Genomic DNA, 58679 nt, shown 5'->3' on the forward strand with positions numbered 1-58679 from the left:
CGATGTATGTTGTCCAATGCTGGATTGGGCAAGAAATTTTGGGCTGAAGCAGTTATATATGCGTGCCATCTAATTAACCGTTTGCCATCAGCTGCAATAAATGGAAAAACTCCTATGGAGATGTGGACTGGTAAATCTGCTACTGATTATAATTCTTTACATGTATTTAGCTCCACTGCATATTATCATGTAAAAGAATCTAAGTTAGACCCAAGAGCAAAGAAAGCATTATTCTTGGGTATAACTGATGGAGTAAAAGGATACCGTCTCTGGTGTCCTGATACAAGAAAAATTATTTTCAGTAGAGATGTGACTTTTGATGAATCAACCATGTTAAAGAACAAGGATTCACAAAAGAATGACAAAACCAGTAGTACTTTGCAGCAGGTGGAGCTTGAAAAGGTTAACGATGATCCAGCTAATATCGGAGGGACAAATGATGAAGAGGTTCCTACCCAAGAACCTCTACAGCAACAAGATTCAATTGCATATAGGAGGCCAAGAAGAGAGATTCGTAAGCCTGCTCGCTTTGATGATATAGTGGCCTATGCACTTCCAATTACAGATGATGATGTTCCTTCTACTTACACAGAAGCAATAAGTAACCCTGATGATGTAAAGTGAAAGCAAGCAATGAATGAAGAAACGCAGTCTCTTCATAAAACTAGGACCTGGGAGTTGGTGACACTGCCCAAGGGAAAGAAGGCAATTGGATGCAAATGGGTATATACAAAGAAGGAAGGATTTCCTGGTAAAAATGAAATTCGATATAAGGCTAGATTGGTAGCAAAAGGTTACGCTCAGAAAAAAGGAATAGACTACAATAAAGTGTTTTCTCCAATTGCGAAGCATTCGTCTATTCGAATTTTGCTAGCCTTGGTTGCGCAATATGATCTTGAACTAGTTCAGCTTGATGTAAAGACCGCGTTTTTACACGGTGATTTAGAAGAGGAAATCTATATGACTCAGCCAGATGGATTCAAGGTTGCTGGAAAAGAAAATTGGGTTTGCAAACTGACAAAGTCGCTTTATGGATTGAAGCAATCTCCGAGGCAGTGGTACAAGCGATTTGATCAGTTCATGAAAGGGCAAAGGTACACAAGAAGTAAATTTGATCATTGCGTGTATTTTCAGAAGCCACAAGAAGGAACTTTCATCTACTTGCTCTTATATGTTGATGATATGCTAATAGCATCTAAGAGCAAAGTTGAGATTGAAAGATTGAAGACTCAACTCAATCTCGAGTTTGAGATGAAAGATCTAGGAGAAGCTAAAAGGATTCTCGACATGGAAATATGGAGAGATAGAGCTCATGATAGAGTTAGCTTGACTCAGAAACAGTATTTGAAAAGGTACTACAGCAGTTTGGCATGAACGAGCATACAAAACCTGTAAGTACCCCGTTGACTTCTCATTTCAAGCTTTCTGCACAACTATCTCCTTCGATGAATACGGAACGAGAATACATGTTGCAAGTTCCGTATTCTAATGCAGCGGGTAGCTTGATGTATGCAATGGTGTGTACAAGACCCGACATTTCACAGGCAGTTAGTATAGTGAGCAGGTATATGCATAATCCTGGAAAAGGACATTGGCAAGCTGTGAAATGGATTCTACGGTATATTCAGAAGATCGTAGATGTTGGATTACTGTTCAAACAGGATAATACACTTGGTAAAGGTGTTATTGGGTATGTTGATTCTGACTATGCCGGTGATTTGGACAAGCGAAGATCAACCACTAGTTATGTGTTTACACTTGCTGGAGGACCAATAAGTTGGAAGTCTACATTACAGTCTACAGTTGCGTTGTCAACCACAGAAGCCGAGTACATGGCTGTAACAGAGGTTGTAAAGGAGGCTATTTGGTTACAAGGTATGGCTAAAACCTTGGGGTTGGTTCAGGAGAATATTAACGTGTATTGTGATAGTCAAAGTGCTATTCATTTAGCAAAGAATCAAGTCTACATGCACGTACAAAGCATATCGACGTACGATTCCATTTTGTGCGGGAAATTATTGAAGAAGGGAAAATTTGTCTTCAGAAGATCAAGACTGCAGATAATCCCGCAGATATGATGACCAAGGTAGTAACAGCAACCAAGTTCGAACATTGTTTGAACTTGATCAATATCCTGCAAGTTTAACAGTTGAAGAAGGCACTATCAAGTATTGTTGTCAAAGGCAGAAAGAATTGTGTGAAGATAAGATTATCCTAATCAAATCTTCAAGGTGGAGATTATTAGAATATACCCCATTCATTGCCCATACCTTGCCCATACCTTTCCCATACCTACCCATACCTTGGAATGGTCAAAGTTATGGGCACCAAATATTTATTTAGTGTTGGGCATGGGATAATAGCAATTTTTGGTCCCTAAGTGAATAGGGACTTTGCAAGGTGGCCCTTGAACCTCAACTATAAATAGGCCAACCATTACTTATTCTAATCATCCCACATTTGCCATTCTCTACTTAAGGCATTGTTCTCTCTCCCTATTTGTAAAGTTTCACTTGTGTTTTGGAGTGAAATATATTTGATAGTACCCGAGGACGTAAGCAAGATTTGCTGAACCTCGTTAAAATTCTGGTATTCTTTACTATTCATTGTTCATATTTTGTGAGTGTGATTGTAGTGATTTATTGTGCTATTAAATTACGATAGAGAGATATTCTGGCTAGGAAAGACTTGGTACTTAAGTGATCCTCGTGATCCACCTCTCTTTCCTGGGAATTGGACTTAGTGTGATTTTTTAGTCCAATAATTTTACTCTTTCACACGCTTCCGCACAACAATGCTAAAAAAAGAGAGGATATTTTTAAGAAAAATTCAGGTTAAAGAATAATTAATGTGAAATATTTGGATCAATAAATTATAGAGTAATTAAATTATATCAAATTAAATAATAATAATTAAATGATAAAGGGATCAATAATTGTTGTTTGGAGTAATAAAACATATTGTATTTTTAAAAAAAAACCACATTCAAATTTTAAATTAAAATAATAGCTATAAATTAAAAAAGTTTAATCTCTATAAACCATTTTTTATTTCTAAAAAACCCCAAAATTTTACTTGAAATAGTCGTGGAGGATGAGGAAAGAATGTCAATATTAAAAGTACCCTGGCTCTACCTTTGTCAGCAAATTTATTGAAAATCAAGGTTCACTTGGGACAACGTTGAGAACACGTCTTTGGGGTATTGGGTTGTAGAGTTTATTAAATGTGACATTTGGTTCTTCTTTTTCATGATATTTTGTTTGTGGGTGATAATGATGTGAAAAAATATCATGATTTGCCAAGATATGGATGGAAATCCCTTACATTATTGTTCTATTTATTATAATTTTTTTCTCTTTCATTGTCTTAATAAACATTTCATCAATTACAAATTCTGATTTAGGAAGAAAAAGTAAAGTTTTAACATTCTTAAGAGTGGAAGAGATAAAAAGGAATAGTCAGGTAGACAAGATAAGGCAATCTGATTGAAATGTTGTAGCTTTTGTCAGCACCACAAGTTATTGGAACATCCCTCAGGTTTTTATTTTTAATTTTCTAATAACTTTCGGTATGAACAGTTGACGAGAGTCAATTAATACTCATAAAAGATCTAAATTAAGAATCTGTCATGGAATCAAATCACATCATGATCAACAGATGTAAAAACAACACTAATTTGTTTCGTAGTTAACTTTTTTTAATGACGAAGTGTTGGAATGCTATGAAGAGATATGTGAGGAAAAAATCGATACAGGCTATAAAAAGCAAATGAGAATTATGATAATTGATGGTCATTACTTTAATATTTGGTTAGGATGTATGGTAAAATTTTTATAAAGATTATTGTAGTAAAAGTTGAATTATATGTTAATTTTTTATTCAAGAAATAAATAAATTAATTTTTATATGTTAGATCAAAGAACTAATTAATTATTCTATTAAAAATTTAATTCATTTCTATTATTAAAACTTCATCCATATATATTAATTTTATTTTTGTGAACTCAGTTGATTTAAGCGGACCATGAATGTTGTGGCTTAAGAACCTCCTTCTTTGGTGTTCCTTTAGAAGTCCTACTTGAACTAAAACTCTTTCGATTTAATTAATTAAAAATTTCATATAAAGATTAAACTCATATATATTTTTCTCAATAAATACAAAGTGCTAGCTGAAATTATCAAGTATCAACCATTAAGTGTTTTCACGGTAGAAATTTAGTGGTTTTAATATTTGAGTATTTTTTTTATTCAAATAAATTATATATTTTTTTGTTTGAGTTGAGATTTTAGATTAGAAGCAATTATAAGTGTAATCATTTAGCAATTATAATTTGAATTTAGAAGTTAAAAATTGTGGTTTGGCTTCACCATAGGTTTGTGCAAGGTTATTCCAAGGGAGTCTTATTCTTATTCTGTGTTTGATTATTTAAGCTTGAGTCCACTTTCTAAGCAATCGAAAGTTTAAAAATAATAAAAAAAATTAATTGGTTGAAAGCTTAAAGACATCATATTTCGACTATTTTTTTAGGCCTTTTACAACTTAGACTATCCCCTCGAGACATTTTACGACTTTTATTATCTTCTTGAGACTCGATACACAAGTAATTATTTGATCAGATTTATTACTTTATAAATAACAATAAAATCTATTTTAGAGCTTTTTTTAAATTTATTGCCCAAACCTAACAATTTTTCTAGAATTTCTAATAAATTGACGTTGTAAATAAACTATTTTATCAATTTGTAACTAAACTTTCATTGGGGAAGGGTCTAATAAGAGAGTTTAACTTTATAATTGTAGAGATGAGGCTGCAATGAGTGTGAGGTTGAGCTCAAAACAATCTAACACTTTTAACTCATATCAAAGCTAGACACTAAAACAATTTAGTGAAGATCTTGTTAATTTACTGAGACATGAAAAGAAGCTTGATTTCTTAGCCACTTATGCTTGATAGTTTGAATTATGCTTATTAAAAGGCACCTATGACAACCTTTGACAAGGAGTAGAAGTCATTTTATCAAGTGAGGAACCACCTACTAAAGAAATTAATAGAGTTCAAACCATCAAACCTTAAACCACTTAGAGATAGGGGTGATGCCAACAATTCTTTTCCAGAGGGATTATGTTGGGTGGAGTGGTAAGGTACATTGCATTCTTAAGGGGATATGTAGGTTCAAACGTTGAAGTCAACATTGTTGGGAGGCGCAGTCATGAACTATAAACATGGACTGTAAAACCTAACATAGAGAATACAAAGAAAAATATAATTTCACTATTATATTAGCTTATAATTTTACAATTAAGACTAAAACAAATTTTATTATTTTTGAGATGAAATTATAATTCTACCATTATCAACTTATAAATTTATAGGTTTTGGGGATCTAAAATAGAATTTCCAATTTTAGGGGCCTACCGGCTCCCTTCAGCCAATTACAAATCAAAAGTCTTGAATGTCATCTTTAATGGAGCAGATCCTCATTCATAAGCATCTCCAAGTGTGTTTCTTCTCATAAAGCTCGGAAAATTCTCAAAACAATACAGGAAGGCACTACTATGGTTAAGTAGTCCAAGCTCTAGATGTTAAGAACCATGTTTGAAAATTTGAGACTATTAGAAAAATAAACAATTTTAAATTTTTATGCTAAGTTGTGTGACATTTCTAACCAATTTTTTTCTCTCGACAATAGATATTCTAATGCAAAGCTAATTTGTAAAGTCTTGAGATTTCTCAAAAAATCCTCCTTCAAAGTGATTGTCATTAAAAAGGTTAATAACATCAACACTATAAAGATAAATGAATTGATTGAATCTCTTCAAACATTTGAAATGAGCTTGAAGGAAACTTGAAAGGACAAGATGAAATCATAGAAAAATATTGAAGTTGCTTCTTTGGGTGCCACACTATAAGGATAAACTAATGTTGAAATTGCTTCTTTGGTTTTAAAAATATTTTTATTTTAATAATTTATTTAATTAAATAGATGATTCAAAAAATATTAACAAAATCGTTAGTATCTACAAAATTATTTTTATTTAAAAAATTTCACGAAATTCAAAACTTACCTCCCCAGCTAAAAGACATCAACATTCCTATCATTACAATGTATATTATTTTAAATTCCCATCATTACAATTAATATATATAAACGTTAAAGTTAAAAGGGTAATTACATCATTAAGGTTAAGTTTTTATTATAGTCACTTAATTAAAAAAATTACAATTTGGTCACTAAATTATTTAACAGTTTTTATTTAAGTTACGGAGCTATTAAAATTGATAATATATGACTTTTTATATTTGCACTGCCTGCACCAATCGAAAGTTTTTTTCCCCTTCTCTTCTACAATTAAGGTTTTTTTTTTATAGAATAACTTTGGATGTTACGAATTTATGAACCAAAATTCTAACAGCTTTTTTTTTATCTCGAACACTGACCATCAGATCAACTTAGATATAAAGTATGTTATTCTACTCGTCAATGAGTACTAATCCACCGTATTGATCGTCGAATCATCGCTTAGAGCTTATTGCCAGAACTTTTATATAAAAAAAAAACTTAACAATTTAGTAACTTAAATAAAAACTTTTAAATAATCAATGACTTAAATAAAAATTTTAATAAGTCTGTAACTTTTTTTAATTAAATAACTAAAACTAAAATTTATTCATAATTTAATAACTAATGGTATAATTTATTCAAAATTAAAATCAATGACTGTTAAAAATTTAACTTTTATAAATAGTAAAACCAACATGATAGTATTTTAAATCGAAAAAAGAAGTCATGTTTTGTTCATTTGGTAGGTCATCATAGCCAAAAACTGCCATATCAGAAACAAACACACATTATGACAAAACCCACGCTTTCTCGAGTTCTGGAGTTTAACATAGACACGTGGTTGGCTTTCCTACAGTTTCTCCACACACCTTTCATGTCCTTTCAATTGAATCCACTACATATAAATTTATATACATTTATTCATGAAAAGACACATACTAAAAGGAAACCAATCACTTTACATACCATTACCACACCTCTTTTTTCTTACATAACATATCTGTTCCATTCGGTAGTAGGTTGAAGAAGAAATGGCCCTTCTTACAGCTTCAGACACTTTCGTTCTTTATTTCCTATGTTTCATGTTGTGTTCATTTGGTATCAGCAATGGTGGAATAACTGGTAACTTTGTAAGAAAAAAGTATTCACCTGATATGCCCCTTGACAGTGATGTTTTCCAGGTTCCTTCTGGTTACAATGCACCCCAACAGGTATGTTTGGTTTCTTCTTCAAAATCCCAAATTTTTGTTATTTTTTCAGACGTTGCATATCTCTCTTTTTTTTCTATAGGTGCATATTACACAAGGGGATATGGATGGTAGTGGAGTGATCATCTCATGGATAACCCCTGATGAACCTGGTTCCAACATGGTTTACTATTGGCCTGAAAATAGTAACCATAAGAACAAAGCTGAAGGGATTTTTGTGAGATACAAGTTCTTCAATTACACCTCTGGTTATATTCATCACTGCACCATCAACAACTTAGAGGTATAATTTTCTTTGATTTTTGTTTCATTATAGGCCAAAATTGGGTAAAAATACTATACAGGCATTGATTGAATTAAGAGTTAGATTGTATTTTCCCTTTTTATTCAAAAATAGATCAAACAGTAAATTAGTTATTTTATTAAAAATTTTATACATTTCTATTATAAAAAACTGGTCCATTATACATTTCTATTATAAAAAACTGTTCCATGTATATTAGCAAGAGATAAGCTAATTTATCTAAATTTTTTAAGTAGAAGGTACAAAATACAATTTAAATCCTAGTACAATGCCTATATTTTTATCTGGTTTTTTTTTTTTTAACAATTGCAGTATAATACCAAATACATATATGAGATTGGAAGAGGGGATTCCATTAGACAATTCTGGTTTGTAACACCACCAAGAATTGGTCCTGATGTTCCTTATACATTTGGTCTAATAGGTATTTTGATTATTACAATGCTGGCTTTTGTCTTGTTTCATTATGCTTCGTTTTATGTTTGGTTTGGTTTTTGAAAACAGGGGATCTTGGTCAAACACATGATTCAAATGCTACACTCACGCATTACGAATCGAATCCGAAAAAAGGGCAAACAGTGTTGTATGTAGGGGATCTATCATACTCAAACGATTACCCGTTCCACGATAATTCCCGGTGGGATACATGGGGACGATTAGTCGAGAGGAACGCTGCGTATCAACCTTGGATTTGGACTGCCGGGAATCACGAACTCGATTTCGCTCCGGAAATCGTATGCCATTCAAACACTAACTTGTTTACATACAATTGTCCTAATGGTCTAACGGCCATCGTTGTCTTGTAGGAAGAAACTACGCCATTTAAACCATATACACATCGATACTACGTACCGTATGAATCATCACGTAGTACGTCCCCGTTATGGTATTCGATCAAGAGAGCTTCGGCTTATATCATTGTCTTGTCTTCTTATTCAGCATATGGTAAGGCTAAAACTTGACCTATGAATGTATGTGTTTCTGTATTAGAAGTAAGATTGCATTTCGTTCTCTCTACTTAAAAAATATGTAAATTAATCTTCGTGTGTTAAATCAAAGAGCAAATTGGTCTTTTCTATTAAAAATTTCATCTATTTTTACTATTAAAAACTAATTTGGTTGACGGAATAAAATAACCGAACATGCCAGGTGTACTTTATACTGACATAGAGGGACTAATTTACCCATTTTTTTAGTAGAGACAAAATGCAATATGATTTTTAGGGACCTGTATAATACTTTTATCGTGTTTTACCCTACTGATATATATATATAACTTTGATTTTAATAGGAAAATCGACTCCTCAATACAAATGGCTAAAGAATGAGTTACCAAAGGTGAATAGAAGTGAGACACCATGGTTGATTGTTCTTATGCATTGCCCGATTTATAACAGTAATTCGCACCATTACATGGAAGGTGAAACCATGAGAGTCGTATACGAGTCATGGTTTGTAAAGTACAAGGTTGACGTTGTGTTTTCCGGTCATGTTCATGCCTATGAACGATCGGTAAGTACAAAACCCAAATTTGCAAAAGCAAAAGTTATGATGGATAATAACTCGTAAACTCACATTGCAGAAGCGGATATCCAACATTGCATACAATATATTGAATGGAAAGTGTACTCCTGTTCATGACCTGTTTGCACCGGTTTACATAACAATCGGAGACGGTGGAAATCATGATGGACCGGCTTTAGGGTAATGGTTATTATATTTGGATTTTGTTGATATATTATCCGAGATCATCTCGGAACATAACCAATGAGCATTCCTTGGTTTAAAACAGCATGGTGGAACCACAGCCGAACTTCTCAGCTTATAGGGAGGCGAGTTTCGGTCATGGTATATTCGATATCAAGAACCGGACACATGCTTATTTCGGTTGGCATCGTAATCAAGACGGATATGCTGTTGAAGCTGATTCTTTATGGTTTCATAATAGATATTGGAATCCTTATGGGAAATCATTTGTAGCTTCATATTGATCAATCAATGTGATTAAAACCAGATAGCTTTAACCTACTGTTTAATTATCTTCATTGCTCCGATTGCAGACTTCGAGTTTTAAGAACCGTAATTACCCGGGATTTCTTTCGGTTTTTCCTCTTTAAAATGAAAAGGGGGGCAACCTGGGATATCTTTCGGTTTTTTCTCTTTTCAATGAAAATGGCATCAACCGTCCTACAAAACCAAGTTTGATGTTCCGTTGGGGCACACGATGACCAAAGAACTCGATCGAGTATTCAAGATTGTTACCTTTACATGTTCCTAGTTTAAGCATTGTAGATCTCCAAAATAATTTAATTGTCAAATTTATGTATCAAAATAGATTAAAAAATTTCAAATACTAAAATGATCCCAATCCGTTTAAGAGCTAAAAATTATATTATCCTTTTTCAATTTTTATAACTTCAAATTAAAGTCATTTAAAGTTGTTTTGATGATGATTCAAATGAATTTAGGTTCAAATTAAAAGTATTCAAATTTTTTATTTTTATAATCAAAATGATCTGAATGATAAATTTAATATGCTCCAAATTTGAAATTCCATCTTAGGAATGCTTATGGGACAATTAATGGAGCCAAAGATAAGAACTCTAAATTCACCTTTGTACATTGATGAAAACAGCTTTCTTACGTGTAATGCTGCAATTAATCAGCTAATAACACACTAACAAGTCTCCATTTTCCATCTGTAATAGCAGTCAACTTGGAGGAATTGACATAAAAAAAATGATTAAATAGTCAAGCTCCTGCCAAAGTTCTACACTAAAAACTAGCTAGTACACAAGCACATCAAACGACAATCCACTCCAAGCTTAAGAACACAATCAAAATTGCAGTAACATTAACAATAAAACATTTCTAAAAGGCTAGCTTATGTGCAAACTTACCATGTTAACATCAATATTTCATTCAAGACTCTAACGACTGATGCTAAAATAACAAGCTGAGTTGAGTAAAAAAAATTTGCAGCTTTCTTACCATGGCTCATGCTGGGTAAAAGTACCATGTAGATTCCTGTATTAAGAGTCAGCTTGCATTTTGCTCCATTTACTAAAAACATGGACAAATTAATCCTTATACGTTAGATCAAAAAGTAATCTATTTTTCTTTTTTAAATTTCATCCATTTCTATTGTTAAAAACTAGCTCGATTGATAGAAAACCAAATACTCACACATGACGTGCCACGTGTACCTCATTTTAATTCGAACGGTAGAAATGGATGAGATTTTTAGAAGAAGGACCAGTTTACTCTTTGATCTAACTACAAAGACTATTTTGCCAATTTTTTTGAGTAGAAGGGGAGAAATATAATCTGAATCCTAATACAAGAGCCTCTGTGGCACTTTTACCGGTAATGCTGCAATGTATCAGCTTAGAACACACTAACAAAGTCTCCACTTGCCCCCTATAATAACAGTTCACTGGCTAGTACCCGCTTCAAGGAAATCCTCTCCAAGCTAGCTTATGTGCAACCTAACCATGTTAACATCAATAAGCATCAAGATTCTCATGACTATAGTAAAATAACAAGCACATGAAGGAAAAATGATTAAATAGGAAACGCCGTTTCCAAAATTCTACTCGGAAAACTATCTAGTACCCACTTCAAGGAAATTAAAGCACATCAAACATGCAATCAATTCACTCCAAGCTTAAGAATAGAGTCAAATTTGCAGTAACATTAATGCCTCGTTAAACTAGTGTAAAGCTTATTTATTACCTATGTACTACAATAGTTAGACATGAAAATAAAGAATAGTTAGTACAAATTTAAGTTTGAAACTAGAAAGATAAGTAAAAATTATGTAAAAACTGACCTCTTCAATGTAAGCGGAAAATTTTCCTTCTCTTTGCTAAAAATAAGTTACAGAAGTGGTTAAATATTATCAATTGAGTTAGTTTATTGCTAACCCATATATTAAAACATGTGTAAAAAATAATACTCCTATCCAACTTAAGATAATAATAAAACATCTCCAAAAAGCTAGCTTACGTGCAAACTAACCATGTTAACATCAGTAATTCATTCTAGTCTAATGACTAGTAGTACAATAATAAGCACATGAAGGAAAAATTATTAAATAGGAAAGCCCTATCCAAAATTCTACTAAAAAAACTAGCTAGTACCCACTTCAAGGAAACTAAAGGACATCCAGCATCCCATCAATTCACTCCAAGCTTAAGAACACAATCAAATTAGCAGAAACAATAAGAATAAAACAAATCCAAACAGCTAGCTTATGTGCAAACTGACCATATCAACATCAATAATTCATTCAAGATTGTAATGACTAGTAGTAAAATAACGAGCACATGAAGGAGAAATGATTAAATAGGAAAACCCATTCCAAGATTCTGCTCGAAAAACTAGCTACTACCCACTACAAAAAAACTAAAGCACGTCCTCAAGCATGCCATTAATTCACTCCAAGCTTAAGAACACAATCAAATTTTCAGTAACATCAAGAACAAAACATCTCCAATAAGCTTAAGTGCAAATTAACCATATCATTCAAGATTCTAATGACTAGTTGTAAAAGAACAAGCATACATACAAACATATATATCAAAATTTCCACCTTCATGCATATAAAATTACCCATCAAAACATCTATATACATTCACCAAAATTTCAACAAAGTTTGGTTAAATTTACTTAAACCCATCGTCATGAAGAGGGAAACACATATTTCAAAGCCGATGCCGCGGACAAGTAATTAAGAGTGTTCCTTAAAGTTTCCTTCTCCCTTTTTAGCCTGGCGGCCGTACATTCCAGTTCAAGCAAAGCTTGTTGTTCTCTCGGTGCCCCTTCAAATGTACTCCCTACGAAAAACGAAAACGGTGTCGGAAAATGGTTCTTCCTCAAATCCTTTACTTCCTTTTCCAGTTTACCATTAAGCCGATTCGATAACCGTATCACGTCTTTCATACAACTCTCCACTTCATTCGCCAACCCTTCCAAATCTTCATCGTCAACGGAGGGCCGGTCTTCAAGCCAGTCAACTTCTGCGACTAAGTACGGCTTCGTACGGACGAGGTCGGTTATACGGAACCGTTCCTGTCCTTTACATATAAGAAAGAACCGATCGTCGGCGAGACGCTCGTGTCTGACAATCTCTCCGACGCAACCGACGCCGGAGATTCCGGTTTCGGCGTCGGAATAGATAACGCCAAACCGGAGATCGGTGTGGAGGAGGGTGTGCATCATGATGCGGTAACGGAACTCAAAGATCTGGAGAGGGAGAACAGCACCAGGGAAGAGAACTAAAGGGAGAGGAAATAAAGGAAGCTCAACGACGTCGTCTGATTTGGCCGAGTTCATGCGGTGTTTCTCCGGGAAAGAAGAAGCCGAGCACCGGAGAGAGGAGAACCTTTGGAATTTGCGCCATTGAAGGAGCGAAGATGGATTTGCAATGGGTTTTAAATTGGGGTTTGAAAGAAAGGGATTGGAGGAATTAGGGTTTATCGAAGCTTGATGATTGAACGATGAATGGGAAGGGATTAATTGAGGGGAAGCCATTGAAGAAAATGACCAGAAACTGTTTGATGTATTGCCTAAGTGAAAACAAAATAAAAAAGTAATAAATAGAAAGGATTATTACGTGGAACTCACTTGCCTTATCCAGATATATCTTTGTCACGTGGATTTATTTGATACCAAGAGCAATATGTAAGTCGTGTCGAGTCGGGCCACAAAAAATTAAGCTTATACCTGTTTTTGGGTTAATTCGATATATTTTATTTGCCCATTTTATTGTTTATAATTTTAAATATAATTAATTTGAATTAAAAATTGTTTTTAATTATTTAAATTGAATTTAATTTGGATGGGATTCGCTTAAAATAAAATTAGTTTAGCGCTTAGACAACTCTATTAAATAATAAATATTATTATAATAGTATTTTTTTAATTTTTTATATCAAATTTGCTTCTTATTTTTGTTTTTCAATTAAATATTATTTTTTTAAATATAATTTTACATAAATTTTGTTTATTCACATTATACGTGTATCATAATTTAATATCATATTTAATTCTTTAACTGAATTGGGTGTCATGATCTAATTAGACATCATCTTAGTAAAGAAATAATTAAAAATTTTATATTTTTAAATTATTGGTGATTACAATTTCTTTTATCATTTTTTATAAAATACATAAAAGTCAATTTAAATGATTAAACTCGTAAAGATTTAAACTTAAAGATATCAAATTTTAAAACCCGAACTTTAATACTTTAATCAACCCCTCATTTAATTTTAATATAACTTTTTTATAAATATATTTTACATTTTAAATGTATAATTCGAGATAAAAATTATGAAGACCCTTAATTAGGAATCAGATTGCATGAACCAATTAATCTTTATACATTAGATCGAAAAGTAAATTGATTTTTTTGTTAAAATTTTCATCTATTTATTCTGTTAAAAATTGACGTAGATGATGAAATAATCGAACAATAATACGTGGCGTGCCATATGTAATTCATACTAATATACAAGAACCGATTTTTATCAATGGAATAGTTGGGATGATTTTGAATTAATTCAAATCCCAATTGATCATTTTTAATTTTGTTTAGTACAAATTCGACACTCAAACTTTGGTAATTTCAGGTTGGGATTTTCAAATTGGAATTGGAATTGGAATTGATAAAGCAAGAATGATTCATTTCTTCAAAACATGCACTCTAAAAACATTGTTTAATAACATCTCTTCTAAAACAAACAAAAATGGCGCATTTAGACAATGAAACTGCAACATTTTCTACTTTCATACCTTTTCATCACTTATTATGATGGTGTCTATTTAAAACCGATCTCCTCACAAGCGAAATCTTCGATGCATCTCCGCCGAGTTCTTCAAACACTACCAACAAATTCTGTTTCGGTTTTAGCCACGTTCTCGGAACATGGTACCTAAAAATGTCAGAATCACATACCGAGATTAGAGTTGCATAAATTCAAGTTCCTAGGAAGCCAAGTAATTTCTCGAGAGTTTACCATCTTTGTGTTGGATGGCCGCAACCACTCTGGCACTTTGTAGGTCGGTACGTCCCCGAGTAACTACACTTACTGCACTCACCATTCCCGTACGCCATCCAATATCTTCCTACACTTTGCCCGTTGATCCATACTTGACCTTTTCCCATACTCCGCATATCCAAAGCCAATGGTTCGTTACCTGTTGGTGCATCAAAATATGCCTGCAACAATATCGAAGCTAATAGTTAAGTCGGGACACACCATCTAAATAATCCCAATCTCGGGTCCCTTCAGTTTTTCTACCTTGTACCAGGTCATTGACTGGCGACTCTGTGTGGCCAGTGAACCTTGGATCCATTCAACGGATGAGACTCCTTCCGGTGAGGCCAAATACATTGCTTCTCCTTTTAAACCAACCTGTTTGAGAGTATGGTTTTTATAAAGCATTATCGGAACCTGAAAATTTGTAGACGTTGCATGTTAAAGCAAGTAGTTATCGAACCTGGTACGACCATTTATGTGACGACAAATCTTTCTTTCCTTTGTCAAGGCTGTTCAAGTAAACACCTACGATTCCCGTTTTCCATGTCTCGAAATGCAGTCCAACATTCTTCAACACGAGCATAAATTTGTATTAGATGGTTGAATATGCATAGAGCTAAATATGGTAAAATAGCAACTAACCGGTAATCCAACAGCTACGCTGACAAGTGCGATATGATTTGTTCCAGCATGTAGGTTCACCGGCCCCGTAAATGTGAATCCTCGGTCTTTCCTAGTCCCGAATGCTGACCCTGTGATTTTTATCATATGACTTAGAAGACATATATCAAAATTTTTCAGTCACTGAGTAAATCAACAAATATACCTGAGAACTGTCCGTTGATGAAGACATGAAGGGCATGGCCAGCTGAATCTACATTGAGTGTTGGCTTTTTTCCTCCTCGTAGAAACGATTCCGATGGACTAATGTCAATGCTGGAATGAAAGTGCATACGAGATTTAATTGAGTTGTTATTTCAACAATTACGAAAAACGAAAAAAGAATTCGAGCATATAAAATGCAGTTCCGCACCTCGTTGTGTACCAAAGGTAGTCGCTTGTATCTCTGGTAACATTCATCTGCTCCAAGAGTCCCCGAGCCGTAATTCTTGAACTTTCCCCTAGAGAAGAAATGTCTTCATCGTAGGTCTCCCACGAGAACATCTTCGAGTTCGTTGGCAACATTTTGGTATGCGAAGTTTTAACCCCGACCTTGACATGCATCCGATAATTATATAAGTACTTCCATACGAAAATCATCAGATATAATGACAATAAGGCCTTAGGATTCACTTACTTTTGCAGTATTAAACACCGCGTTTCTACAATCGGGAAGGATACTAATAGACCAAGGAGGCAACTTGTAATGCCGATTATTGAAAATCACACTAACAGCAGATTTCATATCATAATTCGAGAGAAAAGCTGCACAACTTCCTTTCGAAGAAAATACATGAGCCTGAAAGACAAACATAATTAACATTACGAGTGTAAAGTTTTAATTAACACCAAATTCTCATATCACCTATGGATGACAAGAGATAGCATACTTGTTGAAAGGTTCCCAATGAAGTAACTGTAGGATCCGAGGAAACTAAAGCATGTTCGCATAGCTTAATAGCCTTATGAAGCTCCTTTAGATGACTGTATTTAGGCTGCCGGATTAATCCTAAACAACTCGAACTTGTAAGTACAAAGGATCTATGACAGCACAGCAACCAAATGAACTCAGTTCCTCACCGTATTCATCAATCGGAGCATCATAGTCATAACTGGTCGTAATAAACGGTCCACCAGCAGTCCGTCCAAAGTTGGTTCCTCCATGGTACTATCCAAAGCAAATAGAGCATAACCCGTAAGTAGTATGACTCATTTTCATTTGTAAACCGAAATGAGTACGTTAACTAACCATATAATAGTTAATAAACGTGCCGCCCTTTTGTATGAAGCGAGCAACTGCAAATGCTAAGTCTTGAACTGGGCGACGGTGAATTGGGCCACCAAATTCAGTAAACCTTCTCATTATCAAGAGCAAAAACATCGGTTAACAAACAGGCTTAACATTACATCCATCGAAAAAGAAAGTACTCACCAACCGCTCCAAGCCTCGGTCCACAACATAGGCTTGTAAGGTTTGTTCGGAGAGAACGCATCGCAGTAAAAGCCATTACACGTATTTATCTGCATTCAAGATAAATTCATCAGCCAAAAAATGGAAAATCCAGGAATGAGAGAGCACAAGACAGCTTACCACAGGGTCTGGTGCATCATCTTCCTTGCACATTACCCATGGAACTCCGCTATCTAATCCGACCGCCATTTTCGCAGCCCAATTAACATATCTATGACCAGCTGCTCCTAGTGCCTTACTCTCAGGACCATATTCATTCTCAATCTACAATACAGAAATACATATACATATACATATACATATACATATACATATATGAGTCAACATAGTAAGGCATTGATAAAAGTACCACACAGGCCACTGTCGTAAAAGTCAGATTGTATTTTGCCCCCTCTACTAAAAACTGTGCAAATTAGTCCTTGTGTATTAGATCAAAAACCAAACTGGTCCTTTTTGTTAAAAGTTTCATCCCTCTATATTCTTAAAAACTGTCTTGATTGATGAAATAATCAAACATAGACATGTGTTGTGTCACATATACTTCATGCTGAAGTACAAGACTAGTTTTTAATAATTTTTAACAGAAGGACTAGTTTTAACAGTAGAAATTAATGGAATTTTTAGCAAAAGGACTAGTTTGCTCTTTAATCTAACCTAAAGGGACTGATTTGTCCATTTTTTTAGTAAGGGGGGAAAATGCCATCTAACCTACAAGGAGTCATTCCCAATCTACGTATACATATACATGAGTCAACACGGTAAGGCATCTTAGTTTCAAACCTGAGAAAGGATAATGGGGCCACCATGTGAAGCAAAAAGCTTTTCATTCTTCATCATTTGGACAATTTTCTCTGTAAATCCTTGCATTGCTCTCTGCAAGGAAGGAAAAAAATGGAATTTTATTAAAAAAGCCATTAACTTAATGATTTTTTCCAATTTGATCCCTTTCTTCTTCAAATCTAAAAAAAAGTTAAATCTTTACCTTGAAGGGCTCATTGTCTGTTCTAAAGCTAATACCCGGAACATACTTTAACCAAACTGGAAATCCTCTGTATTAAAAAAAAAACAAACACAATCTTTAATCATAATCAAACATGCATGTACCTTAAAAAATGCTAAAAAAAAGGTTAAAAATAGTAAGTACCCAAAATTCCACTCTGCACAAACATAGGGACCAATTCGAAGATGAACATATAAACCCAATTTTTGCACTGTCTTGATGAACCGTACTAAATCATATCTGCCCTCGAAATTATACTGTACAATGGGGGGGAAGTGGAGTAAAAATCAAAACTTAAAAATAAAAGGCATAGTTTTTTGAGATCTAAAGACAAGTTTTTTACATTGCCTGGTGAAGGTTCATGGCCATTCCAAAAAACATATGTGTCTATAACATCCAAGCCACCATTTTTAGCCTTTTTTATAAGACTTTCCCACATCTACATTCACGAAAAAAAACCCAGAAATCAGTATTGTTTTTGAGGGGGGAAATGGAAAGAAAGAAAGAAAAATAAAGGGATGAAATTGAAAAGAGAATCACATCAGGGGTGCTTCTTGGATAATGAATGGAACCAGAGATGAGGATTCTTCTTTGTCCATTGATGACAATAGATTTCTTGTCATATGTAATGGTGCAGTGGATAAGATTGAAGCTCATAAACATGGCTGTGATGAAGAAAAATATGAACTTGGGAACTGAGATAGTTTCCATTTTCACTTCAATTTTGAAGAAAAAAAAAAAGAAAGCTTGAATTTTTGGTGAAAGAATGATGCTACTCTGTGATTAACAATCTAGCATTGTGTAGTTGGATCATGTTTTGTGAAATGTTATGACAGTCTGTTTTATGCTTTTTCAGCCAGAGAAGAAAATGGTACTATACACTGATAAGTGACAAGAAAGAAACAAAGCGGTAGCTTTAATGGAAGTAAATTTGTCTAAAAAAAAATTATTTAATCAATACATGATTACAACTTCATTTTTTTTTTCTGAAATTTCGGTATCTGGTAGATCAATTAAACCCCGATTATATCTGAAACTAAGTTAGATCAAATTTTTAAATGATAAAAATTCAATAAAAGTATTAGGTAAGTAATTGTATTAAGAGTTAAATTATATTTTATTTTTTTGTTATAAAAATAGTAAAATAGTCTCTCAATATTAGATTAAATAGTAAAATGATCCTTTTAAAAATTTCATCTATTTCTACTGTTAAAAGCTTGTTCATGTACGTCAACATAAGGTATAAGTGACAAGTCATATATAACTATTTAGTTATTCTGTTAGCTACACTAGTTCTTAACAATAGAATTATATGAAATTTTTAATAAAAAAGATTGATTTATTCTTTGTATACAAAAATTAATTTACTTATTTTTTAGTAAAAGAGATGAAAAACAACTTAACTCCTGATATAAAGAATTCCATAACAATTTTACTTAAAAACTCTTTCAATATTATTTTTTCATCTGAAATCAAACTTGAAAGCTTAGTAGTATTGCACTCTACAAATACGTGAAGAAAAATTTGATGGTTAAGTTTTGCTATTAATTTATGTGCTATGCATAAGTTCTGTATTCAGTTCCTATACTTTTATTAGGTATTTTTAGTCTATAACACTTTTACGAATTTTAAATTTTCAATCATAGCCAAATAATGATGGTTAGATTCATTAAATCCAGTTATACTATTTTCAAAATTTGAAGCGACAAATATAATAATATTACACATGTACTGTAATGTCGGATTACTATTTTCACATATTACTAAAAAAGCTAGTTCATAAATTTCATAACTATCATTTACGTCAAGATTAAAATTTTATGATTCAAAAAATATAGAAATTAAAATTAATCAATTTAAAAAATATGAACTAAATCTACAATTATACGCATGGTATTAGATTACAACTTTAACTAAACAAATTTAAATATTACAGTCCGAGTCAAGACCAAAATTTTAATTTTCGTAACCAAATCAAAAAAAAAATCACTAAAATTGAATAAATTAAATTACATAAACTAAATTCATAAGTTATGTATATAGAAAAATTTTACCAAATTTAATCGCATGTTACTCTAAAGTTTATATGTTATATTTTTAATATTATCCTAAAGACTGAATATTTAGAATTTGAAGCGAAGAATCACGAGAATTCATAGTTGTGATGTATACTAGTAGGACTAATAAATAAGACAAATTTTTGTATATATTATTACTATAGTTGAATCATGATGGATTGAACTTTGCACTTCAAGGTTCAATAGTATAATAAGAAAAAACATTACCTTGAAATTAGCATTTTCTTTATTATTTTTGCACATTGTATTCCTTTCAAGTTAAATTTCACATAAAATATTTGTAATAAATAGTCTCTCCTTAATATTTAATTAAGAAAATAATATGTTTTGGTGTAGTCGAATTCACATTTTTCTGCACTGATAATAGTATTGATACCAATTTAATTAAATTATAGATTTAATTTTTAAATGATATAAACTACATAATATAAAAAAGTAAAACAAAACATTATCGAGTTAAATTCAAACTCGATTAATATTTTAAATGAATCTAATAATTTTACTGAAATTCATTTTCTAAATCAAATATTATTCAAACTCTCTTAAATATGGAAAAAATTTAGACTTAAACTAATAATCCGAACTTTGAATAAATTACTTAAAACATAAGTAAGCATATGCATTAAGGCCAGCCTTAAATAAAGTTGGGAAGTAAACATAATCCTATGGCAATGGATGATTGTTAAAATGTGTGGAACACTTTTAAAGTAAACTCCCTTGTATTATTGGGACTTCTTTATGTGTTGTATAAGGAATTTATTAGATTAAAAAATTAAATAAATTTAAAGTTATATAGTGGAATTTTCTTTTGTATGATTATTTTTGTTAAAAGAATTGTATGATTGACTTTTTCCCCATTATTTTGCATGCAGGGGGTCCTCTTATTTTCTCATGTGCTTTCTTTCTTTTAATTATATGAAAAAAATATTTGATATATTGTTAATAGGATTTTTAAAATTTTATATGCATCGAAATGAGCTAATTATATTTATGAACTCGGATCAACACATTCATCTCACCTTGACAAAATCAACATTGGAACCATTAAATTTGAGTCAATTTAATCTGTTTAAATTTTACTTCGTTTAAGGTCAAATTTATTAGGAATATATTAGGAAACAATTATTTAAAATTCGAAATAATTTTAAATAAAAAATTATTTAAGCTGGAAACAATCAAATAGTAAAACAAAATAATGTGATAATTTTAAAATTAAAATTTCAGACAAATTTATTAGGAACTAATATATAAATCATGATTGTGATGGATGAGGCTTAACCACAATCTTCATTATTCTTATAATGGTTATTATCACTATGAAAAGTTGTCTAGAAACGATACGTGGAAAATATATTGAACTTGACGACGTTAACCCAAGTTTTTTTATTTGAAAATTTCAATCAATCATGCAATGCGATAATAATGATGAAAGAAAAAGTGATCTGAGAGAGGATGGGTGGTGTCGGTAGTAGGAATGATAACGAGTTAGATATATATTCGAATATAAAAAATTTAATTTTAAATTAATTGTTTATAAATTTATCGAATATCATAATCTAAATTTGTAATATTCAAATTCGATACTCAAATAAAAATTTACATTTGTTCTGAATTTGTAATGAACAATAAATTTAACTACAAAATTTAAATATAATTTAAAACCGTAATAAAAAATTAAATCAATCTAAATTATTATCCCTACATGGGATCCGCGGTTTTCTGATTTAGTGAATGTAATGATTGGGAAAATGTGCAGCGTTGATGCCCCGTTTGTTTGTCAAATTTAAGGCAAGTAATACTGTGCTGCTAGATCTCCGTCCCGTTTACGTCGGTGAAAGCAACATATTCGAGAAAATTTGTTCACTTTTGAAACTAACAAATATTTGCTTACAGCTTACCACAATTCTTGGATCACGTGAAGTAATGGTATAGTCTTATAGACTTAGACCCCCTCCTTTCCTCCATTATTAGGGATTTTCCCTTTTAGGGCCTTAGGTTAGTTAAAATTTTAATAGAGTCGAATTAACTTCAAATAATAAAAAATGATTGCTTTAAATTTGGCTAGAATTTTATCGAATGATATTGTAAAAATTCAACCTTCACTTTAAGAAATTTGAGCTATTTCAATTTGATTAAATTAAACTTGTTTATTCAATTTATATATACGAGTTTAGGTTTAAAATTATTTTAAAATTTGCACTAACATAATAGCTACATTGCACAATTAAGTCCACTCGAATTTACTATCTCCTATAATAATATTAATGTCAACTGAATTACTTTCAATTGGCCTAATTTTTTTAAAATTTAAATGACAATTTTTAAGTTTTAAGTGTGTATTAAAATAAAGTAATAATCTAATATTAAAAATATTTAAAGTTTGACTAGACTTACGAGCTTCTCGAGTTGAATATTAAAATATTTTGGAAAAATTTTCAATTTGCTTAATGTTATAATTTGTTGTCCTAATTGATGATGCAACATAGGTTAGAACATGGGAGTATAAGTAATAAATTCGAAAAGAGAGTAAGATAAAGAGATAAATTGACATACAATATTTGTTAATGTAGTTCGAATAATAATATTACTATACGAAACTTTACTTAGTGAATGATGTTATCTAACAATTAGTCTAGATCACTTATTGACTAAAACCCAATCTACCTTTACAAGTTACAACGTTAAATAATTGCAACCCCAATAATAAACCAAATTGTTACAATCATTGGTACCAATTTCTCACTTACAAGCAAAGATGAATGACTATTTGAATAAAAGTACTCGAAAATCACACATCTAAGTGCGAAAAGTAAAAAACAACATACTTCTCAATTCAAAAAATCAGATAACTCAACTCTAAATTTAAGTTGACTTTATTCATAAAAAATTCCTCTTTTAAATTCCGAATTCATGCCTTCCAACATCAATAAAAAAAATAATCCGATTTCATCTTTAATGAATATGGATAAAGTTACAAGCCATTTAGAAATACTTTCTCTCTCTTCAAATTCCACCAAATAATAAAAATAACATTTTAATATAATCAGTTTTATTTGTAACACGAATCAATAATCATTTATTGTTAAGTCATAAATACTAGCAAACTGAAACATACTTTAACTATCCTAAACTGATGTCCTAATTAATATTCGAACAAAGTATGGAGTTTTGGCCAATCGATTTGTCTCACATGTTAACTAACTTTCCAATATTGTTTAGTTGCCTTGAGGCTTAATGCCTTTAATTTATTGCTTGAACCTTGAAGTGCCATAATATGAGCCCAACAGGGGAAATATAATTGGATTGCAAAAATATTTTAGATTGAATTTAACAAAATTGGGCCTCAGCAAGTGGAATATATGAAAGGGTATTTGTCAAGATAATGTGAAATTAGGCAATAAATCCAAATTACCATACTAAAAATGTTCACAATGATGTTGAATATTTGCTTGATTCCACCTATTAAAAATTAGTTTAATTGGAATATAATTGTTATTGCAACGAACTCAAAAAATTCATTTTTTAAAAGAATTAAAATCAATAAACCGAATCGACCTAAATCAGTGGAATTTGATTTAATTTAATTAATTTTTAAATGTAGTTTTTGAGTTTTTAAAAACCAGAATACTGAGTAAATTTTTTCTCAAAATCTATTTGAACCGAACCAATATCACCGTAACTAAAAATCACACTTGAATAATCATCTACAGTTAGATCGTTTGAAAACTACATTTTGTTCCATATGAAAGCCATACAATTCAAATCAAATTGGATTCCCTTCATTTCTCTTTGCATTGATTCCCTACAAAGTGGAACACAGAATAAGCTTCTTCTTCATCACAATTTGAAAACTACATTTTTGTTTCATTAATATTTCAACTCAGAAACACCCATTTTTGTCACTCAAATACACCTGTTTTTGCCCCTTGCTCGAAGAATTAATGGTAACCATGAATTTCCTTTTACAATTCTATTAATTTTCAGCTTTAATTTAATTCTCCTACATGATCATGTTGCTAGAATCTTGACGGCGATCAAAAACCAGTTTTGTACGGTCCATGGGGAGGCCAAGGTGGATCATACTGGGACGATGGAGTGAACTTCACCATAAAACAATTGGTGATAGTTCATGGACTTGGAATTGACTCGATCCAAATCGAATACGATAATAAAGGGAACTCTATTTGGTCAAGAAAGCATGGAGGTGATGGAGGGTCTAAGATGGATAAGGTTAGCCTTTTGAATTAAATTCTGTTATTAACGCCTGTACTATGTATAAGTTATGGATTTAGTCCCTTAATTTTAATTTGGTCATTTTTGGTTACTGAATTTTTAGAATTTTAAAATTTTAGTCCTGACCAAATGGTAGCTATTAAATTTGTAAGTTAAGTTTTTTATTTTCAAAATTTGATGCATCAAACGTATTTTCACATGTGTAATGCTATGTCAGCTTGCTATTCCCATATGTTACTAAATAAAACAGTTAATAGATTTATTGACTGTTGTTTGCATTAAGATTGAAAATTTGAAAAATATAGTGGCTAATAATGATCTAGTTGTAGAATATGGGCTAAATCTACAACTATACATGATACAAGACTAATATAAGAATTTAACCAAACAAATTTAACTGCAACCGTTTGGTCAGGACTAAAACTTTCAAAATTCAAAAAGTACAAGGTCTAATAGTAAAATTTGACCTTAGAAACCTATACTTATTTTTGTGATTTTTGAATTTGTTTTAGGTAAAACTTGATTACCCAAATGAGTTTCTTACATCAATCCATGGATACTATGGTAACCTTAATGAAAGGGGACCTATTATGGTTAGGTCACTCACTTTACAAAGCAATAGGAAAGTTTATGGACCCTATGGTGTTGAACAAGGGACATGTTTTTCAATGAATAGGGGGAAGATTGTTGGGTTCCATGGTAGGTCTGGTTGGTATTTGGATGCAATTGGGGTTTATTCAATGCCTATGTTGAAAATGAATCATTCGAAGACTATTGTTCATGCACAAAGTTTTGCTGGTAATGGAGGTGAGAGAGATGGGTTTTCAGTGATACAAGGAAGTGTTGGAGAAAGCTATGATATTGTTTTAGCTGTTAGACAAAGGGATTTGATAGGGAATTCATTGCCAAGGGAGCTATCTAGGCGAGGCTCTAGGAGTTGTACCGATGATTCTAGTGATGGAGAAACCAAAGGCAAGGTAAGAATTAAAACTCGACTTGGTTAAATTAGATTTGAATATGATTCAATTTGAACTTGTTTAATTCAAATTAAAAATGATTTGAACTCACAATGACTTGAATTTTGAATTTGGGTTCGAGTGACTCAAACTTTTCGATCTAGATTGACTCAAATAGAAACCAACCCGACCTCTTCAATTCACGGGTCTAAACTCTACTTTTGATATCCCGTTTATATTATATGCATGATACAATTTCTTCTTCTTTCTTGCATGTTTAAGGTTTCATTTCAGACACCTGAGAAGCTGCCATCGAACGTACCGGAAGGAGTGATAACTTATGGACCATGGGGTGGCAATGGTGGAACCAAATTTGATGATGGAACCTATACCGGTGTAAGGCAAATTACTTTATCACGCAATGTTGGAATTGTATCAATAAAGGTTTGCTATGACCGCAATGGACAAGCACATTGGGGAAGCAAACATGGAGGCACCGGAGGTTTCAAAACTGAAAGGGTGAGTCTAGCTTCTCTTGTAGAATTCAAATCAATATTCAGAAATGAAGATTACAATGAGTTCAAAAGACCGATAAACTCGAGCCCCGAAATAAATTTAATTTCCGTGCTCCTTGACGTTTTTTGGTTTCCTACTGTTTGTAGTGTTGTTGGAATCGAACTAGACCTGTCGATATATCAATCTAGACAACAAAATTGAATCAGCCTTTGAGCGTATGGCTCAGGATTGGTAAAAAAAGGATAGTCAAGACAAAAATTTAGCAATTTAAACACTTGAATTGGTTTATAATTTTTTTAATTGTTTTAGGCTGATTATTGAACCAATTGAACTGAAAATTGATAGTTTGACTAATTCGACCATCAATCTGATATTCAAAATATTGATTATCTAGATACCTGTCAACCCAGTGTTTTAGTAAACTCTTTTGTTCCTCTCTATAAAACACTTCTCCCATATATTACACATTTCTCAAGGTTTTAAGGCTTAATTAAAAAACTAGCACCTAAATTATATTGCTTTTCTCATTTAGACACTTAAAGTTTGTTTTTTCAAAAGTGGTACATAAAGTATTAAATCAGTCTTAATTTACTCAAAAAATATTATATTCAATAAGAATGTGTAATCTGTAACGTTAATGTGTAATCTGTCACGTTCTTATTGGTTGGTATCATGTTTTGGAATAAAATGAGACAAAATTAATAGTTTAAGTATCACCTTTGATTTTAAAAAACTTTAGGCACCGAAGTGGAAAAAGTATAATTTGAGGACCAATTTTGTATTTAAGTCAAACTCTAAAAGTTAATACCTATTTTATGTTTTCAAAGCCTATACTTAATCACTAATTAATCTTCAATCAATACGGTTATACTAGAATACAAACTAATTGTCAAACTAATTGTTGGTAGACTCTGGTATTACCTTACTCAGAAGAGTTAAAAGATTGTTGCACTCTGAAGGTCAGTAGGATATTAAGCCTGTTCCTAGCGAGTGTAACTTAATTGCAGATCAATTGGCGAAGATTAGTCTCTCTTGGCAGACTTCCCTCTTGATATTTGAAGTACCTCTCCTGATGTGGAGGTTACGGCTATTCAACAAGGCAAAGCTTTTAGAGTCTCTTAGAAGTTTTTAACCTGTAATTTTGTTTCTGTTTTTTACCCAAAAAAAATTGGATAAATATTTAATGGTTCCATTATCCACAGATAATGTTTGATTATCCGTCAGAAATTTTGACGCACGTAACGGGAACGTTCGGACCATTAATGTACATAGGGCCTAATGTGATCAAGTCACTTACATTCTACACCAACAAAGGAAAGCATGGACCATATGGAGATGAACAAGGACCCTCTTTCTCCAACAAAATCAATGAAGGCAAGATTGTTGGATTCCATGGCAAAGAGGGTTTATTCTTAGATGCGTTTGGCGTGCACGTCATGGAAGCTAAAGTACCACCACCAAAGCCACCATTGTCCCAAGCAATCATCCAAGGTGAAAGGACTATAGCCGAGATTGATAATTCTCCGTGGTCGAACAAACTAGTGCTAGCGAAGCGAGGACCGATTGAAGAGGTATTTTGTTTTCAGTGATGTGTTGTTACCAGATTCACTGATAGCGCGTAAAATTATATACTTACTAATGTATATGATTTGGATTGAATATTTTTAGGTTGCTTGTAGTGTGGTGAAAGAACCAGCACCTTGTGGACCTGGACCTTGGGGAGGAGATGGAGGACGACCATGGGATGATGGAGTATATTCTGGGATTAAACAAATTTATATAACGAAATCTGATGCTATTTGCTCAATTCAGGTTGAGTATGATCGGAATGGACAATCAGTTTGGTCTGTGAAACATGGAGGTCATGATGGAACTACCACAAATCGGGTAATTAAACTTTAATTCACTCTCAGCCTAGTCTGATTTGGTCATAAAAAGTTTACAATCCGAACTAGTCTAACCCAAACATAAAAAATGACCAGAACTTTAGAATAACCCAAACACGAAATGATCTAAGCCTGAAATGGTACAAACCCAAAATGACATGAACCCAAAATGACATGTGCAAGTAACAAAAAATAACCCGACCTAAAAACTTCAATTGATAAACTTGAATGACGAACCCAAAATTATCCAAACTAGGTTAACCCGAACTCAAAATGGTTCAAACTAGAAACAACTCGAACTTTTAAACTCAAATTGACCTAAACTTGAACCTAACTTGAACCTGAAATAATCTAAATTTGAAACTATACAAACCGGAACAAGTAATTCAAAATGGCCTATACTTAAAGTGACCAGAACCCAAAATAATCTGAATCCATAAAGACTCATGGAGAAAAACTCGAGCTTTAAACCCAAATGACTTTGACTTGAAATAATAAAAAGAAAATAAATCAAAAGACCCGAACCAAGGTGACTCGAAACTTAAAATGATCTGGATCTGAACCAATTTGAGCTCGAAATAACCCAAACAACTCAGCTGGCAAGTCTACTAAGCTGGTCTTTTTTAACAGACCAAAACCTTGATTTTTTGCAGGTGAAATTGGATGATCCGCACGAGGTACTGAATTGCATATCCGGCTATTATGGCACCATTAACAATGACGAGCAGCTCAAAGTTGTAAAGTCATTAACGTTTAACACCAGCAGAGGCAAGTATGGTCCATTTGGTGAGGAGAAAGGGACGTATTTCACTTCAACCATAACAGAGGGAAAGGTAGTGGGGTTCCATGGGAGGAGCAGCTCTTATTTGGATGCCATTGGTGTTCATATGCAGCATTGGCTAGGAAATCCAAGAACAACTAAAAGGTCTCTCTTCAAATTTTTCAGTTGAATTGTAATCTATATGGGTGTTTTTTTGTACACTGATTAAGATAATATTGGTAGGCAAATGACCATGGATTATTGTTGGTTTTGCTTAGGTGGGATTTAATATTTGTAATAATTGTTAAATAATGCCTACAACTACTTATAATCGATCTCCAACCTTTAAATAAAAGGATAAAAGTGCTTCAACGTGCTTGAACTCAAATCCTCCTATTCTGACAACAATACCAATGCCAACCAAGCTAAGACTTAGTCAGCTAGTCTTTGTATTTAATTTGACATAATTTGAATATTATATTTTTATAATATTATTAGTTAGCTCAAATAGCTCACACTATTAAATTTTGATACAACTCACACACCACTGGTAGTAGTAAATCACTGTCAACATAATAGGCTACGCTCTTACGATTCGAACTCAAACAATTCCTGAGGAAGGTGAATACCTGACCAATGACAACATATTGAGGTTCTTTGATTAAAATATTGATTTATATAATTTTTTTAAGAAAACTCTTTCAGCACAAAAAATAATCCATGTCAACATACCTTAAAGGGATAAATTAATATTTAGCCCTTAAACTTAGCAGCTTTCTCAATTTGGTCCATGAATTTGGATTTTTTAAGGTATAATGATGTGGCACTTTGAGATTGTGTCATATCATCACCTTTTTTAATTAAAAAAATATTATAATTTACTTATAATTTTTAAATATTTTTTTATTTTTAGATTTTATATAATTTTTTAAATTTTCAGGTGATGACGTGGTATAATCTCAAAGTGTCACATTATTGCTCTTAAAAGTAATCCAAGTTCAGAGACCAAATTGATTTTTTTATCAAGTTTCGAGACTAAGTGGAGCAAAAAAAAGTTCAGGGATCAAGTTAAAAAAAATTATCAAATTTAGGGATTAAATATTGCTTTATCTCTAATTTCAAATAGGTTTTTGAAAGAAAAATTGTGTCAACATTTTAACTGAAATAATTTATCATGTTGATTAGTTGAATTAACTAATGACATTATAAAAATAGAGAGACCCAATTATATCAAATTAAAATATATAGACTATATCCTAAATTTGAGCATAATAAAAGGATCAAAACCATGATTAGACCTTCTGAAAAACTGCAACTATGGGTTTAGGCCTGTTGGGCTACACGTCAAACTCGAGCATCCCCGAAGCTCAATTAATACTTAAGGAAACTCTTAATTTGGTGATAATTAGCTACTCGTGGTAACTTTCAAATTTTGATTTAAATTTAATTATAAAAATATAAACATTAAAATAAGTCTATGAACTAGTGAATCAAATTGGGGTGTGAGCTTAAATATCTCTACCATTCGAATTATCAATTTAATAAAAATTAAATTGAATCGAATTCAATTCAATTAATTCGATTCGGCTTGAAAATATTTCGAATTAAAAATTATCACAATTCAAAATGACTTGAATTTAAAATAAACTAAACATAACGTGAAATCAAATTCATAAGGACCCAAATAAGCAACTTAAAATATTTAGCATAAAACTCCCTAAAACAAACCTCGAAATGCCGAATCCAAAGCGATCTAACCTTAAAAACTCGACTAATAAATTTGAATGTCCAAAATTTAAAATAATCCGAAATAAAAATAATACAACTCGAGATAATAATTTTAATATTTGAATTAACCCAGCCTGAAACCAATCAAACACATCAACTGCTATATATATGCCTAACAATTCTAGTCCACTGATTTAGTGACAGCATAAAAAGATATGATAAATCAAATACAAATCTAGATGTTACCCTTGAAATGAATTAGCATCAATTTTGGGTAAAGAAGGATAGAATCAAATTACATACATATATAGTTAATAAGTTGCGCTGCGAAATTGAGACCAACTTTATACATTATATTATGTGCTATAAATCACATAATATATAAAAATAATATAAAATAAAATGTTATTAACTTAAAAATGGGGCGGATCGGGCTCAAGTTTTGAAGGTTCAAATTTCGAGCCCGACCCATATTTTAAATGGATTTAATTTTTTTGTCTAATCTCATTTTTCGAGATTAATATTTTTGTCCAAACTCTTTCAAATTTTAGACGGGCCTTCAGTTTGGACGAGTAGCTCGGCCCATGAATTGTTTACTTGGTAGCCGTGTAACAAAAAAAACGACTTTGTAATGAATATGAACTTAAAAGAAGAGTTTTAACGGTGTTAAAAATAGAACTTGTATTTTTAAATCTGAAAAGTGAAATGACTAAATTCCTTAAAATAAAAAATTAAAATTTTAATGTACTAAAAATACATGGAACTAAAAAGCATATATGAATCAGGAGCTTAGCTAAAAGGGAGTGAGGGGCTTAGCCCATTAATTAAATGGAGTAATAATAACTTTAATCCCTCATAATTTTGATTTACTTTCAACCATTAAACTTTTAAAATTTTATTTTGATCCCAAAACCGAATTTCTAGCTTTTATCATCTTCCATGTGATCCACCTTCAACCCATCTGGTTTTATCATTGATTTGTGTTTTTGCTGATAACATTCTTGTATTCATATTCAAAAGCCTCAATTACTCAATTAATTAATTATTGATTTGAAAGGCTAATGTCTCGGATTTATATAGACAAAATAACATAATTTGCATATGACATACTCTTATAAACATCGACAAACATAATTAATCTTCTTAAATCACATATAATCTAATCAGTCCTTTCGAATTTATTTCTAATCATATTATTGCCATAAGCAAAGGCATGATGCAATTTCTATTGGGACCGGTGAGAAAATTTGTAGTGGTATGATAGGATATATGATTCAACCCATTTTGTAATCCAATTTGGTTTTATTTAGCACAAAAATATTAATATTTTATTTACAAATCACATATTCAAATTTTGTTCTTTAAATTGCATATTACATCTCCTTGCACGGCTTCTTAAATTAGCTATAATTAATTTATAGGTTAAAATGTATCATAAGTCTCTGTATTATTTGTAAATTACGAATTTAATTTTTCCATTTTTAGATTTTAAAATTTAAATCCAACTGATTGTTAAAGTTATTTTGTTAAATTCATCTTTATTACATCAAGTGAGTATTTTTTTTAATTTCAAAATGTTACACCAACAAATTTAATAGTGTTAACAATTGAATCTAAATTTTGAAATTTGAAAGGTAGAGGGACTACATTCATGAAAATAAAAGTATATAGATTAAATTCTAAATTTGAAAAGAATACAAAAACTTCTAATATATTTTAACCTAAATTAATATCTCTCAAATCGAGTAATAAAGAATTTAATATATATATTTTTTATGTAAGGTTTCAATTTCGAATTTTGTGAATGAAAAATATCATTAAAAAAACTTGTACGCCTAAGATTTGACACAATTTAACTTAGCCTTAAACAAGATGCTTATGACAACAAGACACCATGAAGTTTTAGACAAAAGAACAATTAATAGGTAATTAAAAACTAATTACGTAATTAATAAGGTGATGTAAGAAGGCAAAGATTGAGGAAGATTAGCTGTCTTTTTGTGTGTGTGCTTTGGGCAAAAGCAAGAGACATTATTATTATTTATTCATGTCTAGATAGTAATATATGTACACACACAAATGACTTCACATAAGGAAAAATATTGAAAGACTTTGATTTTGGTTGTTAATGGGTTCTTCTTTTCCTTAGCTATTAAAGAAGACAAGTTATGGAATCTTGGGGATTTAATGGATATAAAATTTATGGGTAAATTATAAAAATAGTCATTTTTGTTTGCTTTAAATTACATTTTATTCACTTATGTTTGGATTGTTACGTTTTAGTCACTTACGTTATCGTTTTGTTACGAAGTGGTCACTCTACCATTAAGCTTCCTTATCTCCCTATCGATGGTCCTACGTGGCAGTCTAAATGGGTTTTAAGTACCAACTTGGATGTCCTACGTGACAGTCCAAATTAAATTTATTTAATTAAAAACCTATTTTCATCCCAGCAATTGGACATCCAAGTTGGCATTTTAAACCCATTTGGACTACCACGTAGAACTATCGTTAGGGAGGTAACGGAGCTTAACGGTAATGTGACCACTTTGTAACAAAACAATAACATAAGTGACTAAAACGTAACATTTCAAACATAAATAACTAAAATATAATCTAAGGCAAAAAAAAGTTGACTATTTTTATAGTTTACCCAAAAATTATTCTTTTGAGATTATGAGTTTTTTTTTTTATAATTTTATAACCCAAATGATGGGTTTTATTTTTAAGGCAAAATAATAAGATTTAAATTAGTATGTCATATAGGTGTCAAACGAGAATTTTAATTATTACTCCAAATAAATCTTGACATGATGCATCATATTTTAATCTATCTGGTGATGTGATGAAATTTGGATTAAATATTTAAAAAAAACTCGTAAAATATTGAAAATGAATCACACTCAGTTAAGCATTTTAAGTTATGAATTGCAATCGAGTCATTGAAATTAAATTTTTCGTTGAAGCCCCTGATAGTCAAATAGTAATGACGTGGCAACTAAAGTAGAAAAATGATGACATGACAACTGAAGTAGGAAAAATGAGAATAAGAAACTTCAATATGGAGTTGGAAAGCATATATTTATGAGTCGAGTCAAGTTAATATATGATATTTGTAGAAGCCCAAATTGCCCGGGCCCGATTACATCAAAACTCAACCAAACCTCTAAACCCACTAAAACCCTTAACCCATGACCCATTTACATCTACCCAAACCCATTACAAAACCCAAATATTAAACCCAATTCAAAAGCCCATTAAGCTCAAAAAAAACCTAACCCAAAAAAAAAACCTAACCCCCCAAAAAAAAACCAAGAAACCCTAGTCACCTAGCCACTTTCCCACTTGCCCCATTTTCCTCCCATTTTTGATATCTATTGTCTACCACCATCACCTACAAAATAGAAAAAAAATAATAGAAAATCATGTAAAATATGGCTATAAAAAGCCATTAAAAATCATGTAAAATATGGCTATAAAAAGCCATTAAAAAATCATGTAAAGGGGGGGCATTGATATATAAAAAAAAAAGAATTTTTGGCTATCAATACAAATATGATTTTTTTACATCAATACTAGTAGGTTAAAATACAAGAATAATTCCAAAATACCAAAACAGTGCAATATCATCGAATCAAATCAAACCTTAAGGTGAATCTACTATTTTTTTTTATTTTTTGTTCATTTTCGAATATTTTTTTTCTTCCCTATCTAAATACATAAATAGAAATAAAAATAATATTTTAAAACATAAAAAAGAGAGGAAAAATTACCTTTTCCGGCCACCGTGTACTGCGAGAGGTGAGTTGAGCCTCAGGACACGCTAAGGTAATTTCAATTTCTGTTTTCAAAATTCAACTCATATTGCGAGAAATGAGTTGAGCCTCAAGACTTGCTGAGGTATTTTCAATTTTTGTCTTTCAAAAAAATCAACTCATACTGCGAGAGGTGAGTTGAGCCTCAGGACACGCTGAGGTAATTTCAATTTCTGTTGTTAAAAAAATCAACTCATATTGCGAGAAATGAGTTAAGCCTCAGGACACGCTGAGGTAATTTCAATTTCTGTTTTCAAAATTCAACTCATATTGCGAGAAATGAGTTGAGCCTCAAGACATGCTGAGGTATTTTCAATTTTTGTTTTTCAAAAAAAAAAATCAACTCATATTGCGAGAGGTGAGTTGAGCCTCGGGACACGCTGAGGTAATTTCAATTTCTGTTTTCAAAATTCAACTCATATTGCGAGAAATGAGTTGAGCCTCAAGACACGTTGAGGTATTTTCAATTTCTGTTTTCAAAAAATCAACTTATATTGCGAGAGGTGAGTTGAGCCTCGGTTCACATGCTGAGGTATTTTCAATTTCTGTCTTTCAAAAAATCAACTCATATTGCGAGAGGTGAGTTGAGCTTCAGATCACACACTGTCGTATTTTTTCAATTTATATTGCGAAAGGTGAGTTGAGCTTTTTAATTTCTGCGAGAGGTGAGTTGAGCCTCGAGTCACATGTCAAAGTATTTTCAAAATCTGCTTTTCAAGATAAGTTTCAAAAATCAACTCATATTGCGAGAGGTGAGTTGAGCCTTGGCTCACACGCTGAGCTATTTTCAATTTCTGTTTTTAATGTCTGTTTTTAGAGAGTCAATTCATATCGCGAAAAATGAGTTGAGCTCAGGATCACATGCCGAGTAGAAAATAAAGATTGAAGCTGACTGAAGACGTCAGATTCTGTCTCCTTAAAGTTGCAATGGAGTTGATCGAGGACATCAGATCTTGCCTTTCTGAAGTCGTAGAAGAAAAGACCACAAACCTTATCTCACTGAAGCGATAGAAGAGCAGATTGAAGTTGTAGATCTCACCTTTCTGAAGTTACAGTGAAGTAGATCGAAGCCATAAATTTCATATCCTTGAAGTTACATTGGAATAGATTGAAGCTACAAGGCGTATATCATAAGATGCAGTGGAGTGAACCAAAGCTACAAGATGCGGTGGACTGAAAAGGGACTAACTAAACAAAAAGAGTTCCAAAGCAAGTCAAGACCTAGCAAGACCGGGCAAATTCGGTCTTTCTTGAAAGTCTTTGCTCTATTCCTGTTGCACGACAATGAGCAAAGAGGGGCAGCTGTAGAAGCCCAAATTGCCCGGGCCCGATTACATCAAAACCCAACCAAACCTCTAAACCCACTAAAACCCTTAACCCATGACCCATTTACATCTACCCAAACCCATTACAAAACCCAAATATTAAACCCAATTCAAAAGCCCATTAAGCCCAAAAAAAACCTAACCCTCCCCAAAAAAAACCAAGAAACCCTAGCCACCTAGCCACTTTCCCACTTGCCCCATTTTCCTCCCATTTTTGATATCCATTGTCTGCCACCATCACCTACAAAATAGAAAAAGAAATAATAGAAAATCATGTAAAAGATGGCTATAAAAAGCCATTCAAAAATCATGTAAACGGGGGGCATTGATATATATAAAAAAAAGAATTTTTGGCTATCAATACAAATATGATTTTTTTTTTTGCATCAATACTAGTAGGTTAAAATACAAGAATAATTTCAAAATACCAAAACAGTGCAATATCATCGAATCAGATCAAACCTTAAGGTGAATCTACTATTTTTTTTTATTTTTTGTTCATTTTCGAATATTTTTTTTCTTCCCTATCTAAATACATAAATAGAAATAAAAATAATATTTTAAAACATAAAAAAAGAGGAAAAATTACCTTTTCCGGCCGAAAATCTCCTTCCCCCTCCCTTCTCTCTCTTTTTTTTTTCTTTCTCTCCTCACCAAATGATTTTTTTTTTGCAAATTTTAGCCCTTTTATAGCCCCCAAAAACGACGTCGTTTTGGGGTTGGCCTTTAAACCCCAAAACGACGTCGTTTTGGCCTAACCCGTTTATTGACCCGGTCCGCTCCAAGGATCCGCGTGTTTTTCATTGGAGGGGCTAATTGCACTTTTAGCCCCTCCGCTTAGCCCCTCCGCTTTTTCATGCTTCTGCAATCAAGTACTTTTTCAGTTTTTTTAATTTGGTCACAAAGTATGTAACGCTTTGCGATTTAGTCCCTTTTGTTGTGTTGTGTTTTGAGGGGAGGAATAATTGTGTTTTTAGCCCTCATTTGTTTTGTGCGCGTCCAATCAAGTCCTTTCTTTTTGTTTTTATTGTGAATTCGCCCCAAACTTTCTGTTTTAATTTCGATTTAATCTTTTTTTATGGTTTAGCTATTTTGTCATTAAATTAGTTAATTTTATCATTTTGCTATTATTTATACTGCTATTTCCTATTATTATTATTGTTACTAATATCAATCTATTACTATTATTAATATTACTATGTAGTAATGTATATTTTACATACGTATATGTATATATATATTTATATATGTTGTTAATTTATTACTTTATTTTAATATCTTTATTATATTTACTTTTTATATTTTAATATTATTATTATTATCATGATTACTATATATTAGTGTATATTTTTTTTATTTTATATATATATGTATATGTTTTTAATATATTTATGTATATACTTATGTAGCATTATTATTAGTCGTTTTTATCCCTAATATTTATGTATTATATAAATATTTTAATATTATATAATGTATATCTATATATTTTTCGTATATATTATGTATATATGTTTTCAAAATTGTATGTTATATATATTATTGTGTATATATTTTAACATTATTAGTTATACATCTTTTATACTATTTTATATATATTTCTAATATCATTGTATATTTCTAACATCATTATTATTTATATATATGTATGTATTTATATAGCGTATGAATAGTTTTTATATTATTATCATTTCTAATATATATATTATATGTATTTTATATATTATGTATATATTTTAATGTTATTAGTTACATATAATTCTTATGCTTTTTAATACCATATTTTGTACGTATTATTATATCTATTTTTATCCCTATTATATTTATTGTTAATACTAGTACATATATTTTATTATATGAGTATATATATACTTTTATATATAGTATTATTTTCATACATTATCATATTTATTATTATACCTATTATTTTCACTATTATCACTTATTATTTTATTTTAATATTATTATATATATTCATATATGTTATGTACATATTTTTTTTAATATCTATTTTATACATATGTATATATTATATATATCTTAACATTAATAGTTATATTTTCACCATTTTATGTATATACTTCAAACACTATATATAGTATATTTCTAACACTATTACTATTTATAAATATATATATTTTACGTACATACTCTTAATATCTTTATTATGTATATATTCGTTGTTTTTAATTCACATTGGATACTATTATTACGTTTAATATATCGCATGTATTGTTATTGTTTTAATATTGTTGTCATATTTATTATTTGTTTCAATGTATTTCCAACTCGTTTATTTTTTGTCTCCCGCCTATTTTATATCATTCTGTTGTTCATTACTTTAAAGATTTTTATTCATGTTTTTACTAATTTCAATAAATAAGGCAATGTTTCGCATTTTGGAACATCGAAGAATTGTGCCCTAACTTACGGGGTTTCGGTTCTCTTGTTAGTTCTAAATAGCTAAATATCCTTTTGAGTTTTGAAATGCACGGATTTCCAATTTAAATTAAAAGACGATCTTGTGCTCGGGAATTCATGGTATTGTGTCCTAACTTACGGGATGTGATACTCCGATATCTCGAGATAAGGAAATCTTTAAACAAATCGATTTAAGCTAATTCAAGAATTTTAAAATCAGTATTAATAGAAAAGATCGTATCTCAAGTCCCTTCCCGATTTTTAATTTTCGACATTAAGACACTAATTAATCAATTCGGTACCAATTTTTTGGGCGTGTCGAGGGTGCTAATCCTTCGTCGCACGTAATCGACTCCCGAACTCATTCTCTCAAGTTTCGTAGACTAAAGGCCCCGTTTTAGTAAACTAAAATTGATTTATTAAAACAAAGGTGATCCGATCACACCTGATAAAAGATTGGTGGCGACTCCCGTTTTAATTTTCACTTTCAAACAAAGTCGATCCCCGTTTTCAAAAGAATGGTTTCGACAATATTAATATATTTTATATTTGTTCAAATTCAGTTTTGTTTGAATTATGACCCTCAGATTTTATCCAAGTCCACCCATATTTATAAATGGCTAATCCAAACACATTTTAATAGTACCTATATTATTTTTAAATTAATATTTAATAATTTTATATATTCTTTATTTTATTAAAATTTTAAACGTAATAAGTTGAACATGTTTTTTAATGTTTACATTTTATATATTTAATTCTATGTGATATAAATTATATAATATAAAAATAAAATAAAATAAAACAATATATCATAAAAATATAAAAATAAGTTAAATTAGATCTTGAATATTGAAACCTAAATTCGACTCTATTTTTTTGACCTTACACTTTTATTTAAATCCTCATATATTTGAACGAAATTTTAGATTTAATCACAACCATGTTTGAATGTAAACCATGAGAAAGCCGGAAAATGGACACAAAATTCGCCACAAAATCTAGCTAATAATTAAGTAAAGAAATTAATGAAGTGACAATGATGTTGGTGTTGGGGATTGCAATTTGCCAAAAGCATAAATAACAATAACGAAATGGACAATATAAAACTCACTTGAAACCATAATTGAGATTCGGTAGACCTATATATAAGTGAAATAATTAGAGGTGCGCACCTTATTCCATGGTGTTTCTAAGGAATAGTAGCTAAGGGGATCAAATTAAAAAACCATGAAAACGATGAAAAAAAGGAGGGTCCCCATCTTTCTCTAGATAATGATGTGGCAACCATATCATCCCCTTAATAATGGACCAAGATTTTGTGTTAGATTTTATTCCTTTGACATACGCATTTTTAGGTCAATTTTCGATTTTAAACTTGTTATTATATTTAAATTTAAGATTTAATGTTTATATTTTAATTTAAAATTATTTAATTTATTATTATAACGTCTTTAGATAATTCAAGTGATAACATCGTACATTGACACTATAATTTAAAGGAGAAGAGAGGGGTAGATAATGATCTTGACACCTTTAAAAATGCAAAATTCATTATATAGTCTATAATGATCAAATTATATTTTAATCTTTCAAATTTTTTATTCATTTCCGTTCCCTCAAAATAGTTTTCTGGCTTCACCCCGCACTAGCTAATAACATTATAAAAATAAAGACAAAATTCTGTCAATTTAGAGTACAATAATTAAATTAAATTTAACTCTTTTGCTTTTCATGCAGGATCTAGCACACCACATTCAAACACTTCAAATTTTGAGTATGGTTTTGGATTTCTTTCGTCTTTCTTTCGTCTTTCTCCATAGACATGTTAAGGACATGTCTTAGAAAGGAACAAATCTTCACGTTAATGTCATGCCAATATGAGCAATTTGTAGCCATATAACCTACTCCACAACATTTATTTTTTCAATAAAAACTAAAAGGTCAATTACTATATGCATGAATCTCGAGGTTTTAGAAAAAAACAATTAATGCCAACTATAAATGAGTTTGGTATATAGACAAAGGCAAAAAATCATAGAATGTTAGCATCATCTTCCTTTAATGTTTGCCAATATGATTTTTCTATTCAATAAATTTTAAGGATAAGGGTTTAGTTAACAGGTGTCTATAGATACCAATCAAGAATTATTTATTATTATTTCAGAATTTTCTTTTTCAACATCATAATTTACAGACTTAAAAAAAAATTCATCGGTAAAAGTATAATAGAGGATCCCATATTGGAAGTCAGATTGTATTTTATTTTTTCCCTTAAAAAGTGGATAAAAATTAATCCATGTATATTAGATTCAAGAACAAACGAGTTCTTCAGAGGCGAAGTTAGAAAATTTTTTTAGGAGGGGTCGAAATTAAATTGTAATTTTTACGATTGTAAAAATACAATTTCACCATTTTAATATTATATCTTTATAATTTTTAAAGGATTAAATCAAATTTTTATCATTTGTAGGGGGCCAAAGTGTAATTTTACCTTTACTAATTTAAAATTTAAAAAATTTTAAAGGGCCTAAATAAAAAATTATTTAAGGGGGATTGGGGCCCCTGCCACCCTTTAGCTACGCCGTGGAGTCCTTTTGATAAAAATTTTATCTATTTTTATTGTAAAAAATTGGTCCATGTACATCAACATGAGATATAGTTATTTTGTTAGCCACACCAGTTTTTAATAATACAAATGGATGAAATTTTTAACATAAAAATCCGTTTGCTCTTTGATCTAACTTACAAAGATTAATTTGCTCATTTTTTTAATAAATATCAAAATACAATTTAACTCTTGATACAAAGATCTCTATAATACTTTTATTTACATTAATTATATTTTTCTTTTTAGAAATATAATCTAAACCCTATAACTAAAAGCCATTTTTTAAAAGTTCACTTGAAATCTCTTAAGATTTCCTAAAAATATGGGTTTATGTATGTGTTATATGGAGAAAGGATTGTATGAAACAGTGACACCACGTCATCTGTATCCCTTTCTAATAATTTTATGTCACATCAATACTTTTATCCTGAATTTCAAGATTTTATCCTAAAAAAATCAAATCCAAATTAAAATACTAAAATTCAGGATAAAATCCTGAAATTCAGGATTAAGAGTACTGATGTGGCATAAAACTATTGGAAAGGGATACAGATGACGTGGCGTCACTGTTTCATACAATCCTTTCTCGTGTTATATGAATGATAAATATTTTTTATATAATTTTTAAACTACCCATAATTTTTTCAAACTCTTAAATCAGAAGATAATACTCACGTCTAATAATAAAATCAAGGGGCTAAAGACCTTAGCACCCTTGATTAAATGGAAAATGTTCTCTTTTGAACAAATGATTCAAATTCAGTTTTTTTAACCTTTCGAATAAATGAACATTTTACATTTTTGACCTTTCAAAATTTTATAAATTTATCTCGGGTCTTCTGAATAAAATTCTTAACTTCACTTTTACTTATGCTTTCCTAATTGTTGTAACAATAACCATACTTAATGAATTAAGACTTAATCGAACATTAATAATAAATCTTCAAACTTAAATAATTATATGTATTTAAACTAGGCCTACTATATTTATATACTCGTTTTGAGGATAGTGATCAAAGTATATGCCAAAATTTTGGTATGCCATACCACATCACATTCATTTGTCACACAAGATCTAGCTACTTGTTAAATCCGCAATGAATGCCTTTCTATATCATGAGATAATCCAAATAAATTGTAAATGATTTACACCCATTTTCTCACACAAAATTGTAATAGAATAATTCATACATACTGAGTTAGAAATGGATAAATGAACTAAATAGGATTTAAATTAGTATGAATGTACATATTATTAAATTACTAATATTTTAATAAATAATATTTGGTTCATTGTCATTAAAATTTTTAAACTTCACAAGTAAGGTAAGAAGGTTAATAAGTGTCTTATAATGGTAAGTTTTTAACGTTGTTTGTGGAATAAAAAAAGTATACTACCAATGTATCAAATATTCATTACTTAATATTTATAAATTGTAATATATTTTTAAATAAAAATACAAATTATTATTAATATAATAAGTTTTGGTTTTTTTTTTTGGTGAATTACAACAATTTAAGGGCAAAGCCCGAACAATCAACGCAACTAGCACGACTCAAACTCAAGCCACACTTGAGGCAGTGAATACCCTTGACCATTAGACCATCACATGGAGTTTAAATTTTGATTTTATTTAAGTTAATCAAGTTAATTAGAAAAGGGTTTTTTCTTTGGAAGGAAGCCAATTTCTATAAAAAATGTTTATTTTCCTATAATTAATAAGTCATTTTCCTTTAACCATACATACATATATGGCAAAGGACCAAAGGTAGAAAATTTTCTTGGGTGCTAAAATGTGAATTTTTTATTGTATTAATTTATAATATTACAAAATTCAAAAAATTAATATAATAAAATTTTTTTCATTTTAAAGGCCAAAATCATTGCGTACACGGCCTTAATCAAGCCCCTGCATGCATACATATATATACATGTATTTGCTCATCCATACATACATATACACATACAGAAGCACCATATCAGTTGTTTATGCATCTTTCATCCTTATCACTTCCAACAGAAAAATTATACTGAAAATAGTTATTGTGGGTCGCTATTGCAATAAGCATGCGCAGTACGAAATAAGAGTAGGGGACATGGCAAAATTAAATTGTTGGTCCCTCTAAGGATGTTTTCATATGCTACTGCTAAGCTAGTCATTTCCCATTGTTTTGTTTTTGGCTTATGTTACAACTTTTACCTAATATTACATGAAATTTCTTTTGACATTTTATTAGGTTTTCCTTGTGCGGTCTATTTGATGTCTTCCGTATGGATAATGCTATGGAATTTTGTCTTTATGCATAATGTTGAAATGGTGTAGTTGTAAGGGTTTAAGTATGATGTTTATGAGATTAATGGCATGATTTAACTGTAATTATTGGCTATGGATTACCTTTTTAACACCAACAAACAAAACCCATTTAGGATTCACATGATTTTATTAAGATTTTATACCAAATATCAGTTTTTTTTGTCAAAATATAATCATAGTGTCCTCATTTCTTTTATGGTCTGAACTTAATCCTATTTGAGCTAAGGATGGTATTTAAGTAAAGCCCTCTCAACAATGTCGATTTCAAGATTCGAACTTGATATATAATTATACGTCAATGATTTTACCTTAAGATGGAAATAGTAAAATGAAAAAAAAAAACAAATTTTGTTGTTAGTCCCTAGCTTATATGTAAGTTGTAGATTTAATTTATTTACTCTAATTTAGTTATTTTTAATCTTATACTTTTTTATTTTTGAAATTTCACTTTTAACTCAAATGGTAGTCATTATATTTGTTAAGTAAAATTATGTAATTTCTTCAAAAATTTTATGTAATAGACATATTATCACATGTGCAGTGTGATGCCAACTTAGTGTTTCCACGTAATGTTCATGGAAAGCTACATTCTTTTAGTTAATAGATTTATTAACTATCATTAATTTAAATTAGAACTAAAAATTTTGAAATTTGAAAAGTACAATAACTAAAAATGATTAAATTAGATAACATGAATTAAATCCATAACTTACGCATAGTACATGACTAGTAGCATAATTTGACCTAACAAATTTAACCGCTACGGTTTGGATTCAAAAAATACAATGATTTAATATTAATCAAATTAGACTAAATCTACAACTTACCCATCGTATAGAAGCTAATAGTTGAATTTGACCTAAAAAAATTATCCTCATCTAGATAAATATGATCAAATTATGATTTTTAGTCCATCCAGTATGCTGAAAGTTGAGATTTAATATCTTTACTTAAGGTTGGCATAATTTGATCCCTCTAATTTATAATGTTATTAGCATGTTCAAAATAGTAACATTGTTAGTTGCTACCACTAAAGTTTTTTGTCGTGTTCAGTTGATAAAAGTTTTTACATATCAAACAACTGCTTGTGGTTGATTTTAAAAAGGTTTTCACATCATCACTTAAATGGTAGGTAACTGATGCTGTTATCAATTTGAACCTACTTATAACATTATAGTCAATTGTGTGATATTAGAACTCGAGTTCAATCCCTAGGAAGTTCATTCCTACCTTCAGTTATAATAACTTTTTTTGGTTCTATACAATTAAAAAGTTAGTATCAGGTTAATACTCACATACACATGGTAGGGACATCACATACTCACACTACACACGCGCACACACTACATCTAAAAGAAACTGCTTAAATAAAGGCTTACCATTTACTCCTCAAAGGTTCAAACCAGAGTAAATTTTAAGAATTAACAGTATCAAGCGAACCATAGGATTTCACTCTCCATAATAATAATAATTAAGAAAACTATTATTTAAACGAAACCTTCAGCTTAAAGCAGCATCTACGGGATGAGGCTATATATATATAGTAATAATGATAATGAAAACAATTGGATTTTGAGCTGTAAATAGAAGAAAAGCAAGATTTTCTAACTTTTTCCCCCATAATATTCCATGCACCGTTCCCTCCTTTTTCTAAAGGCTACTATGGATCCCCCTAATCCCTTAAGTGATATACAGTCAATAAGTGTAGTATGCTATTTATATATACATATATGTACAGAAACTTAAAACTTGGGGCCAACCCTACCTTATAAACTGAATCAAAAGGTGAAAGAATCTAATCTAAGGAATAATTTAGAGGCAAGTAAAAGAGGATGATTCTCTCATAAAAAATATTCATTAAACACACACACAAAAGAAGAAGAAGATAAAGTTGATTTGTTTGCTTCTTAATTCCACACCTTTGTCTTGCGAAGTGACAGTGGTGTAGGTCCAATTAATAATATTCATTCGCCCACTGCATTGCACCTTTCAGAATAAGTTTTAGGGTTTACTTTTACAAAGACAATAGAGATGGATGATGATGTTATCATATACTAAAAGACAATCAATTAAAGAGAGTGTAGAGAGATACAAAAGATAACTTTCTTTTGGGGGGGGGGTATTTTGCATTAATATGATGATTAAAATAGAGAACAAGCAAATGCATTGAAACTTCGTGGAAATGATAATGTCCAAGGAACAAAGTGTAAACGAGAAAAAGAAACCGACCAGAGAAGCCAAAGTTCCGGGGTGTTTTTTGAAAAGTTATATCAAGTCATTATGGAAATCGCCCTAACATTTGCCTTATTAATCATTATTGTTGGGTGAGACGTGTCTATTATGGCAAATGATTCTTTAATTCCTCATCTAATGTCCAAGATTTATTTATTTGTAATTAGTAGTAGTAAATATGTATTTATCTCTATTTAATATTTCTAGTTTAATTCAACATAGTTTACTGATTTATTTTTATAGTCCAAATTGATAATACCTTTGGTTATTAGTAGATTCGATTACGAGCAATACCTTACACATAGAGATTGTTCATCAAACTACGTTAAAAAATCTTTGGTGCATATTTGCTTTTGTTCATTGTTCTCCATTGTTACAATCACTATTATAGCATTCCTCATAATATTAGTACAACTAGACGTTTGCAATAACATTATGAAAGCAGAAATATTAAATTCCAAAATCCAGGACGACTGAAACTACAATTACACCTATATACACACGTAAAATTACACATGGACAACATAATTTCTATAAAAAAGAATAAATTCAAGAATAAATACTAAAACAAGGCAATGGTATTATTTTATTTATCAAATTGAAATTAAAATAAGAGAATCGAAAATCTAGCAAGGAGGCCGTAAAGAGGGAACCCACCAAATTGATAGCTATAGATTATACTTGAAAGATTCTTTTTTAATGGAATATATATTTCTCTCACAGGTCGACATTATTACATAGATTGGCATAATAATTATGTTCATGTTTTTTTTTTTTTCATTTGAACGATTACCAACCAAAGAAAAATGAAAATATTAATACAAAATAAAAAAAAATCATACAGAAAAAAACATTAATTGCACGTGCTGGCTGCTAGAAGAACTAACAAAAATTGCAGTTAATGTTGCAAGCCATCAGCAAAAAGAAAAAAATTCCCCCAGAATACTCCCCTTTTCCAGTTCATTGGTGGGCCATTTCATGTACCAAAAACTTGTAGTAATTCCAAATGATTTTAGCTTACTACAACTATACATATTAGGCATGCCACTTGTTTGAAATACTCAAAGAATTATTCGGTTTTTTACTTATCGATAAATGTAGGGTGTAATGATAAAATATATTACATATTTAGAGAGAGAATTTGATTTGAATTCTAAAGACGATACTATTGGGAGAAGCATCCACGAACCTTGAAAGAATTAGTTTAGATACCTTAACAAGTCATAGTCGTTAAGGCACATTGTGCACTTAGAGAGAGAATTTAGGTTTCAACTCTGAAGACAGCATTGTTGAGAGGGACAATTACGAACCCTAAAAAGATTAATCTTCATAAATCATAAAATAAACATGAAAAGTATTTAATTTAAAAAATAATTTGCACCAACAACACTAACCCATAAATAAATGTGGCTGAGCACATCTATGTATAAATGATAAGCATATAATATATATATTCCTTGTTAGAAGAAGAGAGCCCTTATTCACACACATGAAACTGATAAAATCCAAGGCAAAACTGTTGGTTGGTTTTGCATTTCAAACCCTCGATAAATAACTTATTATGATGATATAATAACAATATGTATATATATTTTTTTTGCTTCATTTAAATTACACTGTTGTCAAAGACAAAACAGAGGATCAACCAAACAATTCAAACTTACAGCAAATAGAACTTGGAACACTGACCATGAAAAGAAATAAAACAACCTGCTAATTCTACAAAACAAAATTTCACCACCAAACTTTAAACATTTACGCCCGATTAACACCTGCCATCGCCAAGGAGAAAGCCATATCGTTACCATTCTTTTCCGTCAATGAGAAAATAATAGAATTCCCACCTTAAACATAGCGATCTCAATATATATTATAAGATTATTGTTATAATATTTAATACAGACCATATCTAGATTAAAACAATGAGATGAGAAAGGAACATATTATATAATGCATGAAAGCCAGAAGAGTCCTGGTCATGCAAGCTTTATAGTATACTTTAAACGGAATTAATTAATCGTATAGTTAATCAAGTTTGGCAATGCCTAACCACTTTTGTGTGTGTATATATATAAATATATATTTATTGAATTGAATTTTCAATATGTCAATAATGGAGAATAGGGAATACTAAAATATAAAAACAAAGGGTGGATCACAATTTGGATTGAGAAATTGACATGAGTTCACAAAAACCAAAACTTTTTTGGAGTTGGAGTAAGGTTTCGGGACATCCATGCATATATATATATATCAGCTATTTACAATGAATATGTAACAACCCAAAATCCGTGGGCACCAGAAAAGTGTGTTATCGGGCCTCCGTCTTAGTGAAATAAGTTCGAAAATAATTATTAAAAATATTTATGAGTCTAGTAGTGTGTTTAATTAGGTTTTAATTAAGTAAATTTAGCTTAATTTAGAGTAATTAGTAAAAAGGATTAAATTGAATAAGAGTAAAAGTTTAATTATAGATTAAAGAAAAATTAGAAGGACTTAAGAGGAAATTAAACTATTTCCTATAGCTGAGGCGGTTTAACGTGGAAAATATCAAAGATTTTATTGATTAAAAAATATATATTTATTTAATAATTAAGTAAATTATATTATATTATATTATATTATATTATATTATTATTATATATAAAAGAAACAAATAAGTTAAAAGAAACAGAATGAAAGCAAACGAAACAGAGAAGAACAGGGGAGAAAGAAAGGAAAGAAGAAAGAAAAGGGGAAATAAGGTTTATGAAGCTTGGAGTTAATTGGTAAGCTCAATCAAGTCCTTTTCTCATAATTTTGATATTTTAGAAGTCTTAAAACAAGTTTTTGATGAAATTAAGTTGTTAGTTTGGAAGTTCTTAGGTTTTTAAACAAAGTTCATGTTGAATAAAATGATGAAATAGGGGTTTAATTGAACGAAATTCAAGTTAGAATAGATATAAGGATTGAATTTCAAAGTAAGCTATAAGTTTTGTGTTTTAGGGACTAGATTGAGGAAAATTCGGAATTAAGAAAATATGTTGAAAATTTAATAGTTAAATTTGAGTTTAAATGAAATTTGAATAGGAATAAGGTGTGAATTGGTGTTATAAATTTGGTTATTAACATTTTTCATCAAAACAGTTTTGGGAAGTAGCAATGGTCTGACTTTGAAAATTCACTAAAAATTTTATAAATTGAACTAGAGGATGAACAAAATATGGAATTAAATCTTATTGAGTCTAGTTTCTTATAGTAGAAACAGTGTAAGCAATTAATTGATGAATCAAGAGATATTTGAAATTTTGTAATACTGGTTCGGGGTGATTTCGAGATGCCCTGTTTTAACTTTGGAAAATCACTAAAAATTGTACAAAAATTATTATGGAGTGTAATTTATATATGTGAACTCCTTAATGAATCTAGTTTCAAAATAAATAAACAAGAACCTTATTCGAGTTCTGTACAATGAGATAATTTAGTTTTAGCAGAGAGAGGTCAGAACTGTCAAATGAAATAACAGGGGAGTATTTAACGAATAAACTGTATTAAATGGCTAGACCAAAAATTCTGGAAATTTTATGATTAGAAGATATATGAGTCTAGTTTTAAGAAAAATTTACGGATATTAATTTGGAGTTTCGTAGCTCAAGATATAAATAATTTAGTAATAATGACTCAAGTAGACAGCTTAATGGTGAAATTATATATATACATTAAAAATGGTTAAATTTGCATGTTTAGGCTCATGAATTAAATTGAATCATGTTGTATTGATGATTATAAATTATTATTTTTGTAGCCAACAAAGAACCTGAAGCATCAGCATCGAAAGGAAAGGAGAAAGTCATCGAGTACTAAAACGGGAGAATTACGGTGTGTATTACTATAATTCGAATTTTAATTATTATTGATTGCTGATTTTTTTATTGTTATGTATGGTAAGTAAGACTTGAGGTAAGTATGTGAAATTGATATGAATGTTGAGTGAAAATGAAAGTGATGCAAATTGAATCAAATTGAATTGAATAAGTGAATTATGGAAGATGTAATTATTTGAAAAGCGTATTGATTGAAAAATGATTGGTGATTTGAATTGTGAATTGAAAGTGATATAGGATTGAGAAAGTGAATTGAATACCCTATTAACTAGTCGGGCTGAGTCGGATATAGTTGGCATGCCATAGGATTGGAAGTGTTCAGGGATACTTCGACCTCGAGTCGATGAGACACTGGGTGTCACTATATTTCTTCGGATAGATTCGATGAGGTACTGGGTACCAACTTTACTTCGGCTAGGCCGATGAGACACTGGGTGTCAACTATTACTTCGAACTATCCGATGAGGCACTGGGTGCCATATTGGTGTGTTTGGTTGGATTCGTGTATCCGCCAAAGTCCGAGTTACGTTAATAGGGTGAAAAATTGAAATGTGAATTTGAGGCATTGAAACGAGAAAAATAAATTGAATTACGAATTGAAATTGGAATTGTGATAATAAGAGAAAAGTATGAAATGTATATTCATAAGTGATATAAATTTAAGTTTGAGAAAATACATTGATTTATGAATTAGTACATATGACATTAATTGTTAGGTATTTTAATATTTATGTTTTTACTATTGTTGATATAATTTGAATTATGGTAATATCACTGAGTATATCCATACTCAGCGTACGGTTGTTTCCGTGCGCAGGTTAGTAGAAGTCAAGTGTCCCGGTTCAGCATCCAGAACATTCCCGACTCCAACACAAATTTGGTGATGTATATTTTTCTTTTAGGTAAAGGTGGCATGTACATAGGTGTTATATAGTCACTTGAATATGCATATTACTTTGGATAGTGAAGGTTGAATTATAAGATTTAGATGGTTAAATGAAATGGTAAGAAAAGTATATGATATTTTGATACATGAACATTAAGTTGTTAAATGAATGAAGTTTTTAATCAATTTTGAATGATGCTATGATAGTTATTAAGTTGAAATTATGTTAATGATATAAATATTAGTTATATGAATGTGAAAAATTGGTGCTGGTTGTTTTAGTTTGAATTTGCAGAAGGTTTTAGGTAAAAATAAGCAGACCGAAATTTTTATAAAAAAAAAAATTCAGAATATTTGAACAAGTTCCGTTCTACTTTTAACACGTGCTTGAACTTTGAGAGTTCAAGATAGGGACTCAATTATTATATTATACTGTAGCGACATAAAAATTTTGGTTTGGGGTCGCTAATTGTGACAATCTAGTGAAAAAGTTTGAAAACTGAAGTTTGATTTTAAAAAAAAGAGGGAGTCGCCACCGATCCTTTTCCTAGGTGTGATCGGACACCTATTAGATTCATTTTTTTAAAAAAACAAAAGGAAGGCTGAATTTAGGTCTACGTTAAAAGCCAGAGGAAAATTAGGGTTCGGGAGTCGGTTACGCGCGAGGAAGGTATTAGCACCCTCGCGACGCCCAAAAATTGGTATCTTATAAACACATGTTGTCTTAATTTTCAAAAATGCGAATTCAATGTAAAGTTTAGTTGTGATCTGAAAAAAACGAGAAATTTTAGTTTATTCCGGTTTTTGAGAAGGGTATATCGCTTTAACACGAGTCAATTGACGTTCACCTAACGTAGCGATGAACTCGATGACTTAATGTTAAATCGATATGTTGCCTTGATTATTGAAATTAATTAGCAAAACAAGAATACGATTTTCGAAATAATGCAAAGTAAAATAATATGAAATAAAAATCAATAAATGAAAGAGCTAGGGATATATTAAAACAAATAATCGAGGTGACAATAATATTAGAAAAGATGAAGGTATAATGTAATAATAGAATCGGACACGAAATTAAAATAATGAATGTATACACATAATAATAATATTAAGAATGCGTGTGTAAGATGACATATATATTTAGCGATATTAAAAATCCATACAACATACATGGAACATATATAGTATATGCATACCTTAGAAATGATAAGAATAATAATAAAACTATTTTGTACACTACATAAATACATACACACACATATATATAGATATATAAATAATAGTATTAGAAACGTATAATATTAGAGATACACATAATAGTAAAAAAATAGATACCTAAATAATATTAAAATATACATAATAATATATATAAAATATAATAGTAAAAACTTATGTACGTAACACGATAAAAGAAATATAATATTAAATCATTTACATAATATACACATATGATTTTCAGGTTAAATACATATTTGAGTACTAACATTACATAAAAATATACTTATATATATAATATATTAAAGTTATGTACATATATAATAAAATACATGAACAATACCACATTCAACATGTATATAATATATAATTAAAATGATAATACATACAACATATAAATTACATAACAAAACATGCACTATGATTATAATAATAATAATAAAGATAATATTGAACAAAGAAGAAACAAACACAACATTCATGAAATATTAAATAAAGTGGGATAAAAAATATTGAATATTAAGCAATACATATATACATACACATATGAAGCAAAAAAAAAAATTAACACATAATAATAATAATGATAATAATAACAATATTAATGATATTAATAATTCAAAATAATGATGATATTTAATAAAAATAACAAAAGAGACGAAGAAGGACTAAAATTAAAACAATAACGAAGTTATGGGGTCAATTTAAAAAGGAAATAAAGAGGAGGGACTTAATTACAACACGCGCGTAACTAGGAGGGTCAAAAGCACAATAAATCCAGATGTTAAAACGCTGCGCAGCGTGGGGGACCAGAACGAAATCAGGGCAAAACAGCGGGGCCGAATTTAAAATATAAAAAAACTTGATTATAAAATGTTGAAAAAGTGGAGGGGCCAACTGCACAAATAGCCCCTCCCTTAAAAACACGCGGATCCCCTAGTCGGACGGGCCGGGTCGACCCGACCCGCATCAAAACGGCGTCGTTTTCTGCTTTAAGGGGGGGTCCAAAACGGTGCGTTTTGGACCCTTATATAAGCCAAATTTTTTTGTTTTTTTCATTTGAAACAGCTGAGAGAAAAAAAAAAGAAAAGGGGGAGGAGAGAGGGAAGCCCGGAGCGATTTCCGGCCAAGGGGGAGGGCTCCGGTCCGATCGCCGGACCGTTGCCGGTGCCGGCGCCGGCCACCGCACACGGTGGCCGAAAAAGGTAATTTTCTATTTTTTCTCTCTTTTTTTTTGCTTTTTATTTCTTTATGTTTATTTGTAAATTTTTATGTATTTGTGGTGAAAAATGGACTTAAAACAATTATTGAAATGAAGAATTACCTTCGGTTTTACTCACTTTTGAATCTTCGATCTTTTGTATTCTGCCTGCTTGGATGTTATTTTGCGTTCAAACTCTAATTAGGCTGCTATTTTTTGCTCTATAATCGAACCTTCCTGTCGTTTTTATTTTTTAAGAAACAAAGAACCATCCCCCACTTTACAGAAATCCAAATCGGCTTTTATAGCCTTTACAATATTTTATTTAATATTTGTTGTCTTGTCTCTTTTCTGGTCTTGCAGGGTATGGAGGTGCCAGGCATGCGGGGATGGTGTTGGCAGAAGCATGGGGCGTGGTAGCCGACATGGTGGTGTTCGGCGCAAGTGGGCAAGTGGGGGGTAGGTGGCTAGGGTTAGTGGGATTAGGGTTTCTGAATGCTGAGTTTAGGTTAATGGGCTGGGGTAGTTGGGCTTCGGGTTTAGTTGTTTAGGCTTGGTTTAGGATGAGATGGGTATGGGGTTTAAGTAGGTTTAGTTATTGGGTTTTGGGGGTGGCCCAAAATTGGCCTGTACAGCTGCCCCTCTTTGCTCATTGTCGTGTAACGGGAATGGAGCAAAGACATAATGAAAGGCCAATTTTGCCTGGTCTTGCTGGGTCTTGACTTCATTGGTGCTCTTCTAGTTCAGATAATCTTCTTCCAGTCCACTGCATCTTGTAGCTTTAGATTCAATCCACTACATCTTCTGACATATGCCTTGTAGCTTCGATCTACTCCAATGTAACTTCAAGGATATGAGATTTGTGGCTTTGATCTGCTTCCATGTAGCTTCATAAAGATAAGATCTACAGCTTCAATCTGCTCTTTTATCACTTCAGTGAGATGAGATTCGTGATCTTCTCTTTTGTAACTCTAGCGAGACAAGATTTGATATCCTCGATCAGTTCCACTGCGACCTCAGGGAGACAAGACTTGCAACTTTTGACCGGTTCCACTATAGCTTCAGGGAGACCAAGTCTGGTGTCTTTCATCAACTTCAATCTTTATTCTTACTCGGCATGTGATCTTGAGCCCAACTCATTTCTCGCAATATGAATTGACTCTTTAAAAACAGACATTAAAAACAAAAACTAAAGATATCTCAACATGTGAACTGAGGCTCAACTCACTTTTCGCAATATGAGTTGATTTTTTTGACAACAAAAATTGAAATTACCTCAGCGTGTCCTGAGGCTCAACTCATTTCTCGCAATATGAGTTGAATTTTGAAAAGCAGAAATTGAAAATACCTCAACGTGTCTTGAGGCTCAACTCATTTCTCGCAATATGAGTTGAATTTTGAAAACAGAATATGAGTTGATTCTTTCAAAAACATAATAATGAAAACAGAAATGGAAAATACCTCGGTGTGACCTGGGGCTCAACTCACCTCTCGCAATATGAGTTGATTTTTTTGAAAAACAGAAATCAAAAGGCTTAATTGAAAATACCTCGGCGTGTGTCCTGAGGCTCAACTCACCTCTCGCAATATGAGTTGAAATTAAAACACAAAAATTAAAAATACCTCAGCGTGCCCCGAGGCTCAACTCACCTCTTGCAATATGAGCTGATTTTGAAAAAGTAGAAATTAAAAGGTTCAACCCACCTCTCGCAATATGAGTTGATTCTTGACAAACAGAAATTGAAATTACCTCATCGTGTCCTGAGGCTCAACTCACCTCTCGCAATATGAATTGAAAAAAAATACCACAGTGTGTAATCTGAAGCTCAACTCACCTCTCGCAATATGAGTTGATTTTTTTTTAAAACAGAAATTGAAAATACCTCAGCATGTGAACCGAGGCTCAACTCACCTCTTGCAATATAAGTTGATTTTTTTTGACAACAGAAATTGAAAATACCTCAACGTGTCTTGAGGCTCAACTCATTTCTCGCAATATAAGTTGAATTTTGAAAACAGAAATTGAAATTACCTCAGCGTGTCCTGAGGCTCAACTCATTTCTCGCAATATGAGTTGATTTTTTTTTTAACAACAGAAATTGAAATTACCTCAGCGTGTCCTGAGGCTCAACTCACCTCTAGCAATATGAGTTGATTTTGAAAAACAAAAATTAAAAGGCTTAACTCACCTCTCGCAATATGAGTCAATTTAAAACATAAACTAAAAATACCTCGGCGTGCCCCGAGGCTCAACTCACTTCTCGCAATATGAGTTGATTTTGAAAAACAAAATTAAAAATATCTCAACGTGTCTTGAGGCTCAACTCATCTCTCGCAATATGAGTTGATTTTCCTTGGAAAGCATGAATATTAAACATCAAAATACCAAAACCAGTCCTTTGGTAGAACTCGGGTATCTTTCCTTTGATTCAGTGCGACTCTCATTCAAGATTTCTTGCTTTACTGGATTACCCGTATATGCCATGCATGATGTCATCATGATATGCACATGTTTGTCTTAAATGCCTTTATGCCTACATGATTATGCAGTGCTCCTTAAGCATATTGGTCGTATGTCATTTTCGCCATGATTGTTGAGGATCTGCGTTCATTGCTTTGATTCTCGACCTTCTCTTCAGGCCTCATACCTGTCTTCGAGCTTTACGAGTAATCGACGTTTCTCAGATATCACCCTTTTGCTCTTGGTTAAACTTTGTTCTTGCTTTGAAGATCTTGCACTTATCAAATTCTTATCTGGGTAATGCTTGACATTTCTTTTGTTTAGAGTATGTCATTTCACTATTTATCATTAAATAAACACATAATGAGATGCATGAAAATGGTCAGGTAGGGACAAAAAGGATATCTCATATTCCTTTATTTCAAATGTGGCAAACAAAGAAAGTTAACCAATGAGAGTAAAAATGTCAAAAAAAAAGAAAAGGTCGTATTCAACGGATACAAATGCTCTAGATATTCAACACATGAACTCTTCCACGTTCCTCAATCAATAATCTTTTCGAGCATGGCTTCTTGCGTAGAAAATTTCGAGCTTTCAGAAGTGCTTCAAATATTGTAGTCTCACTACTTGACCTATCGTTCGACCGCCAGGTTTGTTTCATTAGGACGCCCTCTCGGGTTTTCATCCTAATCTTTTTGTACTAATCAAGACGCCCTTTTCGGGTTTTCGCCCTGATCCCTTTTTTTAAGATGCCCTTTTCGGGTTTTCATCTTAAGCATAATATTTCTTCACCGCATCTGAATTCACCGGATTCGGTAACTCCTTCCCATCCATCTCGGTAAGGATTAAAGCTCCTCCTGAGAATGCCTTTTTTACAACGTATGGTCCTTCCCAATTTGGTGCCCATTTTCCTCGCAGGTCTTTTTGTATTGGGAGAATCTTTCTCAGAACGAGTTCTCCTTCATGGAACTCTCTTGGTCGTACCTTCTTGTCATGGGCTGCGATCATTCTCTTTTGGTACATTTGCCCATGACAAATTGCCCTTAGACGTTTTTCTTCAATGAGGTTCAACTGATCATATCGAGCTCGAACCCATTCTGCTTCTTCTAACTTTGATTCCATCAATACTCGCAGAGAGGGGATCTCAACCTCGATAGGTAGCATAGCTTCCATTCCATAGACTAAAGAGAAAGGAGTTGCTCCCGTAGATGTTCGCACAGATGTGCGATATGCAAACAAAGCAAATGGAAGTTTCTCGTGCCAATCTTTATATGTCTCAGTCATTTTCCCAATGATCCTCTTAATGTTCTTGTTAGCTGCTTCAACAGCCCCGTTCATCTTTGGGCGATAGGGCGAGGAATTATGATGCTTTATTTGGAACTGCTCGCACACTTCTTTCATCATCTTATTGTTCAGATTCGTGGCATTATCTGAGATGATTCTTTCAGGCAAACCATATCGGCAAATGATTTCCTTTTTCAAAAACTTGCACACTGCAGTCTTCGTCACATTGGCAAACGAAGCGGCTTCAATCCATTTTGTGAAGTAATCGATAACCACAAAAATGAATCGATGTCCATTTGAAACTTTTGGAGAAATTGGCCCTATGACATCCATGCCCCATATAGAAAAAGGCCACGGAGAAGTCATGACATGAAGGGGTGAAGGGGCTACATGAATTTATCGCCGTAGATTTGACATTTGTAGCATTTCTGGCAAAATTGATGCAGTCACTTTCCATTGTCAGCCAATAATAACCGAGTCTTATGATCTTTCTGGCCATATTGAAACCATTGGCATGCGTTCCGCAAATTCCCTCATGGACCTCTTCAAGTATTTTTCTAGCTTCAACATCATCCACACATCTCAAAAGCATCTGATCCTTTCCTCTTTTATACAGGATATCCCCATCAAGAACAAATCCCGCTGCCATTCTTTTAATTGTTCTTTTATCGTTCTCATTCGCTTGTTCGGGGTACCTTTGATTCTTGATATATTCTAAGATATCATGGAACCAAGGCCGTCCGTCTACTTCTTTCTCAATGCTACAACAGTGTGCAGGGACCTCATATATGCTCATTTTGAGGGGCATTATTTCTGCTTCTCTACTTGCTTTGAATATTGAAGCCAAAGTGGCTAGGGCATCAGCCAGTTGGTTCTCTTCTCGTGGGAAGTAATGAAAAGTTATTTCTTTGAATTCCTTGATCAATCCAGCCACTAAATCGCTATACTTAATCAATTTTGAGTCTCTCACTTCCCATTCTCCACGGATTTGGTAAATCACTAGGGCTGAGTCCCCGTACACCTCCAAGATCTCGATGTTTCGTTCGATAGCTGCACGAAGCCCCATGATACAGGCCTCATATTCTGCGATATTATGGTACAGAAGAAGTTCAGTCTTGCAGTGAACGGATAATGATTCCCGTCTGGTGATACCAGGATGCTCCAATTCCATGCCCTAAAGCATTTGACGCACCATCAAAGCACATCTTCCATGACTTCTCTTTTGATGACTCGGATTCTATTTTGTGATGCACATTAAGTCTTCGTCTGGGAAATCGAATCTTAAAGGCTCATATTCCTCTGTCGTTCGAGTTGCTAAGAAGTCAGCTATTGCGCTCCCTTTTATCGACTTCTGACTTACATAGGCAATGTCATATTCCGAAAGGAGGAACTGCCATCGTGCCATTCTTCCTGATAGTGCCGGCGATTCCATCATGTATTTATTGGGTCCAGCTTTGAAATTAGCCATGTCGTGTGATACAACATATATTGTCTGAGTCTCCGAGCTACCCAAACCAGAGCGCAACAATATTTCTCAATGGACTAATATTTTGCCTCATATTCAGTGAACTTTTTGCTGAGGTAGTAGATCGCCTTTTCTTTCTTTCCTGACTCGTCATGTTGTCCCAGTACGCAACCCATTGAATTTCGAACACTGTCAGATACAAATTAATGGTCTTCCCGGAGTTGGCGGTACTAGCACTGGAGGACTGGACAAATATTGTTTTATCTTATCAAAGGTCACTTGGCATTCCTCGTTCCATTCTCCCGGTTATGTTTTCGAAGAAGCCGAAAGATTGGGTCGCTTTGGTTGGTAAGTTGAGCGATAAATCGGGCGATGTAATTTAATCTCCCTAAAAATCCTCTAACTTCCTTTGCGTGCGTGGAGGTGGTAATTCTTGGATGGCTTTATTTTATCTGGATCAACTTCGATACCTCTTTCACTGACAATGAAGCCTAGCAACTTTCCCGAGGTAGCCCCGAATGTACATTTGGCTGGATTAAGCTTTAGCTGAAACTTTCTCAGCCTTTCGAACAACTTCTTGAGGTTCATTACATGCTCTTCTTCTCCTCGAGATTTAGCAATCATATCATCGACGTAGACCTCTATTTCTTTATGCATCATGTCATGGAATAACGTCACCATAGCCCTCTGATATGTTGCCCCAGCATTCTTTAACCCGAATGGCATCACCTTGTAGCAGAACGTTCCCCACATTGTTATGAAGGTAGTTTTCTCCATATCCTCAAGGGCCATCTTGATCTGATTATACCCCGAGAATCCATCCATGAAAGAAAACAATGAATGTTTTGCTGTGTTGTCCACCAACGTGTCAATATGTGGCAAGGGAAAATTATCTTTTGGGCTTGCTCGATTCAGGTCACGGTAATCCACGCACATTCGTACTTTTCCATCTTTCTTTGGTACCGGGACTATGTTAGCCACCCATTCTGGATATTTGGAGGCTTGTAGGAAGCCAGCGTCAATTGCTTCTTGACTTCCTCTTTTATTTTCAACAGCATTTCGGGCCTCATCCGTCTTAATTTTTGCTGGATGGGCTTGCATTCTGGCTTTAATGGGAGCTTATGGACCACTAAATCTTCATCTAGCCCTGGCATGTCCTGGTATGACCACGCGAAAACATCTTTGTATTCGCGGAGTAAAGTGATCAAACTATGCCTGGTACTTTCTGAAATAGAAGTCCCAATCTTCACTTCTTGTTTCCTCTCTTCAGTGCCCAAATTTATTGTTTCCACAGATTCTTCATGAGGCAGAACCTGTTTATCCTCTTGTTCACCATTCTTAACAATTCAGGAGACGAGACATAATCTTCAGCATTTCTTCGGCTTCAAATTCTCCTAAGCAAACAGCCTTCTCAAAATCAATTCAAGATTCGTAACGGCTTATCATGTGTCATATCTGAGCACCTGAAAGTTGAATGAAAAGGAAGCTATCGGGGACATCCAAGTATGGAAACAAAACAAATGTTATTCATGGCAATGAGGCAAATGTAAGGATAGCTATAAATGAAAATGATTATGAAATATGATAAGCGAAAAATCGGACAAAATCATCTTCATTGATATTCACTTAAATGATAAAACGATGCAGCTCTACAAAAATCATTTAGCATAATG

General features: G+C 31.9%; 4 protein-coding genes across 4 annotated transcripts; 2 read left to right on the forward strand and 2 right to left on the reverse strand.

Moving 5' to 3' along the window:
• The first annotated feature begins 6994 nt into the window (after nucleotides 1-6994).
• On the forward strand, nucleotides 6995-9599 carry LOC121230261 (purple acid phosphatase). The gene is made up of 8 exons (XM_041114739.1): nucleotides 6995-7274; nucleotides 7354-7554; nucleotides 7888-7999; nucleotides 8080-8309; nucleotides 8382-8520; nucleotides 8867-9087; nucleotides 9158-9279; nucleotides 9368-9599. Exons 1-8 carry the CDS (start codon nucleotides 7095-7097, stop codon nucleotides 9564-9566), a joined length of 1404 nt encoding a protein of 467 aa, XP_040970673.1. The 5' UTR covers nucleotides 6995-7094; the 3' UTR covers nucleotides 9567-9599.
• A 573-nt stretch (nucleotides 9600-10172) lies between these two features.
• LOC107935088 (lon protease) lies at nucleotides 10173-13312 on the reverse strand. The gene is made up of 2 exons (XM_016867643.2): nucleotides 12247-13312; nucleotides 10173-11063 (listed from the first exon to the last, which is right to left on the reverse strand). The coding sequence occupies exon 1, from the start codon at nucleotides 13108-13110 to the stop codon at nucleotides 12259-12261; it is 852 nt and encodes a 283-aa protein (XP_016723132.2). The 5' UTR covers nucleotides 13111-13312; the 3' UTR covers nucleotides 10173-11063; nucleotides 12247-12258.
• A 931-nt stretch (nucleotides 13313-14243) lies between these two features.
• Nucleotides 14244-18670, reverse strand: LOC121230260 (beta-galactosidase 5). The gene is made up of 18 exons (XM_041114737.1): nucleotides 18293-18670; nucleotides 18096-18191; nucleotides 17897-18009; nucleotides 17735-17801; nucleotides 17533-17625; nucleotides 16873-17016; nucleotides 16714-16802; nucleotides 16531-16636; nucleotides 16362-16449; nucleotides 16172-16290; nucleotides 15919-16080; nucleotides 15655-15833; nucleotides 15448-15557; nucleotides 15264-15373; nucleotides 15082-15189; nucleotides 14883-14996; nucleotides 14598-14800; nucleotides 14244-14513 (listed from the first exon to the last, which is right to left on the reverse strand). The coding sequence occupies exons 1-18, from the start codon at nucleotides 18461-18463 to the stop codon at nucleotides 14381-14383; spliced, it is 2205 nt and encodes a 734-aa protein (XP_040970671.1). The 5' UTR covers nucleotides 18464-18670; the 3' UTR covers nucleotides 14244-14380.
• A 4911-nt stretch (nucleotides 18671-23581) lies between these two features.
• Nucleotides 23582-28553, forward strand: LOC107935066 (jacalin-related lectin 3). The gene is made up of 7 exons (XM_041114738.1): nucleotides 23582-23774; nucleotides 23851-24060; nucleotides 24576-25040; nucleotides 25302-25538; nucleotides 26738-27106; nucleotides 27204-27422; nucleotides 28075-28553. The coding sequence occupies exons 1-7, from the start codon at nucleotides 23772-23774 to the stop codon at nucleotides 28369-28371; spliced, it is 1800 nt and encodes a 599-aa protein (XP_040970672.1). The 5' UTR covers nucleotides 23582-23771; the 3' UTR covers nucleotides 28372-28553.
• Nucleotides 28554-58679: the final 30126 nt, after the last annotated feature.

The sequence above is a fragment of the Gossypium hirsutum genome, chromosome A06 (assembly GCF_007990345.1).
Source record: "Gossypium hirsutum isolate 1008001.06 chromosome A06, Gossypium_hirsutum_v2.1, whole genome shotgun sequence".
NCBI lineage: Eukaryota > Viridiplantae > Streptophyta > Magnoliopsida > Malvales > Malvaceae > Gossypium > Gossypium hirsutum.

Coding starts and splice junctions, on each gene's coding strand:
- LOC121230261 (XM_041114739.1), top strand. CDS start 7,095: ATGGCCCTTCTTACAGCTTCAGACACTTTCGTTCTTTATTTCCTATGT. Junction 7,555..7,887: donor GCACCATCAACAACTTAGAG/GTATAATTTTCT, acceptor TAACAATTGCAG/TATAATACCAAATACATATA. Junction 8,521..8,866: donor GTCTTCTTATTCAGCATATG/GTAAGGCTAAAA, acceptor TGATTTTAATAG/GAAAATCGACTCCTCAATAC.
- LOC107935066 (XM_041114738.1), top strand. Junction 24,061..24,575: donor GAGGGTCTAAGATGGATAAG/GTTAGCCTTTTG, acceptor AATTTGTTTTAG/GTAAAACTTGATTACCCAAA. Junction 27,423..28,074: donor ATGGAACTACCACAAATCGG/GTAATTAAACTT, acceptor GATTTTTTGCAG/GTGAAATTGGATGATCCGCA.
- LOC107935088 (XM_016867643.2), bottom strand. CDS start 13,110: ATGGCTTCCCCTCAATTAATCCCTTCCCATTCATCGTTCAATCATCAA.
- LOC121230260 (XM_041114737.1), bottom strand. CDS start 18,463: ATGGAAACTATCTCAGTTCCCAAGTTCATATTTTTCTTCATCACAGCC. Junction 16,803..16,872: donor ATGATGCACCAGACCCTGTG/GTAAGCTGTCTT, acceptor TCTTGAATGCAG/ATAAATACGTGTAATGGCTT. Junction 14,801..14,882: donor AGTCAATGACCTGGTACAAG/GTAGAAAAACTG, acceptor ATATTGTTGCAG/GCATATTTTGATGCACCAAC.